The sequence below is a fragment of the Telmatherina bonti genome (genome assembly GCF_933228915.1).
Source record: "Telmatherina bonti genome assembly, chromosome: 19".
Taxonomy (NCBI): domain Eukaryota; kingdom Metazoa; phylum Chordata; class Actinopteri; order Atheriniformes; family Telmatherinidae; genus Telmatherina; species Telmatherina bonti.
The window spans coordinates 16,927,390-16,987,959 of record NC_136617.1 but is presented as its reverse complement, the minus strand read 5'-3'; the positions used below and the strand labels follow the sequence as shown (position 1 = coordinate 16,987,959).

Genomic DNA, 60,570 nt, shown 5'->3' with positions numbered 1-60,570 from the left:
ATTGCTGGGTTGCCTCTGAGGACGTAAAGTGAGGCATTTGTGAAATGATCATTCATGGAGGCCATTATGTGAGGCCTCATATGCTATTATGTTTTAAAAATGTAAATTAATGATTCTCTGATTAAGTCTTCTTTCAGCTGGTCTAAATGTGCTAAATCATTAGGGAATAAGTCTGTTTGTAGAAGTCACTACAAAACCCTTTGGTTTTAACACAGACTCATGAGCGCAAATTTGTGTTTTATAATAAGAGTGAAAATACAAAAGATGGGGAGACAGAGATGGTCTGCCAAAGAATAAAAAGGAGATGAGAGACATGGAAATCTTAGCATGTGTAAACTGCAAACTGTCTATCTCAGTCACAAGGCATGATCTATCAAACTGTTGTGTCTTTCATTTGAATGATGCTGAAGTATTTACCTCGCAACCAGGATTTACTTTTCCCCATAACTCTGTCCTCACTGATGAGGTTATATGGTTGACCATGGCATACCTGAAACCAGCAAAGAATCATGCAGATTATTCGCAGTCAGGGGAACATCGATAAACAAACTGAGCTAAAGATAAAAGGGCAGACACAAATTTATTTTTTATCTAGACGACATTATTTACAAGGAATTTGTCTAGCAAACACGTAAAAACAATCATGAAAGAATAACATGAGATAATAATTAAATCATAATGAATCAATCCCAGCATTTGACAGCACTACAATATTCTAAAAGAGAAGGCTTTAAAACATGCTGCTGAGTAGGAAATGGATTAACAGAAGTAGATAAGAGTGAAAATGCCATCAGCAAAAGGATGAATGAGCGGTTGGTACAAAAATAAACGAACAGCGAAGGCAGTTAAAGACAAAAGGGATGAATAATGCATTAATAATGATGAAAAATACAATCCAACATCATAAATTAAACAGCAGTCAGCCAAACAAATGCAGTAATTATGACATTGCACCACAATGCAAGACAACGCAGATGAAGACGTGCAGCTTTTGTGTTGGTGTGAGCTCATTTATTCCCCCATGTATATGTATGCATGCCTTTGTGTGTTCCTGTCAGCATGCACTTAGAAGGATCTTGCCCTGTGGTGCATCTTATCTAATATAACTGAGAGGATACACAGCTTCTCCCCATTGCTTCTTTTACTCCCCAGCCTTTTGAACTCAAGCTGCTGCTGGAGATGTAGTCTGACTGAGCACAGCATGTCCTGAAAGGAGGTCAGAGGGCAGGACAAACAGTCTGGTGTCATAGCAACTTGATGGCACCACGCAAAAATTTCAAGTGACGGACAGGGCTGTAGGAAAGTTGGTCAACTAAATGTCGATAGAGAATTGGGACAACTGGCTTCAAAAGAGTTACAGATACTATCGATACAAGCTACAATTTCTATGCAAAGCTATGAAGCAAGCTATGCAGTTGCGAAGGACAGCAAGTTCCTTCCAACTAGTATAGTAAGAATGATACTTAGATGTATTTATTTGTCAATACATCCCTTTCCTCTGAATGATCCTTGCAAGATTTACAAAAAATGGCTAGTCACAGGCATAGTGGTTTCAGCCAGCCTAATGGGGTGTTTGAATTCAGTGAAGCTGCAGCAGAATCTGCTCATAAGATACAACTTTTCAACCATCTAAAGCATTTTTCATTCCTTGTGCAACCTCATGAAAAGGTGGTTGATAAGACGTTGGAATAACAAGGTAGGACTGTCACAATGTTGCAATGGTTGGTTTTTTTTTTTGTTGGCAGGAAGATCTATTAAAAGCACACAGGCAGGTCATGAGTAACATGGATTAACAGCATCCGCATTTAGTCTGTTTTTAATTTGTTTGTCCTTTATAAACATGTATATATTTCTGATACATTTATTTCGAAATACATTTTCCAATATTTGCTATAAAGCGGTTTGAGGGAAACTCATGAGAACAAAGTGCAGCTTTGACCTCGATTGGCTTAATTTGATACATTTACACTTAAGCCTCTGAATGGTTTTTTCAGAAACCTACAATTACTGTCACAAATGTCACCTTGGCTCATATCATTCTTCGCACAATTACCATGAAAATGAACTCCTTTCATTTCTTGCGCTAATAACTGGAAGTAAAATTCAGTAAACCTGAGAAATGAACTGCAGCTGCAGCTGTGTCGCCTGCCAGCAGCAGTTCATGTCTGCCTATGTTTGCATCTTACTGCTGAAGTGTTGGATCAATACAGAAGCCAGGTTCCTTTGTATGCCATCAGCTTGGTTGATGCTTGAGCTCAGACCTCTCCAAATCACCATGTCTTCAGCCTCTTAAATCTCTCAGATCAAGAGAGTGTGTGATTACAGGTGTGTTTGTCCAGAGTGCTTTAGTGTGCATGACCCTAGGTATAATGGGTTTGAAAATGTTTTTTTTTTTTTAGCCTTTTATTCTTCAGGTATATTCGCATGTGCACATGCAAGGCTTACAAGAGGCGCACATGTGCTGCAACTGAAGGCTTTTGTGTGCTTGGTGTGTGTCCTTGTGTTTCTTCAATGCGGCAGAGGGTGGAGTGGCAGATCAGTAGGAAACAAATGAATTCAGATCAATATTAAGCCAGCGAGTGAAGGAGAGAGAAGGAGAGATTGAAAGTGAGTGAGTGGGGCGATGCACCATGGAGGAGGAGGAGGAGGAGGAGGGGGAGGAAGATGAGGAGGAGGAGGAGGAGGAGAGTTGTTGGTGGGCTGGACGGGTGCTGTGTTACCAGCAGCTCAGCGACTAACTGTACACTTGGGAAAAACCACTCATTTCTGCAGCCAAAACCTCAGTGCTTTGAGGTCATTGACGGTTAAAATGGATGGTTAAGCGAGGTAGGAAGGAAACAGAAAGACATGAGAGCATCAATGCACTGGAGAGAAAAGCAACAGTGGTGGTCTTAAGTCTGCAGTAGTTGTTAAATGGCACTGAGTGCTGCAGTTTTCTTCTCATCTTTTGAAGGTTAACCTCCCGGTAAAAATAAGGCATCATTTCCATTATATTAATTTAGCTGTGTTTTATTTTATCACAAAATGCCCACATGGTTTATAGTGATAGCGTTATGACTGTAAGAAAAAAAAAAAAGACTACCAATGTCTGCACACAGCTGTAGTAGCTTAAGTTTGGACTTTCTTAGTTCTACTCTCTGTCTGAACAGCTATTTTTTTCCCTTCCTCATTGAGCATGATGAGATAAGATATCTCAGGGTAGTGACAACTTAATTCTGACCTTTCTATTTCCAGTTGCTGACATTTAGAGCCAAACCTGTAAGGACCAAACACGTTCAGACAGGAAAAGGGCAAGACTTTTCAGGTCCAGTCCCTCATTGTTTTGTTGCAAGGTATCAGAAATACTAAGCTATGGTTTTGTTGATTATTTTATACACTACTGCTACCACTACAAATTCATGCAAAATCTATGATAGCTGAAAGAGGTCTTCGAATGATCAAGAGGATTTGAATGTTGTGCTTTGAATGTCAAATCAGGCTAGATTTTTTACTTAATTTAATGTGTAAGATATGATTTAGATATGTTCTCATTTTCTTATCTAGTCACATCACACAGAAAAAAAACACCAATGAGTATGAGTATATGTAAAATCTTATGATACATGTATATGGTAATGGTAACCTACTAGACATATTACTAAAGACAATTAAATGTTTATTGTTCTAAAACATTTTTAAATTACTTTGATATCATGTGATATCATATCCAGCAGGATTTACCTGTTTTATTTAATAAAATATGTTCTAATGTTCACAGAAGACTGAAGGTTTCACCATATTTACCATTTATGCCATAATTGGCAGAGGTTCAAAGTAACACAGAACAATACTTTGTTTCTGTACTTCAGAATAATTTTCAGGCATCTATGGTCTTTTTGAGTGCTTAACTCTCAAATTAACTTTGTACTTTTACCTGCTAATGTATTACATAGAAACCATTTATTATTCAATTGACATGTAATTAAATATTAATTTATATTTTGCAAAACCTTACCATTGTTAAGATAAATGTACACGAATGGGGCACTAACATTTAAACAATGATCCTTTGGTGTATCTGTACACAACAAAGATAATCAGATGAAGTGATATAAAATCACCAAATAGACAAGAGTGTGACTCAAATGTAATATCAATTAAATTAAGAGCCAGTAATGAGCGCCTGGATGAAAATGAACCAAACACAGTAGACAGAGAAGCAAGTTATTACTCATCTGTGATTTTTTTCACAGATTTGGGATTTTCACATTTAAGCCATACAAAATAATCAAAGACTCAGTATTCATTTTAATTAACACTGATGAAGCTAAAGCTGCATGATCCAGTTTAATTTAGTAAGGAAGCTAGCAAAGCTGCAGTTGACTGTAAGTCATAAAAATGTAGTAAACTCTAGCCTGTAGCAGTCTTTTTTTTCTAAAGGAAGATTTAAGAATGAAGAGATTTTTCAGATTTTTTTTTGCAAGGAGGAAGGACACAAGTCATGCTGAGACAGACCCCGTCCCCACTCTCAGCAGGAACAACAGCCACCAACATGGTGGTAGAGACACACAAGGGTCCAAACTCCCACTGCCATCGCCAGACAGTATCCAGAACTGCTAGAGGAGAAGCCACTGACACCTCCCAGCACCTTACTAACATGTCAAGCATCCAAAAATAACAAACTTAACTTCTATGGACCCAATATCCACTGCAACTTAATATTTTTACTTTTACTAGGTGTGCTTTGGTGCACTTAATGGTTTGTAATTTCAGAAAGCAGGCTTATGAAAAAAATGTAAAGAAATGAGTTATTTTTGTTGAAGATGGATGAGGAGAGAAGCCCAAATTTGGTGTACATCCCGATCACTTTCTACAACTGCAAGAAAGACTTCAGCTCTTTGTACTGAGCTCTGTGAGTGGCTTTTTTAGTGATAAAATTTATCAGTGTGGGTCTATTTTTAGGTCCAATTTTAACCACTGCTGTAAAAAATACTTTGGATTCCTATGCTTTGGAGTATCACCTTGAAATTGCAAACATGATTGCTCTTTTTCACTCATCTCCTGGCTGCAATATCAAAGCTTCAGGAGCCATTTGGGAGTCAGAACTCAATGTGACTTTGAAGTAATAGCAGCAAAAACAAACACATGGGTGCTGAGTGCCTGTGAACAAGTACTCTCTGCTTCACACTCAAGGTTCCTCAGCTCTTCAGCTGGATTCAGTTTTAAAATAAAGTCGTTTTTATTGTTTACACATGCTAAGGTCTTAGCGAGTGCGAGCTGTTTTTTTTTTTTTTTAATATTTATAAGATGTGCCTGAACTTGCATGTTTACAGCAAGGGAACAACAGTGTATAAGGTAAGGCTTAATATGCTTTTTTTTCAGTCACTATTAAAAATGCTTATTTTTTCTGCTATGTAATAGTAAACATCAACTATTCCCTTTTGTCATCATTGTGACAGTTTCCATTAAAACATAATAATACCAACACAATTTATTAAGTTATCTTTATAGTCATAGTGGACTAAAAGAAAATAATACAATTAAGCTTATAGCTTGTTTGTCTATTCAGTGTGAGTTTTGGTCAACTTGTCATCTTTTTCTGAATAAAGTGGTTGAACTGTTTAATTTGGAAAATGTCACAGTGAAAGATGCAGATTATTGCTGTCAGTTGCTAAAGATGATGTGCTGTCAAATTACTTTGAGTTTTCACTTCAGTGTCCTTGATGACTAAATAAAGAGAGAAATGTATTATTACAGCTGTGAAACTTGTGTTCAAATTATTGCTTAAAATGAAGATTTCAAAGAATGCACCATCTAAAACCTTTATATCAGAAGTTGGTGACTAGAGATGTGAAAAAAGACATTTTGATCTTGAGTGCTGTGTGAAATGTAAATGGTGTACAGTAACACTACCACAGCTCCACATGAGTCATTTCAAATTACATATTTTGTAGCATTCAATGCACCCAGGAGAAAGTTTTAAATCAATCTATTAGCATTGCGTAAGGACTAAGGTCTGAGAAAGCAAGCTCAGCTTTTAACTGTATCGCTGTCATATTTTTCAACCTTGTTGAACTCACACTATCATTTTTCACCTTTGGCAATTTCACTCAGTAAGCAAAGCTGAGCAAAACTGACCATAGATATAAACAAGATTAATTAAGAGTTGTTGAAGAATTAAGGGTAAAATGATGTGCTATGTGTCCAAAAGGGCCATCAAAATATGAGTAACAAGGAAAATAAAGATTATTTTGATTTCATAAATATTATATCCATGTATGTTTATATATTAAAATTAGAATTAATCTTTTTCTGAAAGCCAAGAGAGAGAAAATAAACATCAACACAGAGATGATCATGGCATGCTACACATAAGTGCCGGGATTTAGACAAGACTGATTGAAGATAAATGTTTCAGTTATGAGATATGCACTTTACCTTTAAAGAAATACTGTAAAATTCTATCATTTAGGATTAAGGTAACATCAAATGCAATTAAAGAATTACGTCTCTATCTGAGAAGCCAGTACAAATATCTGATGTTGCTTCTTACAACTTTAGAAATCAGAAATAATTATTTCTAAATAAATCATTGAATGAACTGTGCATCAGTAACTGGCTTGTGTCATAGTATTGATGGAGCACAGAAGGAAAGAAACATGTAGAGTGTATGAGAGATGGTGGGAGAAACCTGACGCAGTGATGTAGAACATCAACTCCAACCAGACAGTCTGCTTAAAAAAAAAAAAAAAAAAAAAAAGCAGTAGAGGCTAACATTACCACATCTTTCAGCTTTTCTTGCTCTCTCTTCTCTTTAATCTGACACCCCCCCCACCCATCTGTCTGTCTTTCTCTCTGTCTCTTTGTGCGTCTCACTCTGTCCCCCTGAGCAGTGTTCTGTGTGTTCTCTCCCCGCCTCTCTTCATCTCTCTGCTTCTAATGTGCTTTGGCGTGTGTTACCCACGGGTGCCTGAGCGCTGCCGCCGCCATCCTAAAGCCGGGTCATGGGTGCAGCTAAAGCTGCACGATGCTGTCTGTGACATCATCAGTCACTTCTATTAGTCACATCTCACCTCCTCTCACTGTCTGAAACTGCCAGGGCTCTAGGTGCTTGGTGGCAAGCCCAAACAACACAACAAGAACACACAGATTCATCACGTGAAACAGTCAATCTAATCTACTTATGATAGCTCTTCACACATAGCTGAGACTGAAATTGGTATAATTAGCTAAATTTGTGCAACATAAACCGTGTTTGTTCACAAAAAAAGCTGCATCTGATGACATTTCACTCTCGTCAAAATATGGCTTTAATCTAAAGACATGCTGGAAGCAACAAAAAGAAAATAACTGAGGGGGACATAAGGATCACATTAAAATATGTTGAATATCTTAGGGTTTTTTTGTCAATTAATGTATGGTTTGGAAAATAATGTGTTACAATATCATAAAAATATTCAATAGCATGTTTACAAAACTGGAGATAAAGCATCTTCAGATTCGTTGTTTTGATAAATTGTTCATATTTTTCTCTTAAATATGGTCATAAATATGGTAATTAAGAAACCATCATCATGAGTCATGAGGATGATCATTTTGTTGTAGTCATGTTCACTGTCTGATATTCTTACTAGATATGTTTTGGAGGGTATTAAAACCTTTACTTAATAATTTCCCCAACCATTCCAAGTATTTAGGATTTCAGGAAAAGATAAATATGCTGTTGGTGCTGATCACAGAATAGCAAGATAAAACCACAAATTTGATTTAAATGCTAACATTTCTTGTGCTCAACATTATCTTGTGAACTAATACAGTATTTCACAACTCACTGAACCAAAAACCGAATGACAAAACAGTTAATGCCACAAGTTAGTTTTATGTGCATTTGGAAAAAGTATTCAGAAGAACAAGAGAATCTCGAGATCTGGCATCTTCCATCCTGCTAGAATCAGTAGAAAAATATGCACATCTGTGTAAAGAAACAAGAAACAAAAATAAAACACAAATTGTGCTTTCAGTCAGTAAGTAAGTGTATGAGGCTCAGACTGTGTCAAATCGCCACATCTGCGATCAGCAAAAAACGTTGCTGTACCTGGGGGTCTGTCTGTCACCCCTGCTGTCAGCCAAGGAAGAGGGGAAATTCTGCTAACTCCTCCACGCAGGATTACTGATAGCTTGTATGGCCGTTTGCGTAGTTGTGTGTGGAAACACACTGTATAAATCATACGTGACCAGCACCACCAGGCACCCTATGCATGTTGCAGTGCTGCATTAATAACATGAACACCAGCGTTCACAGGCATACAGAGAGTGTATATGTATAACCCCTTTTGTCTCACTCCCCCTGCATTTCTGGCACGTCCTCCTGAAAGCACCTGCAGCACTGAACTCAATGTGCCACAGAAAAAAAACACAGAAAATGAGAAAACTAGAAAGAAACAGAGGTGAAGAGTTTGAGAATAGAAACACCAAATGACAATGACAGAATAATGGCATTTGGTGCGTAAATACCCAAAGGCATGAATAGTCAAGGAATAAAAATACAAGCAAAAGGAGCATGGGGACAAATAAAAGACACAAAGAAGGGTGAGGGGAAAAAAAACACGAGGTAAGACAGCAAAGTAGACAGATTAAACTAAAACAGACACCAGAGAGACAGAGACAGACTAAAAACATGCAGAGAGAACAAAATATGAAAGGATGAAATGCAAAAGAAAGGAAGAGGAGAAGGGAAGGACTGACTCTGAGTAAAACAGACAAGGCAAGAACAGAGAGGAAAAAGTAGAGCTAGCGATGGCCATGCTAAAATAGGTGGCAGACTCTTGTCAGTGCAGTGACCTCGTCGCGAAGGACTGAGGAATTCTCCCTGTTGACCCGGACACATTCCTCCAGTCATCAGACATTAACCCATCCCACACTACCATACTGTACTGCAATAGATTCTTTGCTGTCAACCCTAAAATAAATCACCTTAATTGCGTTAAAGAAGTCCACATCTAAAAAAAAACACAACATGAACAAGTCTCATTTTGGGTGGAACGTATCTGTAAATCTAACAAATGGCCCTGCAGGTTATTTACAGTTTATGTAAGTGGAGCAAAAGTTCGACATATCTCTGTACAAACATCCTTCCACGGGATTGCTAATATATCAGGTGAATTGCACAGCACGATCAGCTCTGAATCAACAGCCCATGCTTCCAGCAGAGTATTGTGTGCACATGTGTGCATAGGGCCGTGCAAAAACATTGTGAAAATTTTAGGGCAACAAGGGCTCTATTGTATGGGAGAGGCAGAATGTAGCTCTTATTCTGGTGCTGCTGGTATGGGGGCATGGGGTGACATCAGCACAAAGACAGAAATGTAATGTGAGGCATCTCCGAAGCTAGCTTCAAGGCTAAACCACAAGCCTGTCTTTATGCCAACAGTCTCTCACTTTTCAACAACATCTGATAAGCAGGACATGACCACCTGATGACCTTTACACTTGTTTTTCTATAGCATTACACCAAACTTACTTAAATAGGCGTGCTATGAAATGAAAGATTGTCTGTTTGTTGCTTTCACGTTGGCCGCGGTTAGCACATATCTGTCAGGTTAATCATGACAGAATGACTCAGGGAAGAGTTATTCAATTATACTGATGGTGCATTGACGTTTCGATCGAGCCACAGACTAAAATGGCTGACACAGTGTTCCTGACTGCTGACTGCTTTGAGGCAAAAGTCTGTTGAAGAAATCGCCCGATTCTGCACAGACTTCAACAAAAATATACACTTGCTTTAGGGAGGATAAACAAAAAAACTGCAAAATCTGTTTCTTATCATGGTCTCTTTGAGGAATAGAACAGTTTATGTATCCTTACCTTATATAAATCATGTCTTGAAGTCTTGGTTTCTGAAAAACAAACATATATTACTTTAACCCACTGAAAAACAAGGCCACATTTTTTTCACATGCAACATTTTACATCTACAGACATGCACAGAGACACTTTTCCTTGTCTTTAATATGATTTGACTTTTTATTTAGTTTATTTATTTATTCTATTCTATAGAAATATTTATAAAATAATATATTGTCCTATTTATATAACAGAAGTAGTCTATAAAAAATTACTAGCATCACATTCATGTCCTGTTTATCACAGATATAAAGTTGGTAATTACACGTAAGTGTATATTTTAAGAAATTTTATACAAATTTGTTAATTCTTCAGCGAGAGGCAGTGTGTTGGGTGACTCTCCTAATGTCCACTGAAGTGAGCAAAATTGCAAATATACCTTCCTCACTTATGAATATGCTAGAACACAGCCTTTAAATAGGTGCCCATACTTGTTAAAAATGGATTTATGATTATTATTATTATTATTATTATTATTATTATTATTATTATTATTATTATTATTATTATTATTATTATTATTATTACATTATGATTTGTTCTTGTACTTTGTAAATCTTAATTATTGGTTATAATTAATCATTTTTGTGACTCGTTTGTCAAATGAAACAGAAATTCACCTGCAAAACAAACCAGCAACATATGTAAATATTATATAATGTCATAACTTTACATATCATATTTCCTATGTTTTTACAGGTTCTGATATGTAAAACTCTTTGTAATCCCCTGCTAACAGCAGCTTGCTCTTTATCTCATAGGCATTTCGTTGCACTGTTTGTATTTAACACCAACCCTGTTGCTGTTGCACTTGCACTAATCAGTTTGTCATGTTCGCCTGCAAAGACACAAATCAAAAGCACACATTCAAACCTGCTACACACAATGGCAGCTTGCATGGGAATTCCTGAGGTCTGTTCGATCCATTAATGTATGCTGCGGTTGAATGTCATCAATTATGAATGAGAAACACACGAGACTCACAGCGAGCTGGTATAGAAACATGGGAATGGCAAGGGGACTGTACTATCTAGGATATCTGTGGCACATTGTGTGAAAAGAAGGCAAAACACACATTTTAAAGAAACTATAATATTAGGGGGTTAAATTAATCAGAGCTAAGGGAATTATGCTGTCTGTTCATTTAGGACACAGAAGTTAGCCCTAAGCCTAAATAGAATGAGTTCAGGAAAACTAGATGAATATAAGCAGAATTACTGAATAAAGCAACAAGCTAACAATCTGATGGAGATGGAGTAATTCTCGTTCATTAGCTTTTACGTCTTCTGTGGATACTGCAATATCATTCTGCAGCAAGGGTCTCTTTCCCTTTTAGTCCCAGGTATTCAAGAGTGTGCTGACCCTGCCAGTGAGTTCATACCATAAGCAGACCCATATAGCTTCTCCTTCGGAGCCTCTGATCACGAGCCTGCTGAGCTGCTGCCTCAGTTATGTAAGATTGCATAACACCAGGTCTGTCTGAGTAACATTTCATAATCTAGGGGTCCTACTACACAGAGGCATAACCATCAAATCTCCTTTGGAGTGAGTTCAATAGTTCCAGGCAAGTTAAAAGAAAAAAGGAAAGAAAGAGACAAAAAAAACCCAATACAATTAAACTGATTATAAATTTTACTGATGCAAGCAGATGTTTGATTCCAGTGAAATTTTTAGCATCAGAAACGTTTCTCTTCACTTTATTGAGAACGTTTGTGGAGGTCAAAAAAAGGATGACCCAGGAACGCTGTTTAATAAAAGCATCCTCGTGCTCTTTGCTTATCGCAGATTGCAGGGACTGCTGGATGCCCATCAAGGTCAAATCATTGTGCATTAATTAAATTCATCACCTAAGAACTGAACCACATTTAAGACATAGACAATTCCTACTACACTAGACCAGTAACTATTATCTAAAAGTCTTTTACAGCACAATTAGCTTGATTTTCACCCTCTCTATAGTACAATGTGTAAAAAAACGACTCTTTTTTTTCAATCAAAATAAACTAAAAAAAAAAAAAAAGTCTTTTTGAGACGTGAAGAACCTCAACACGGTAGAACACACATCCATATACTCCCCTCAGAATGATTCAGGCAAACAATCTCGCAGTTATAAAACGACTGCGACCAGAGATATTGAAAATGTGTGCAGAGATAACAGACGGATATGTGAATTTAAAAAAAAAGAGGAAAAAAATGATAAGCCAGAGCAGGCAGACATACAAGAGAGAAGAAGGAGAGATGCCGGGAGATTTCTGAGCCTGTGCGTAGCATATTTCAAATAAGTATATTTGCTACTTGTCATAGAACGGACAGTAGCAGACGTGTGTTACGTCTCGTGTTGCTCTGTGCTTCATCCAGACTCCGCTTAACAACATAATGAGGAATTAATATTGTCGCTGGCATCGTTCATTTGCAGGTACGTACTCGTAATTTGCAGAAGAGTACAAAAATTCTTACATCTTTGAAATGAACCCCTTCAAATACATGTATTTTTTTAACAAATTATGGAAAGAAAAACTTACTAAAACTGTCGTGAGTTTGTTATTCGGCCGATGCCCCGAACTAAATCCACTCCTAACTTTTGTCAGTGCTGAATCACATGTATGTGTTCTTCCTCTACAAGCAGGCCAACAGACAGATTGTAGATACCCGGATGATCGGGTGGAAAACGGGGTGAAAAAGGGGGTGAAAGAGTGGGAGGAGTGAAGAAACCCTGAAGAAATACTTTAAGTAAGTTCACCACTTATATCACTCATTATTTCAGCATCTTATCTTTCATTTATTTGCATTTCATAATCATCAACTTTGCACAATCGCTCCAAAAATATGAGACGAGACTATGCACATCCACGCATGCGTGAGAGGGAGTGACCATCCACCACTGCCGGCTCCCTCAACTCTAAATCACACCCCAGCATATTAACACACACATGCACAGACACACAGATACACATGACTGATACAAATGCACATACCCTGCCTCCTTCATATGCTAGCCTCCCATTCATGGGCCCCTCTATAACTGGATGCATTTAGTGATCCCCTTCCAGAGCCCTCATCTAAATGTGAGCAGAGGTAATCCGTGGAAGCAGAGGCAAAGAGAACAGTGATAACCAAAGATAAAGAGGGGTTGAAGGAGAAAAAGAGGGAGTCCGTGAAAGATGGTGTGAGGCTGAGCACAATATGGGATAGACTAAGAGGATGAAGGGATTATCAACTTAGGAAATACATCATTTAAACAATAGAAAAAACGTGAGAGGTGAACAATGAAGCAGAGGTGAGGGGAAGGAGAAATGCCTTCGAGAAAAACGGAAAGGCTTAGAGAACATCAGCACGGGAAAGGAAGCGGACAGGTACATTCCTTATACTCACAAATAAATGAGTGGGTGACCGCAGAAGTGATGAAAAATCATGTCAGAAAACAGAATCAAGGCCGACCAGAGAGCGCGAGTCTGAGTTTGGAGAGAAGTCCAGTTTCTTCTCATTTAAGAGTTTTGCTTTTTCTCCTCTAGATTTTGTCAATTCCTATGCAGCCGTCCCTCCTTCCCGAGTCTAACCCTTACTGGTCCTCCTACCCTCTTTCCTCTCTCTGTTTTTTTTTTTTCTTTTTTGCCTTGCCGGTACTCTTTCTCCCACAACTCTCTCTCTCTCTCTCTCGCTCCCTTTCCCTGTCTTTCACGCTTTCTCCCGCAGACCATGCTCTCCGTTTCCCCCCTTATTCTTTCCTGCTTTCTTCATATGTCCATTCATTTGACACGATTTTCGTTCCTCCCTCCCTCAGCTTCCTCTTCTGAATACCGATACGATTATTTAAAAAACAGTAGTCGAGTCCCGCAGTGGAAAAAAAAATACTGCAGGAGAGAAAAAACTGTTGACAGGAAAGGACAAGCGGCTTGTGGCATGCAATCTAATGCAGGGACAATCCACGGCCTACGTTTTTCAGGGGCGCCACACATGGTACGGGTGAAGCGTCTGATTTGTGTTGGCTCCATGCATGAGGCACAATCGAAAGCAACGAATGCTAAGCAAAAGAAAAGTAAAAGGAAAAAGCTGATCTCACTGCAGTTGGTCTCCAGTGAAAGTGGATAGTAAGGGCGCGTGAGGGAAATGAGTGGGAAGGAGTCCGGGGTGTGTGCATGTGTGTGTGAGAAGAGGTGGGAGGGGAGAAAAAGCAGAGCCAGAGAGAAAGAGAGAGACTGGAGGTTAATGGAGAAATCCAAGAGGGAGGGATAGAGGAGGAGTGTGTCAGTGGGGAGAGGAAAGAGAAAGAAAGAAAGGGGGCAGGAATGGGAATAATTTTTTTTTTTTACACTGAAGGTATTCAAATTTTGTGCTCGGTTTCAAAGCTAATACCTTCTCTTTCAATGTGAAAAAAACAGAGAGGAAGAAAGACGAGGAGAAAGAGCTACTGTGGGCTTTGTCTTCTGCTCCTGCCGTTCCTTTTCCTGGTTTCCTTTCTGCTCCGGCTCTCCTCTATTCAGCCTATTTTCTGCACGTGCACTTGAACTCTAAATCCTGTCTGCTCTCCCCTCCCCTCGCTTCTCTCTCTCTAACTGCGCATCTGTGTGTCCCTGCCTCGCTCTCCCTCCCTCTCTCCTCGGCAGCGGCTTGAAATAGCGCTAGCAGGCAGGAGAGTGCGAGGGGAGGGAAAAGGAGAGGGTGAGGGGGACAAAAAGGGGAGAGAGATGTTGAGAGGGGGGGAGGGGAAGAAGCTTAGACGGGCTGACACGGAGAACACAGAGCCACCGTGTATGTGTGTGTGTGTGTGTGTGTGTGTGTGTGTGTGTGTGTGTGTGTGTGTGTGTGTGTGTGTGTGTGTGCTGCATATGAATATGTCTGCACATTTGTATACACACGTTCATCTAATTCAGATTTGGATGCACTGCTTTATACACTGATGGTGATGTGTTATGGCTTACCGGACATAGCAGAGAGGAAACACACACCTTATGCAGGGCAGAGATTTATAAAAGGGTTTTCTTTTACAGTTAATAAAGTCAAGCTACTCTTACAACACACAACTTAAAAGTATGGAAAACTTTCAAGACAGGTTACATTAAGGCTTGTTTTTATTTTATTTTTAATTAAACGCTTTCAATTTTTTTTTATAAAGTAAGAGAAGATTAGATAAAATAAAATGTAGGCTCCGATTAATTTTGTTATCACATCCGTTTTGTTTTTGTTTTCTTTTATTTAATAATGTCTTTAATCTGGAAATTGTCAACTGAAAACAATTCCTTTGCAACATAGACGCTATAATGGTATTTTTGTCTGATTCAGGGGTTTTTTTAAGTGTATGATCTGTTTTTTAACTATGACTTTCTAACTTTTTCATTCACTTTCTTAAAATAAAAAGTGAAAATTGGCACTAAATCCGAACAAAAACAGGCCAAGCGTTTTGATGTGTGAAGCTAAATCCACAACAATAAAGACAAATTACACTGCAGGCCAACTGGACTCCTAATCTGTCACGAAAAAAGCACTCATTTTCTTCTATTGGACATGGCCATAAGATGTCAAGGTTTAGTCCTAGCTTCCGTGTTGCTTAACCATCTAAGCTCTGGCTCATAAAAAGCTCCCAATGCACTTATTCTTCCTTTTAAATCTGCAGATTAAAATAATTTTCATAGCTAAAAATAATCCTGATAGCTGTGATCAACCCCTCTATAATAACTATAAAGATTAATATTTTCCATCTAAGCGCTCTAATTGACATAATACCTGAACTTATATATACTTAATGAAAAAAAGAAAAATTTTAAATGATTGAATAATTCTCCATAACTAAAGCAGGTTATATGATCTTCACACACATTTAAACAAATCTAAAAATAAAGGACTGCTGGTTTACTGAATAGCTTCTTGTAAAGATAAAAATCGACTAAAAATAAATTGCAATACATCCAGATTTATCTTTTTTTTCATGTTGCACACTGTAGATGGTCCATGCACATTTATATCACAGCCAGCTGCACAAAGAGACAAACAATTTTTGTTTAGCTACAAGGATGGCAAGTTTGATTAAAATTAGGTTATATATATTTTTTTCAATCTGGCTGCAGCACAAACACAGTTGTACGTGTTTGAACGTTTTATGTATGACTTACTGCTCTAGGAAGACTTAATCTGTGAACAGGTGCACTCTATGCTCAGGGGAGAAGGATTGCTCTGTTGTCCTGGCTTTGTGCCTTCTAAATTTATGGTGAAAAACTTCCTTACAGATGACATGTCAAGTGTTTGAATTTAGCTGTGACGTTACTGTCTGTCATCTTTTGACCGACACAGAGTCATAGTTTCATCTCCTGCATCATATATTTTTAGTTCAATATAAATATTTCATCTTTTGTATCTTATTCATCATCAGTGCTGCTATACTTAGCCGAAAAATCAAAAAATCAAAATCAAAAAGCAATGCTGTACATTTGCTTGTTTTTAACACTACATAAAAACAAACAAACAAAAAATAAATCTAAGCACAAAACTGAAAGGGAGAAAAGAAAAACAAAATGCTGTTGGTAGCAAAAGATTGGAATTTTTCTTAAAACAAACTAAATAAATGTACTTTTACATTTTCATTAGTCTAATCGGTTGATTTACTAATCTGAGCTCTAAACATGTGTTCCTATAATTTCTTTTTCACTGTCAGTAAAGCTCAGATTTGAATTTTTTTTTAATGATGAATACCATGATAGAAAAAGTATAAGGCTGCAAGATATTTGATTTTCATGTAAACACATCTTTATATTTTTTTATGTATATTATGTGAACTTAGAATGACTATTTCTCTTTATTTTTAGCTGTGGTTTTTTGCTTAATTAAACAAAAAAGTTGTTTGTAGCAAACTTTTAGTCGTGGCTGGAGTTTCTCTGGACAAATGTAGGACAGCTGCTGGAATGCCTTCGACATTCATTTTATAGTACTGTTGAATTTCCCAAATCATTTGAAACTATTGGTATCTGTAGACTGAAGACTAAACAACAGTGTGCAACACTTTGATTTAATAAAACTTTTACAGTGTCAGCAATAATGGAGAAGACGGAAAACTAAGAATAAAAAAAAACAGCTGAAAGTCTGAGTTTTGACAAATAGTCTCCTCTACATGCATTTATATTTCTTAAAGGCAAACTAGGTATGAAAACTGTAATGAGGGCAACAGCAAATAGTGGTTGTTGCATATGCCTTTGTTTTATAACCGTAGCATTTATTTCTGGTAAACACAGGCCTCTGCATTAATCTCAGTCCAAAAAGATGGCCACTGATCGAGGCAAACATTAACCTCTATTAAAAGATGCTCTTTTAAAGAAAGAGCATCGCCTCCTGATCTTTGTAGAAAGTAGTTTGTTTTTTTTTTTGTATATATACTTGCAAGTTATATAATCTGTTATCAATAGAAAAGGAAGTCTAAAAGCACCAAATTGAGAGAATTTTAAGTCAGCATAAGTTCCTGGATGAAAATATAAAAAGAGCTACTAACCTTCTGGTTATGCCTCCTTTTCCCTCCGTCGGGTTCTGCTCTGCTGCTGCCTGCGCCCAGTGTCTGCACCGCTCTCTGGTGTAAAGCATTTGGGTCTGTTCAAATAAAGAGACATGGTCCTTGGTAAGAAAATACCGCCACAACACTGCCCTCTGCTGGAACATAGCCGTAACTACTCACACGCGTATATTTCACTGTGTAAATACTCGGTTTTTCACTATATTTATCCATCACTTTCTCAAATATAACACTAATATGAGTAAGGAATAATACTGTTAACCTTAGTTGGATATAAAAGACGAGTTTAGTGGGAACTTGAAGCTGCAGACGATGTTTTATCCAGACTCCAGACATCATCCTTTTTCAAATGAGGACAGTCTCCCTCCATCTCTCATCAGCATCCTTCCTCCTGCTGTTCCTCCGGATTAGCTTCGGCTAGACTGCAACGACACCCACGAACCTGGACGCTTCTCTGGGGCTTTGAGAGATTACTTGAAAGTAAGATTTACTTCAGATGTGGACAATAGCAATTACGTACTGTATGTAAAGGAAACTGTCTGTAGCGCCATGCTTGCCTGCTATCAGTCACATATACATCAGCTTAACTAGCTAGCTTCAGTGGCTGTTAGCAGAAAGAGAGAGAAAGAGAGAGCGAGAGCTAGACAGAGAGAGATACGGGTCTGTCAGCATGCATTTCACCTGGTCTACCATGCTTTTTACGGTATTTTTAAGTTCACCTTTTTCTCCCGTTTGTGTTTTAGATGCCCAGTGTAACAGTAAAAGATGTCAACCAGCAGGAGTTTGTCAAGGCTTTGTCAGCCTTTCTCAAAAAGTAAGTAGAATAAAAAAAATAAAATAAATAAAACCAATACTGAGTGTGTATTTCACAGACGGATGGACTGCTGATTAAATATATCTACTAATCTAATGGCATCATGTTTGGTGTAGTGTAATTTAATTTTTTATCCAGTGTTATTGATTTCCTAATGACATCGATTTATTATATGCATAAAAAAGTACACATTCATTATATGGGTTAAATGCATATATGAATACACCTGCATTTAAGCCCGTCAGCATTAGAAATACATCTGATGTGACCAGTTTATATGACCATTTAAAGCCCTTAAAAAAACACGAACCATGTAAAAATGCCAAATCAGAGCCAACACAATCCTGTTTTTGCGCGTTTGTTTGTTGCTGTCATTTTTTTTCTCATTTATTTAAATATACAGTTACAGCCCAGAAAGCAGACATATTTAGGCATATTTGGCCCTTATGGCTCTTTTTCAGCATTGGCAAGTGTTGTGTGGTCCAGATATTAGTTTCCAGCTTTGATGTTCCTTATAAGAAGTGTCTTGTGAGCCACATGTGGTCCACATGTCAGTTCTTGGCTTGGACGTACAGCAAATGTTGTGTGGACCAGAACACAATGAAGTGGCCTGGCAAGAAATTACAGAAGATTTCTTATGGGCCATATTTGTTTGTCGTGTGGCTGAGTTTTGGCTTCCACTCTCATCAAGTCAGCACCGTAAATCAGGGCCAAATATGGGCCAAACCAAACTGCAAAAATGGGCCGTATTTGGGACAAGGATATTTTATTTTCTATCTGGATGGAAGAACTGTTATGGGCTCCTTGATTTATTTAGTGACAAGAAGCAGAATCATTTCATATTTCTTATAAATTATTTCTACAGCTTTATAATGAGATGGGATTATTAACCTGTCAAAACTAACAATTATAACAGAATTAATTAAATTAAATTACATTTACATTCAAATATGTATGCATGAAGGGGTTGTGAATCTCTAACGTAAGCCATAAGCCAATTACACAAGCCAATCTTGCTGTTGTATCAGTGCACCAGCTACACGCATCACTAACAATGGACCCCTGAGAAACAGTGGGTCACTTCCAAGCACTGACAAAAAAAAAAAAAAAAAAAAGATTGACACTCAGCTGTTCATTCCTGTTTTGTTACAAGCATCTGTTATCTTTCATTACTGGGACACTTTTCCCTGCATGGGATCGATGTCATGTCTCATAAATCAGCTACATCCTATCCAATGATAGGTATGCCTGTCTTTTGTGAGTAGTTTGACAATTCTATCGATAAAAAAAACTTCAAGAGCGACCTCTGGTTGAGTTTAAAAATATATTCTGACATTTTGCATAAACCTCCCTGAAATAATTGAGAACGTCCATCCTGCCTTTTTTTTTGCACGTTGTGTTGCAGAAAGTCACTGCATACCTTGGATATCTTTGATTATCTTGACATATTGTTAAGGTCATTAGTATCTTTGTGTATTTTTGTAAGTGTTTAATAAATCCTGTTTTTGTCATTAGTGTAAGGAAACAGCCTATGAGTTAATTTATCACACCGACTCATAACTCATTTTTCAGGTCTGGCAAACTCAAGGTCCCAGAGTGGGTTGATACTGTGAAGCTTGCCAGGCACAAGGAGCTAGCTCCCTGTGATGACAACTGGTTTTACACCAGAGCAGGTTGGTTACTTTAGAAGTGTCTCCCATAATGCACTGATTCACCCACGTCCAGATGCGATGATTAAATGATTCATTTAGCAAACTGTTTAATCATTAAGAGTTATTTAAATGTACTTTTTGAGTTCATTATCTGGAGTGTTCCGATATGCAGCTTTTCTCTTACTCAGACTATTAATTAATGTCAATAAAAGATAAACAATTACAATATAAACAATTAACTGGGGAGAGGAGTGATTAGAAGAGAGAAAATGGAAAGTAAGCGTGTATTGACTTAATTAGGTGAAATTAAATTGTTAATCATTATCTCTTGTCGGAACAGGACATGATCTATGAGACACAATACTGGAACTTCAATTTTAGAGCACTTCTGTGAAATTTGGTTCCTCCCCTCTTAAGATGACCAATGTTTAGAGTTGTAATACAACCTGAATTCCACTAAAGTTGGGACTTTGTGTAAAAGGTGAATTAAAAGAGCAATGCAGGTATTTGTGAATCCCATTAACCCATATTTTATTCCCAGTGGAACATAAACAACAATTTATGAAAACCAGTTTATGAAATAGATTAATTTGTTTAGAGTTTGTATGACAAACACATTTCAAAAAGTAGGTAATGTGTCATATGCGCGAGTTGCAATATTGATGTGAACGCTAGAGGAGCTCTTCTAAACAAAAGCATGAAGATGAGATCTTAGGTAAACACAATGGTGGATAGTTCTACCAACATTTTTATAATTGTTCCTCCCTGTTTCACAGTGAGAAACACTTGTGCTTAATATTTAGCAACATTTAAGAAATGTCAGAAATACGTTACTGACTGGTTCACTTGTTCGGAGTCCTAGTGCTGTGTACTGCCCCCTAGCGGTGACATCCAGTATTGAAAGCTGTTTGCAGCAAGTATATATACAAGTGTAGCCAGTATATCCCAACCCTTAAACCACATATTGCATCCAACACAACAGCATGGCTTGACAGGATGCCAAACTGGCCTGCTTGTAAGTTCAGACCTTTCACGAAAACATTCAGGGTGTCATGAAACAAATAATCTGGTAGTAAAAATCCTAGATCAGCTAGAAAGTCGCATCAGACAAGAATGGGAAATTTCTACTTTAAAATTCCAGCAACTTGGTCTATTCACCAGGAGACCAGTTGCTCCTCCAGATATTTACAGCCAGTTATAAGATGAGTGGATGTTACTCAGAGATAAACATCACCCTGTCCCAATTCTTTTTAGATGTTTTGCTGCCATTAATTTCAAAGTGAGGTTGTATTTTCCATTAAATGATTCCTTTTAACATTTGATATGTTGTTTAGATTCCAGTGGGAATAAAATATGGCTTTATGAGATTTGCAAAGCATTGCAATTGGTTTTTAACTTACATTTACAGCGTCCTAACCTTTTGGAAACTGAGATTTTACTGTGTCCTGTATATCCCAGTTTTTCTGTCTTTATCTGAATTTCAGAGAGCTGTTTCAGGTGCTTGTGTGATTTACTGTCCTACACACCTTTCACATGCAAAATTTACTTAAACTTATACAATACATACAGTAAAGCACATGCACACACAGCAACTTCAGCTGATATGGATGTTATCTACAGAAGCTTATCAACTCCACCAAAGTGTGTGAGGGGAAAAATGTCACACACACATGATAAAGTGGAATTCGGGGTGAACAAGTCAGAAGTGCTTCACATGATAAACACTGGTACACATTGCAACATATATTGTGCTGTGAGCTATTTGAATGTTTTGTCAGCGTCTACGGCCCGTCACCTCTACCTGCGAGGAGGTGTGGGCGTGGGCTCCATGATCAAGATCTATGGAGGGCGTCAGCGAAACGGTGTATGTCCTGCCCACTTTAGTGTTGGCTCCAGAAATGTGGCGAGGAAGATCCTCCAAGCTTTGGAAGGTCTCAAGATGGTGGAAAAGGATCCAAATGGGTAAAAGGGATGAACACTGAGAACAAAGCTTTTAAGTGCTGATTTAAATAAAGCATTTATTTCCCTTTTTTATTTATTTTACATTTGTCCTGACAGTGGACGGAGACTAACTCCTCAGGGCCAGAGAGACCTGGATAGGATTGCTGGTCAGGTAGTTACTGTACTCATTTTATTAGTTTGTAAGACCTCTTTATATACTTTTATCAGTTTTAGATAGCTCCAACATTTTAATTCCTCTAAAGTTTTATTTTAAAATGCTACAAAAATACTTTCCTCCTTATTGAATAATATCATATTTGTAGATTCTTTTAGTAAGAGTGACTTTCTAAGAGAGTTTTCAAACACAATAAGCTCATAAGGGTTGAACTGCACAACAGTCAAAGCCAGTTGTGGAGGCTTCCCCTTGTGTTTTGTATTAGTTATTGTCACAGTGCTTGCAAAATATCACAACTCCTGCATTTATGTGATGATGTTGTACATTCACCATTTTTACTGCGATCTCATGGCTGCGTGACATACGGATGTCTTTTTTCTCCTCTGTTCAGGTTGCCTCAGCAAGCAAGAAACAGCGAAGTCTGCAAGGCGCCATTTGAGGAAAGCATGCACAGAAAACCGACAAGTGAAATGCAGTTTTCTTTGATTGCTTATTTATTCAAGTTTGCTTGCCTTACACATGGATCCCACTGTATGCCGGGATAAAAGACATTTTATAGAGATGCATGAGTCTATAGTACAGCACAGTACGAATTAAATATTGTGCATGAATGTGTGGAACAGTTTTTTGCTTTAAAAGAAGGGCTGAATCTGCATCATCACTAAGCAAGAGCATGTAAATGTTGTTGCAAAACAATGAGGAGCTGCATAAATCTATAGAAAAATAAAAATCTGATGGATTCTGTGACTCACAATATTATTCGAAAGCATTTTATTTATGAGATGTTTGAGAATTAAATAACAGTTTTGATGTTTTCCATCAAAACAGATTATTCACACTGATTATGGGGATGTATTGTAGTGAAAAGGTGACTTGAAGTGTTTAGTGTTGGCTCATGACAGAGCTGATCCAGCTGTTGAAGCGGCACACTCGGGCATAGACGCTGGGGTGTCCTGGCATGGCACACTCGTAACCCCAGGACACGACTCCCTGCAGCTGTCCATTACACACCAGAGGACCACCAGAGTCACCCTACAGACACAAGCAGGGGGGATTGGCATGAGTTTCAATTATAGTAGATAAATGTTCTGTCACTGCTGAGCCCCAAATCAACAATAATTTCTCATTTTTCCGTCTTTCTACAAAGGTAGTGGTTTTGTTTTAGATTAGTTAAGAATCTGAAGAATTTAGTTTCTCGTCTGGTCTACACTGGAAAAAACAAGCTTTTTAGGGGATTATTAGAGAGGAAAAATTAATGTTCTCAGCAAGTCAGGTGTCTAATTTAAGCAGTCTTTCTTTACAAAGGTAGTTTTCACCTTTAATGAACTGTGGTTGACAGTTGTTGTACACACCATTCAAAGTAACAGTCTAATTATATTTTTCTTCCCACTGATGGTGTACTTTTTCCCTAATCCACCCCTGACTTGTTGATGTCAAACTTACTGAAAAATAAATAACAAATATCTTGTAATAAACCTCTGAGTTGACACATATTTGCTAATTGTTAATCATACATGTTTGTTGTTAAAATCAACACAGTGTTGCTCATTTACATGTCATCCTAACTTCACTCTTTTCCTCCAATGTATTTTACTGAAAATCTGAAATATCACTTGAGAACATAATTGTGTGTATGCCAACAGGGTTAAAATAGTACACCATTTTGATTTTTATTTTCTCCGACAAGCAGCTGTATTGTCTTCCACAGGTAATAAAACAGTACTAGTGGGCATATGTGGTGTGATATTAATGAGTTTATGACTAAATTAATTACTATGAAACAGCTTTGAATGTTGTGAATGTGAGTAATATTAATGAACAGAAGAGCTCTACTGCACCGCAAATACAAACTTCCTGAGTGTTCACTCTGGTTTAGTGCAGCTCACCTGGCAGCTGCTGGCACCTCCATGCATGAAGCCAGAGCACACCATGTTCTCGGTGAAGAGGTGGGGGTAGGCGTTCCTGCAGATTCTGTCATCTATGATGGGCTGCCTCAGGCACTGAAGGTTGTCTGGGAAGTTGTCTGTAGAGTTAAAGAGCAATTCTCAGTTTTATTTTTTTTTTATTTTAATACAATTAGCAATACTCCCCATGAGGTCCACAAACACAAGTTGTCAGAGTTACAGAAATGCTTTTACAGTGTGAAAGTACTGTTTTGAAGGTAATATATGTAATTTAGAAGCTAATTGGTTGATAGATAGAAAGTTTATCTAGTAAATTTCCAAATTTAGAGTAAAGATTTAATGCTTGTTTCCTATTTCATTTTAGTGTAAAACAAAGCAGATTAGTGAATTAAAGTAGTTGGACAAAATAGTTAAATAAACTGATTTAAAACCAAATTAAAAAATAATATTCCCAGCAGTCAAAGAATTTCACTCTCAGCTATTTTTTTTAAGGTTGATTTCTTTTAAACTTAATGGATAAAGTTAATTAAAAAAATTTTAAAAAAGAGTCCTGCTGGAGTCTAATGGAGCACTTCCAATAACTATCTTGTGCAGTTATTATTGTTGTTGTTATTATTATTATTATTATTATTATTATTATTAGTAGTAGTAGTAGTAGTAGTAGTAGTAGTAGTAGTTGTTGTTGTAGTAGTAGTTGTAGTTGTAGTATTGGTAGTAGTAGTGGTAGTAGTAGTAGTGGTAGTAGTAGTAGTAATAATAATATTTTTTTTATTTTATTTTTGTGCATTGCACTATATGTTGAAAAAAAAATCATCTGGATGACGATATTGTACACATACCACTGTCACCTTACCTATAGCTGACTTAACCTTGTTGGCCATAGCCGATCATGCCTCTGGATAAAAAGTCTGTCTTATTTGACCAAGACCCATAAGGTCTTGACATACTAAGCCTCCGCAGGGCAGCTGATATTTCTTATCTGTGTTGTTCTTCCATGAGTCAGTAATTAATCTAAATCATCCCAGGCTTTATCTGAGATCACACTTTTCACCTTTCTTTTCTATAACTTACTGCCATTGGTGGCCATGTTTCCCCAGCCAGACACCATGCAGTTCTCATCAGCCACGGGGCAGCGAGAGGGCAGGGACACGGTCTGGACATAGCTGTTGAGGGTGGCAGGGCGGCTAAGCTTGATCAGCATGATGTCGTTGTCCAGGTTGTAGCTGTTGTACTGTGGATGCGTGATCATCTTGGCACCATCAATCCACTGCTCTGTGCCCTCGTTCACAGCGATGTTATGCTCACCAAGACGAACCTGGATACGGCTGGTTGTAGACAGAGAATTAGGACAGTTTTTATTGACATGCATAATACTATTTGGATGCATCTGCAAAACATTTTAGAAAACATGTAAAGAAAACTGAACATTTCTTTACTTTCTTTGTTAATCTTTTAATACTATTTTTGGGGGCTGTATTTATGTTTATGCTTATTTTCCAACTTATACATTTTAATTTTAGAAAGTCTATATACAAGATCAAGATGTCATCATTTCCCCAGTTCTTTGGTTAATTATTTAGTTTTAAATTCTTTTAAAGTCATTTGCTTGTAATGTTTTCTCGTGCAAATAACTTCAAAAGAATTTGGAATCATTTTACTGCTTATCAAAGCCTTTCGTAGTAGTTTTTGTTGTTGTTTTGTTTTATACTTCTTTATACTCATGACACACAATTAACAGAGCTGTTAATGTCTCTTCATTTAAGTCTTATCCAGGAATCCAGCAAACCAGGATAAAACTGATGTCAAGTCAGATGCAGACATAGAATCCCAAAGCTAGATTTATTTAGATCAAGGGAAAGATGGTTGATGTGTGTTTGGGCTGCATGTGTGTGTGTGTGTGTGTGTGTGTGTAAGTGTGATATTGTTTTTATGTTTTTAAGCACTTTGAAAGGCTCCTGTTTGAAAAGTGCAATATAAATAAAGTTTGATTTGATTTGAAAACTAGCTCTTGTACAATAAATGCTGTACAATTTATACTGTAAAAAAAACCACTTGTCTTGTGTAAAAGCTTAAACTAATTTGGATGTGATATATTTATAATATAGCATTAATATATCAAGTATAACATTTAATCTGGTGTCCCTCCTTTTATGGGTTTGGTGTCTGAACCAAAAGAAGTGTTGTGTTCTACTTCTTATAGATGCATGTTTCATTCAGCATAACGATTCTGCAGGGCAGCTTTGCCTGCCTTCAATCCACTGTAACTACCACTGCATGGAGTTCACGTTTAAGCAAGTGGTGATTGAAAAAAATGTCTCAGAATGTGATTTTCTGTACTTACGATTTGTAGCAGTGAGCAGCAGAAACCACCCACTGGCTTGAGATAAGCGATCCACCACAGAAGTGGTATCCAGCATTGAGAGACACCTGGTAGGGAACAGAGTGCCTGGGACACTCGTATCCTCCAACAACTTTCTCGTCCTCAGCTGCAGCAACTAACAGAGAATATCATACATTCTGCTAAGCACAAGGTAAGAATGTAAAAGTAAGTCTGAAAATGTTACATTTATATCTATATAGAGCTGTGCACAGATAAAATATACTGAATAATATCATAGGAAGGTAAGACAGGGTTTTGCCTTACAGGCTGCTCCAAGCAAAGCGAGGAAAACCAGGGCCTTCATGGTGAAGTTCATCTGAATACTGTGAAAGCAAACACAAGGAGCGCTTTTTAAACTGCTGTTCCGCCTTCACATTTCCAACATTTCAAGGTCAGGAAGGTGATGGGAAAGAGCCATTTGGCAGAGGTCAAGACCTTGATTTATGCTGCCACCTCAGACTTCTTTTAAATGAACAGCTCTTGATTTTAGTTATCTAACTGGAAAATACACAGAAGCTGTTTGAACAGAACAAAATGAAACACTTGGTATCAGTTGCATATTTACTGCAGGGGAGCAACAACTAACCATAAAATGGCTTAAACCGATGTTTCTACAGCCTGAATATTTGTTTAAAAATAGATCAATGTGAAGTGTGGATTTGTCTGATAGCAGTTCACGGTTTGCAGGTGTCACTGATCTCAACTCTGTAGGAACATTCAGCGTGTTTCTGAGTAACCCATGAAAAAAACTGATAAGGCTGTTCCAAGCTGCAGAAATAACATGGGTCTAAAATGTGCATCCAAATGGTTCTCAGTCTGCAGGTCGAGACTTCTCAGTGGACAAAAAATAACTGTCAATACATGATGATTAAACATTTATAGAGAGTAAATTTACTCACATATTTCATTCAAATTCAAAGCAACAAAACATTGACTAAGCAAAAAAATTCTCTAGTTCCCAACAAATAATTTGATAGTAAAAATAAAAAATCTATTCAGTTGTGATTTGCAAGGTAAAAAAAAATACAATAGAATTTTTAAAAATAGAAAACAAAAAGTTGTATAAGGTTAAATGGCTTAGTTTTATGTTGTTTAATTTCCCAGTAATGTTTACATGATGAGATTTTTAAAGAAAATTACATCTGAACCATATATGAGCAGAGATTATCAGTGCAAAGGGCATTTATTATTTATTATTTAATTCTCAATTTATATGTGTCAATGATGTCCATTAGTTACATTAAGTCAGCAATCATTTTTCATGAGCTGGCTTGTATACGTACTGATTTAATGCCAATGAAATGGCTCAAATTGACCAAACTATTAATGATGTTGAATTATTAATAAGGTTCAGTCATTTATTAAACTATGAGCAAAAACAAAAGCCATGACTTGCAGTTTTTTTTATACCCCAAATTTAATTGGGAAACAAGTTGTGCTGTTATAATATGTGCAGAATGTAGTTTCTTGATTAAATAAGCAAAGCTTTCTGTGAATACATAATCTGAATGGAGTTTAAACTTTTCCTAAGTGAAATGTTTCTGAGAAATGGTTCAAGAATTAGTTTCAACTACAAAATAATTTATCAGTTCAGTTCTCAGCTTTGTCTTCATCTTAGAGGCCTCTCTGGCATCCTCCTCTTATACCCACCAACACCACCAGTTCAACCTGATCACATCTTTGTTATTGGTAAATAATTTTACTGGTTTCATGTATATTTTACAATGTACTCATTTTTCGTCTTAATGAGGATTAGTTTTTTTTGGTTTTTTTTTTAAAATTTTATTAATTAGCATAAGAAAACTGTTATTTAAACCACATTTCACTTCTGATAAGTTGTGACAGCAGCTTAAGGTTTGTGTAAGCAGCTTATTTAAATTCCTGATCCCATATATATATCTTCCATCATAACAGGGTGCATTTTCTCTATTAATATATTATGAGAGTCCTTTATAAATATAGATATATGCATGATTGTTTCAATGTAAAAAAAAAAAAAAAACCTAAATCACATTAGTTGTGCTTTTTTATACATTGTCAATGATGTCAGCACAATAAAATCACAAGTTCACTTTTAATTTTATTGATAAATTCTGAACAGTAAAAACTTTAACAAGAGGAAGCAAACTGAACAAATTTATATTCAACATAAATAAACAAAACAAAGTGAAGGTAAAAAAATATTGAACAAGTTTAGAAATTTTTTATACAACTATTTACAAGGATCCATTCTGAGCCAGTAAAGTAGGGAGGGTTTATGGCAAAATCTCTAAAAGACAAAAACAAAACAACTATGTACAATCAGTAGCTTTATGTGGTTGCCTCAAACGGCACAAAAAGTATGGTGGACTTTTGTTCATTCATAACAATTATAAAAGTCAGTGATTAATGATACTTTTATGCTATCAAAATGTAATGATTAAAATGGGTGTAAAATAAGGAAAAAATTTTAATTAAATGTGTAAATAAAATCTTGCTTTATAACACCTTTGAGGTAGTGCAGCTTGACAGTCAACAGAAGGGTCAAAATGTCAATGTGGGAAAAAAAAAACAAAAAAAACAGGGGTGTCTTTAAGCAACAGAAGCTTCATTCCTGTTCGTCAGCCTTCATTCAGATATTCTAAAAGCTCAAGCACATCTGTGTCCACCGCTTTGTTGAATATCCATTTATTGTTCAAATATACAAAAAGATATATAAAGGGACTGTGCAGAGTCAGGTCACTATATTTGAGCTGAACCCTACAGTGAGAACATTCCCTCATGAGCCTTAAAATACACAACACAAAAGAACAGACGAATGGCAGGGCAAAAGTATTCAGATCACAGCAGCTCTGCCATTACAAAGAAAGAGAGAAACTATGAACTGACTGAAGAAATAAAACAGTTTGGGCGACTATTAAAACTACCTATTTGGAAAAAAATGTCACCAGCACCGAAAACATTGAACCTCATACCAGAGGTTAAAACGTAGCTGCTCTACAATGTACACAAGGTGCTCTGACTCTTAAGTGTTTGCTGTGGAAATGAAAACATGCCCATGTCTGCCAGAAGGTTGTATCAAAGTAAGGTGCTGAAAAAATGCTCTTCATCCTCCTCTTTGATCGTATATTTACAGAAACACTGTCACCAGCACAGAAATGGATCCCTCTTTATGCAATATTACAGCATTCAGGTTAAACTTGTGCGCCGCATTTCTAAGTGGTAATCAATGCCTGCCTACAACCAGTTCCAGCAAAAGCCACTGATGACAAATTACGCCAAATTAAATCAGTGTCATATGTGATGGTTAGACAGTAGATGATTCCGAAAGAAGCAACAAATAGCAGTACTGCCCCAAGCTTTGACATATGGTTCTTATCTCATTTGTACGACTGCGAACAGCAGCTCTGAGGACAGACGTGTACAAACACGCTGCCCTTCACTCTCTTGTCAAATGATGACTGTGGATCAAATGTCCTCCATCTTACGGCTTCATTACCACAGCTTCTGTCAGAATTTCAATAAATAAGATGGCTTTTTATTTTGGTTATGGTATACCTATTTGCGTTATATATCAATTCAAAAAGCGGCGGCATCGTCTCGCCCCGCAGTTGCAGTGCAGCTTGTTGTCATCATCCTCAATGGGGAACTTGTAGTCGTAGGTGAGCTCTTCTCCACGGTAGATCTTCCTCAGGGCAAATATGACGATGTGCTTGCGGCCATCCACATTGATGACACGAGAGTAGCAATTTGGTTCGCAAGAGTGGTTGATGAAACGGGCTGCATTGCCTTGAATTGTAGCGTCTACCACGTCGAAGTCGTCAATGCGGAACATGTAGCAGCCGATGCCCTGATGTCAAACGACAAACAACAAAACAGTCAGTCATTATTTTTTTTATGCCAAAAGCATTCAGTAGTTTAAAAAAATGCAAGGATTTTCATCAGTTAACCTTCAGTATCCATTAAAAGGTGGGCACCCTGATACTTTCAGGTCATTTCTGTTGATTCAGACTCATGTTTTACCTCCAAAACATGTTTTACCTAACCTCCAAACTAGTATCTGAATGCATTTGATTCCAATCTGTGCTATAAAATATTAAAACATCAACCTAGATAGAACAAACAACAAAAAGCACACATTCCTGGGTACAGCTTAGCAGAAATCCTGCTGCCTCATATAGCATCACTCCTCTCAGGCTGCTGATTGATCTGTCACTCACACAGACTGTGTGATAGGAGGTTGCATCAGCATCTGGTGCACGAGTAGATTACCTGCCTTCACTCTGCATTCCTCAGGGAGCCGAGTGTCCATTACCTCTCTCTATTCCCATCACAGCATGTGGGAAAGCACATTTGAGATGCAACTGAGCTTATTACATTTACGTGCTGTTTTCTCTGTATGGCTCTGTGCACAAGGACACATCTACACAGATAGTGCATTTACTGAAGGGACAAATTCCAGTTTTCTTTTCTAGAACTAGGAACTTGTCTAACACCTCTCTGGCCTGCTGCTTCACATTAAAGTGAAACTGCATGATTTTTTTTCAACTTGGGGCCTATTTTCTCAAAAAATATTCATTGGTAGATCAAGCTAATATAAAGACAAAATGTCTGGTAACTAGTAGTGGTGTAATACAGGACAATACCCAAATGCAAAGTTAAGTTTCTGTACAGGCAGTCAAAAGGCCCAGGTTGTTTTAAAGCTATTTCTATTTTATTTCAATTTAAGGGCTGTATTTACTTATTTGAGGACAGCAAACGAGTGTATTAAGGGGCAAAAACATCATTGGACTTCAGGAGAGATTCTTTTGTGTTGGATTTCTTCATTTAATCAATTTGCTTTACAACTTAGCACACTTTTATGGTGCATTTGCATCAGGATAGTCCACTAGAGTCGGTCCAATTGGGGATTCGGCTCAGTTTTAGGGGGGTCCATCGTTGTATGTTCACACTGCACTTTGGTCAAACGCATCAAACCTTTACAATTATATATCCCAATTCTCACCAATGGTGGCACTCCACTCGTATTTAGCAATAGAGAACAAGACACGCATGAAGAAGAAAACTCCGTTTCAAGTTAAACATGGACACTGCTGCTGTGTTGGGTTTTTCTAATTTTGTCTCATGCAAGTGTACTGCAGAAATACGCTACAACAACGACCACAGTATGAACAACAGACGAAGCAGTAGACGATCACTATGTATTTACCCACAATGCAAAGCTACGCAGGAAGTAGTTGTTTTTGTAGTCCGGTTCCTGTATTTGGTCAGCAAGAACCGGGCTGAGACCTGCGTTTGTTGGTGGGCCGATTGGTCCCAAATCAGAATTTCTTTGATGCATTCACAACTCCCCAAACAAAGCGGACTTTACAAGCAAACGGACTCGGACTCAAATCAAAAAGGCTGATGTGAATGTACCCTTAGTGTCAGGCTCACTCAAAAATCAGCTGTGAAGTATCTCACTCACCTTGCTGTCATAATATTTCTCTCGCTTATCAGTCAGGACAGAGCGAATGACCGTGCCGGCATACTCGATCACCATCTCTCCAGCCTCAATGTTCCTCTTGCAAAAAAGCCCACGGCCATGAATTAAAGATCTTCAAAGGAAAAATTGAGAAAGTGAGATGATTTGTCATGGGCATTAATAAAATCTGTGATTTACAGGAGTTTTGTTGCCATTACCTGTAAACTCCTACTGCTTCTTTAGAGGTTTTTTCCAAGTGTCTGAACCTCATTGCCATGGGAAGCTCACTGCTTGTGGCTCGCCTGATGAATGAAACACACCAATCTTTACATCCCTTCAGCAAATTCTGATATTAAATCAACAAAAGTGGCACAGACTTAACTAACCTGGAGGCTTTCAGCGGGAATTCATCCTCGTCCTCATCAAAGGGGCCTGAAAGTTCAGGGAGGGCTCTGTGCTGTGATGCCAGGAAGTTGAACATGTCAAATGTTGCTTTCCTAGTTACACAAACAGGAAGAAAAAAGTGAATTACTTTATGCATTTTAACAGAATCTACATCACATACTTTTATTTTGCAAACAAGTTCTCAAAATAAACAGAAATTTCAACAATGATGTATTTTTTCTGCACCGTGTGTAGACTTCAGCTCGTGCACAGCCACTTGGATTGAGGGGAAGCTCTTCCTCAATGTCATCACAACGGTGGAATCGGAAGCGATGGCGTTTGCAGTTGGCGGCACCCTGCAGCTGCTCCAGCAGGAAGATGACTGCGTCATGGACAACGCCAAGCACCCGCGGGCCGCTCATCACACCCAGAGGAAGCTGCTTCAGGTGAAAGCCTGCTCGAGCTTCAAGGACACCGTCAATCACAGCTCGCCAGGCAACTGAGGAAGGACAAGAATAAAGGATTCACACACAACTCTGGCTGTTTTCCTTTCATGTGTTCAGAGTACAAAACAGAAGTAGATGTTTTTGCTTTTCTTAAAATGCTTTGATTTGAAACATATAAAAATACACTGGTGTATTTGTGAGGAATAAAATGACCCAACAAAAAAAAAAAACAAAAACAAAACAGCTTTTACCCTCTATGCTGTTTGCCTTCACACTGAAGCCATCATCACTGGTGATTTCAAAGCGCAGGTGGGGCTGGTTCATGTACGTCTTCTTTCTGTGTCTAAGTGCAGGTACATCTTCCTCCGAGCTAAAACCTGAAGAATTAAAAAGTGACAACGTACAAAATCAGTTCAAATATCAGTTTTTGAAAAGTACGTGGGATAATAATTACAGGTACATTTAAAAAAAAAAAAAAAAAGAGAGAAAAAAAAAAAGATCATGTAACTATTTAGGATCCAAACATAGAAAACATGAGATGTTCAGCCTCAAACCTGTATACGGGCCCCATTCAGAGAGGTCTCCGTGGCGAGCACTGACCCAGGTATGCGTTTTACCTTCAAGAAAACTGCTGGTTTGTGGGTCTGTGGTTGGACTCACAGCTTGAGGACGCCTGAGCAGGGAAAAGAAAATTAAGTGTGCAAAAGATTATACTGAATAGCACATCTTAAAAAAAACAAAAACATTATTAATCACCTAACAGGTTCTAAAAATAAATCCCACAAATCCCACCACATGCTCATTTGTCAACCAGTGCAGAGAGAAAATACTCAAAGGAGTCAAATGAATGTATCCTCAATCTCTTACATATACATTTTTTTAATATTACAAATTTGATCTATTTTAATTTAGAATAAATCACTTAATGCTAAATTAATACAACTGCACAGTCACCATTTGTTTCATTTTGCAGCACAGCACCAACTCTGAATTAGTTTCTCTTCAAAACAAGCTAACCTGCAGGGAGTAGGAAGTGGCGGAGCAAAGATTTTCAACGGTTCTGTCTTAGTCTTGTTCTCCCGGTCCAGATCGAGAACATCTTTTGTAGTTGGAGCCTTCATTCTAACACCACTCAGTCTGTGGTGAAAACAAAAAACAAAACAAAACAAAAAAACAGAAAGAAAAGAAATGCTAATCAATCCTTTCAAACTTTTTCAGCAGTCTGAGCTGCTGCAGTGGTCAGTCAGATTAAACAAGTCAAGTCATTGTAAAAAAAAAAAAAAAAAAAAAAGTACTGTAGATTATTTTTTTCTGAAGGGTTGTTATAACTGTGCAACACAACAAACAAAACAAGAACGGCATCATGTTTGAAGATATTCATCTCTAAAATGTAATCTGGATGTGTAGTTAAGGTGTAAAGACATTCATTATCATTTTATTACCTTGCTTCCTGACCATCTTCCAGGTTACTTGATGGATCCTTCAAGAAGTCGATCTTTGAGGTCTTCCTGGAGGGCCTTTCGGACACTGATGACACTCTTTTCATTCTCACTTCATTGCGTGACAAAACTGATGTTTGCTCTTTAAAACACACACTGGAGGACTCTGAACATCCAGCTGATGGTTGATCCGAGTCTTCTGCATCTGGAAGCTGGGGTGGCCTTTGTGGCTCAGCTTTTGGTGCCAGAGTGTTGGTGAGAATGATGGGTTTTGATCGCAGAGCGTCCCGGTGAGTCGCCATTGCCCTGTCGATGATAGCCTGGGCCGTGTTTTGTTCAATGTTAGAAAAATTAGCTGGAGGAGCGGTCTGTAGGCTAACTGCAGCAGCTGGATTGGTGCTAGTTTTCACAGGTATCACTCTGAAAATTAGTTTTCTTTCTGTAGTTGTATGGTTACTGGCAGGAACAACGTTTATGCCCGAGGGGCTGCCCCGAGGTTTTATGACGACACGCGGGACAGAGTGATGTAAAGTAGTACCACTGTGGAGAATCTTAGCAACCTGGCTAATTTTATTATAAGTAGGTGAATTTGAAGAAAGAGTCTGAAAAGTGTTTGATCTCGGGTCTTTGATGAGAATCTGCCCCTGTCTGTTGACAAGCAGGACCTGACGAGCAGGAGTCTGCGGTGTGGGTGAGCTTGCTGCCTCAGCCGCATTCTGAGTCGCCACTTTCTGCTGCTGCGGACCCTCTGGCTTGGAGCTGTCTAAGCGGATTGCGATAGCTCTGCCTCGCGTGGCACCTGGCTGAATAGGTAAAGCGTTTAGGCCATTGATGATTATAGGGGAGGTGACGGGGCGTGGGACTGAGCAGAAAGTTGCAGGAGCAGCAGAAACAGGCTTGTTATTTACATGCAAAGCAGGTCGTAGAGGCAGCGGCAGACTGACTGTTGGCTGGTACTGAGGTTTTGGAAACAGCTGCCTGGGATTTGAAGTAAATTGTTTTGGCTTCACTATCAATGTTTTAATTTGCGCTATGGGAGATTTTTTGGTTTTGGACTCTTGACAGTGGCTAGGATCATAATCTGGATCGTTTAAGTCGTCCTGAAAGCCTTCAACTGATTCAGCTGACGAGCTACTGTCATCTTTATCATCGGCCTCGATCTTGCTTGAGTGTACAACTGTGCCATCTTCAGCCGAGACAAAATGCCCTGTAACTGTGTCCAAAACCACTTCGTTTTGAGATGTTTGTGCGTCTGATGTCATCAGGACCTCTTCCTCCTGTAACGACAGGTCATTGTTGATGCAACCTGAATCCAGAATATCATGAGGTGGAAAACTTTCCTGAAACTCTGGTTCAGTTGTTTGTTGCTCAGTGTCCGACTTTGACTCAGTGTAAATAGACTCCAGTCTCTTTAAAGCCACTGTTAACTGTTTTGTAGGTGTATTATGGTGTGTGTGAACTTTTTCTTCATCAACCTCCTCACTTTCATCACTCTCTGACCCGCCGTCTGCCCCGTCCAACTGAGAGATTGATTGCGCTGATGGGAGCTGGCTGGAGGTGTCTGAGCCACCTGCTGCATCGCACACCACTGTACGTGAAAATTTTAGGTAATGGCTCGAGCTTTCATCTTCAGAGCCATCCTCCTGATGCTCTTCCCGAATCTGCACATCCTGCACCACGCTCTCTACCTCCCCTCGACCTCCTTGTGCTCCACAGTGAAGCGCGACATTCTCAGAGAGCAGAGCTTCATCTAAGTCTAGCTTGGCATTCAGCATGGAGGCCACAGCTACTTCTGTGTCAGTGTCAAAAACAGTATAAGGCAGCTCCTGAGACATTAGGTGGGATACTTCCTCCTCCAGGTTATCAGGAGCAAGTGAGATCCCATTCGTTGTGGCAACAGCTGCATCTTCTGCCTCAGATGATGCCAAGAAATCTTGGGGAACCTCTGCAGACACTGGAGTTGTGATTTTGAAGTTTTGCCTCCCTCTGGGGGAGTGAGTTAAAGCTCGTTGCTGCGGCGAATGCTCTGCAGAGATGCTGGAGCTGGATCTAGGAGGAGAGTTCCATACTGGGGATGTCGGGTTTTGCAGCGAGAAAGGAGGAGAGGCTGATCCAAAGTTGGATGTTCTAGGAGGGGAGCCAAACAAGGTAGATCTGGAGTGGACAGGACCACCAGAGCGGAGGGTTATTGGTACAGATGGGTCGCCTTCAGTTGGTGAAGAACTGCAGCGACTTCTTGATGAGAGTCTGCGAGGCCGACGGGTGTCCTCAAGGTCTCTCAGTGTCAGGATGTGATGTGATTTATGAGAAGCAGATCCTGATAGCATAACAAATAAATACACAAAAAACAATATTTACTTACTTAATACATAAATAATGTATTGGAAAAAGGAGCAAGATAAATACTGCGCTTACCTGGAGATGGAAGAGGACGAGATGATCCTCCAGCAGGTCTCCTAGTCTGTGTGTAACCAGGACTTTTAGATCCAGGTGTGTTGTGTGTTTTTGAGTTGGGCGATGGGGTTGCGGAGTTTACTGGACTGGATGAGGAGCTTAAACGTTCTGGGGATTCCATATCTGCACAAAAATAAATATAAATATATATTTATATGTTTAATAAAGTCAAGGTTGACTTTATATGTATCACTGAACGAGATAAAATTCTATAATAAAATGAAAATTAAAAGAAAAAACAAAGATTAGAAACTGATTATTTTAATGCGTTTTACGATAAATTCCAGACATTAAATTATTTATATAGAGTTCTAAATTAATGCTGCAGCGATCCTTACTCAGAACAGTTTGACATGATTTCAGAATGAATGAAGGCTTTCTGTTGAAACATAAAAGTTGTCTTTGGATTGGTTGATTTTATAGTGCTTTGTCTCGTGCAGAAGTCACAACCTCCTGTCCTCGAGAACTACCATCCTGCAGGTTTTAGTAGCTCCCTGCTGCAACACACATGACCCAAATCATTGGCTCATAAACAGGCAGGTGCAGAAGACGACAAGTTGTTGGAGAACCTTTTCATGAATTAAGTGTGTTGTACTAAGAACACGAAAACCTGAAGGACGTTAGTCTTTGAGGACCGGAGTTGGTGACCCCTGCTCTCATGTGTGGTGATCATAGACTGAAAATAAAAAGATGGGCGGAGTTTCCGTGACGTCACCCATAGGTTTATGAAGAGCTGAATTGAAGCTCAATGGGCAGTTCCTACCATCGCCATCTTGGCAGTGTCATGCGTGTCATCTCACCCGGAAAATACAAATATGGGCAAAGAGGTGGAGCTGAGAGGGGGGCAGTGAGCGTCATGGCGGATGATTGACATTGAGCAAACTTCGAGCTTTCTGGAGGTAAGAGATTGCTGAGCTAACCCGGAGATAGGAGATAACAAGCTAACGGAGGTTTGAGACATATTCTCACAGTTCCTCTCAGTACATATTGGTTTTTAAATAGTCTTGTATTAACAGCTGCAGATGTAGGAAAGGTTGGAAAATATAATGATAGTATTGCATGTCGTTGCCCAAGGCTAAGCTGCTTTCTTTGTACGCAATATGTGGAACAGCATTTCTGTTTAATCTTTTTTTATAAAGGTACTCCCACTGAGACACGAGGTCTCATTAACAGGAGAGACATGTTTTTAAGCATGAGGTTGGTAAATGCAAGTTACAGCTACTTATGTTGGTAACTCTATATTTCAGAGTGCTCATAAAAATAAAAAATGGATCCCAACAGAACAGTGCCGACATCTTCTTTTAGCTGACTCTTCATTTAGTGTACCCATGATGTTTGTCATAAAATTCATTCAAACCCTGAATCCTAAAATAGCACAAACATTTGAAGCAGTTTTACTAAACACTTTCAGACTCCTGACCTTTTAGTTTTAGGAACCAGATCTGCTCGTGCTGCGTCTGCACCTTAAAGCTTTGGGTAATACATACTATTAACAGTGCAGACGTGCTAGTAAACAGAAAAACATGCTTTGGGCCATTTTGTGGATTTTAAAAAAACTGAGATGCAACAGAGAATTTCCACATGAGAAGAACCTGTAAGATTGTGCTCACCTCTGTGGCGGTTGGGGCTGTGAACTATGGTGCGATTCTCTTCTTTGTCCCACTTCGGCTCCTGTTCCTCACCAGGGAGCGGCGTACTCACTTCTGTTACCTTACAAGTGTACCTGCAGCGTCTTCTGGGGTCAACAGTGCTCCAGTACAGCCGAGAACATCTAGAGAGGAAGAATAAAAGGAGAAACAAAGTATTGATATGAAACATACCATCTAAGTAATACTGAAAAATAAACTCTGCTGATATGTATGTAAAATCAAAATATTATGAGAACCGGTGACACAGCAACCCACGAGAGCAAAAATTAAATTAAATTGCTTGTTAAACATTTCCTAAAATACCAAAATTTGACTACATAATGACAATGACCACTTACTGATAACCCACAGGATACAGCATTCGCCCATTTGATGATAACTCAGACAATACACCAAGTTTATGAATCTGAAGAGAACCTGAAACATTTGTGAAACAAAAAAAGTTCAGCATGTTTAACAGCATTCTTTCCAGATGATGAATCCCCTGTAGAAGAGCTTAAATGACCAAATATAAATTCAGGAGTACCTACCTATTGTCATGGTTATGGTTTCTGGCTCAAGGCCTGTAAGAAACTTTCTTCTAAGAGTAATCCCCTCAAAATCCACATACACCCGCCGAGGCACTTCAAATCCTTTCCCAGACACCATCTTCAAGCAAAACAATCAATCCAAAACACAAAAAAATAAATGGGAGCATACAACAATAAAACGTAGCAGTATTTCTTTTCTCTTACAATATATATGAGACTATGAAATGAAGTAAAAGAATTTAAAAAAAAAAAAAAACTTGGGATATTTGTCTCCATACCTTTGCACTGACAAGATTCCTGTGTTCATGACAGTACACTTTCCTGTCTTGCTGGAACACACATTTATCGGCACGAGCACACATGAAGTGGAAATTACTCTGGCATGTGGCAAGACAGCAGCCCACTGTGGCTCCTGACTGCCCACAAAGATCACAGCGCTGGAGAGAAAAGAAAGCACAGTTGCACTTAAATACTTTTCATAAAGTTTGATCAGTTTAAGCTATAAATAATGATTATTTTAATTCATTCTGTGATCATCATTTACCAAGTGGCGCCCTCTTGAGACAGCACTGTGCACTTGCAGCAGAGCACTATCCTGCTCATAGACCTCTGCAGACCACAGGCAGCAGTTAACATGGGCCCACTCATTCTGCCCCAAGTACAAAAGCCGTCCTGCTTCCTAAATTAATTAACAGTAAAAAGAGTATATTTTAGTAAAAACAATAAAAGCAGAGACCTTTTCTGCATTCATGACAAAGACTATGTTTGGAGAAACTCACGCTGGGAGCTGCGTCGCCATACTGTTGGCACAGCGCACACTGCCTCACATCTTCCGTCTTGAATTCTGTGGAAGAAAATCCACATGTTTATTGAAAATGAAATAGTAAACATTACAAAAAACAGCATTTTCTTTTTTGCAGGTGTTTCCACAGAGGTTGACACTGACAGACTACCATGGTTTCCATACCTTGTGAATACAGACGGGGGGCCTGTGGTGCAGCAAGTCGCTGTGTGGTTACTGCAGACAGCATGCTGTCAGTCTGCTGTCGGCCCTTGGACTCCTTGGCTTGGTAAGTCCTCTCCAGCCACTGTGCATAACTGTGCTCCTTAGAAGGTGGGAGGACCGCCTCAGGGAGCATGCCACTAAAGGTGTACAGACAGATGTTTGACTAAACACTTAGCTGAAGCTACATCTTCGATATAAACTGTTGTGATAACAGCCCTTTGAAGATGGGATTAATTAAGTACCTATCCATACATACTTGTAGTAAAATGAATTAGTTGTTGAAGGATTATATTAGGTCAACTACTCACCATGGGAATTCTTCGAAGAATGAGCCCCACTTTTTAAGATGACATGAAGGAAACCAGCTAAACACCCGCTTCACCGCCTGTCAGAAAAGTTAACATTCAATTAGGATTTGCCTACAAGCTATTCTGCTAGTTACACTTGTTGGTCCTGTCCAAGCAGAGATGGTGACTATAAAACTGTTTAGTAAAAGGGAAAAACAGTGGACAAAAACCGTGTCTCACTTGGACATAGCGAGCTCTTGACTGAATGGTTGGTCTCTGATCCTCAACAAGATGTTCCTCCTCTTTCAACCATTTCTTCATCACAGCAGCAACATCAGTATGGAAAGCTTTCTGTGTTCATAAAAACAAAAACAACGGGTCAGGATTTCAGACGGCATTAAAGTACAGAAATAGATTTCACAGCAGAAGCGGATATGTAGACAAAATTGGTGTCATTTCCATTCTTATTCATTTATCTCTGTGAGCTTTTGTAAGGATACAGAAGAGAAGATAAAAATATACTCACAACTGAGGTGTGGCCACCTGCTCTAAACTTCCTCTCTAAAGCTTGTAGATCACAGACAGGTTGTTGCTCCGTTGGAAATGGTGAAATATTTGTTTCTTGACACTGAAAGAAAACACAAACCATCCCCAGATCAACACTCTGAGCCATAACATTATGAGAGTTAGAGAAGCTTGAAAAAACAAAACAAAAAAAACCCCAAAAACATTTGAAAGATTAATTTGCAGCTATTAGAAGTAGCAGTTATTAGCAGAATTAGAAGTAGTGCTTACCACTTTACAGACAAGGAGGTGCTGATTGGAGGAGAGGAGGTCATTGAGCACCTCCTCTAGTCCGGCCATCAGCTTGCTCTGCAAATCTTCCCTCAAACTGCTACTTTGACTTTGGCTCCCTTTGCAGGGTGAACAGATGAAATCCAGTTTGTTTGGCTGACTGGACAACAGTCCAAAAAGCTCTTCTGCAAACACAATCAACAGATTTAGCATTTAAATAACGAGATTATAGTAAGAAGGCTCAGACATTATGAATGTTATAATGTAATTTATGCTTTCTGTTAAATTAGTAAAGCAATTCAAATTTAATTGAGTGCTCTATTTTTCATAATAGAAAACACTGGTTAAAAAGAAAGTTCTTAATCTAATTGAGCGTTGCTCACCTGAAAGTCCTTCACATCTATAATGTATCCAGTGGCTGCACTCTGAACAATGAATCATCTGTGAGGATTTGCTGCCGTCTTCATAGCATTTGTGGCACACAGTGCAGAAATTGCCTGATGTAAAGTAAAGACAACTCAGTCACGCTATCCATGTCCTGTACCACATTCCAATGAGGCACATGCATGACCTTTCCAAACAAGTTGTAACTAAAGCTGTAGAATCTGCTTGTGTGATTTTACCTTTTTTGTGGAGAGAAGTGCAGTCAGGACAGAGGTCCTGCTCGTGGTTCCATGCCAAGTCCCAGGTCTTTCCAGGCGTCACACCACAGCTCTTACAACGAATACATGTCATGCACACCTAAACCAAATGACACAATATCAGTGATCTGCAAAGTAATCGTATTTTATTTTTTTTTTTTTTTAAACAAGAGATGGATATTATTTTATACAATTAGAGCAGTTACCCAGGGCATATTGCAGTTAATAGGCTTTGGGTATGTTGGTCCTAAGCAGGAAGGGTGGTAGCTGGTCTGACATCTTCTGCATTGCAACACAGGCTACAAAAAAAAAAAGCAAAAAACAAAAAGAATGATTAGTTCAGTGAATATTCTTCCTCTGTCCCTTCTCACCATAATCTCAAATTCAAAATAAAATCAATGTACAATTTCTTAGGACGGAAAACATATAGAAAAAAATACAAATACAAATATCTACATACACAGGCCAAAAACCAAAATAGTCTCAGTTTTTAAATGGTGGAAAAATTCTAATAATTTGGAAACAACTCATTATAAATGTGTTTCCTCACTTACTTTTGTGCTTTTGCTTCTACGGCCGCATACATGACAGAATTTGCAGCGCCTGCAACACCAGTTTTCCTTGGACTCTTCTGGGGGGCACTCCTCAGGTGTGAGACAGAAACTGTGGAAAGGCTCACAGCAGATCTGGCAGAATATCATCTAAAGGAACAGAGGACAAGGATTGTTTGTGTTTAAATAATAATAATAAAAAAAAACCCACATCATCTTTAACTAATAAAGCTTTGTTAAAGTCTGAAGTACCTCATGTGTTCCTTTACTGGCACAGAGCAGACAGACTGGCTGTGGAGTGGTTGGGACTGAAGTGAGAATACTGAGGCCCCCCATAAGCCATACATTCTTGACAGCACAGTCCTCCTAGAGACACAAGACAAATAGAAATTTAAGAAATTATTCAAGTCTCTTTTAAAAAGGCATGGTGTAACTAATTTGGCTTTTTATTAGCAAAAACAAGTACTGCTTTCATAAATGCACATTTTACTGAAGTCAATCACATCCAAATGAAAGCTTGGAATGACTTATCTATAAATACATAGGTGGCAGCACACCCAGCAGAAAGGTGGCATGCTGTACAACATCTTAGAAAAGTGTAGCCGAAAGGGGACAAACTTGTTAGCCCTACTAGCTCTTGTCGGAGGAGGGAGGGGGAGGAGGAGAAACAAGCTAAGATAACCATAGATGATTCAACTTGCCATAATGGAAAACCCTACATACTATTTGCCCCCATTAGAGGGAGGAAATTATGGCCAAGAAAATAAAAAGAAATAACAGAGAGAAAACGAGACTCCACATCAGTGTATTGTTTACAAGATGGAGACAATTCATGAGGCAGAGTGACTTCAAAACCGATGCAGAGGTTAGTTTTCTACTGGACTGATAAGTCCAATCAAACTGTTTTTTTTGCCGCTATGTTAGAAACAGGGCAGTCAGGAGACTACTTTTTCCTCCCATTTAAGTCGAATAATTTATGGTTACCTTCTGTATAAAGACGCTAATTTGTTAGCTAGCCTGCAGTGGAAAAGCTCTGCTGCAACAGCATTCAGTTGCTGTTACTCCGCACAGTAGTCCTAACAGCAGGCGACCGTGTGCATCTTTCAGCTGTATATTCCCAGAGTTTTCCCTTGTATTTCATCATTTATTTCAGCTGATTTGTCACAGGGCCATTAGCAACTATCAGCTATTAGCAGTAGCAAATACACGGAAGGTAAGCTTGTAACTTGTCAGCATAAAAAGCAAAACAGAATTATTTATCTACCTGTATCTCATCACCTTAAGGGACACCTAACTTATACAGGATTTTGACACTTTCACATTTGTGACGCCGTTGCTTCAGTATTGACGGTAAAGCTCTTAAACAGCAAGGCGCCGGAGAGCACTACTCTGTTGTTTACATCCAATTAGTGCACCAGTAGATGGGCGTAATTCTTACACACCGGGGCTCTTCTTGTAGTTTCTTCTCCATTAACCTGCAGCTGTTATACTGGCTTATTGTCTTAGCTTAACTGCAAAGTAAGTGGCAAGGCTCCACTTTGTAATATTCTTAATGTAAAATGTATGCAATTCAAGTCTGCTTACAAAGTTCCTTTTGAAGAAAAATGTCAAAAATGACTTCAAGCTAAAAAAAAAAAAAAAAAAGACTTTAATGTAGTTCTAGCTTCAGTAGCAAAGTGGTTGTCATTACATCACGTTCTTATTGTTAATCTCTGAGCAAATTCTGTCATTTAAAATACCAGATAGTAAACTTAATACTGGTGCCAAAAACCTACATGCAATCATTCATGTAAAAACCGGTTACTGCAGACACTCACCTTAAAGTCTACACGGATCTTGTGCATGTTCTGCAACAGGCCCTTTTGGGGAAATCCGTTAGTTAACCCCGTCAGGGTGTTCACTGATGCACACTCTGCAGGACTCTGGGAACGAAGGAGATAGTGTGGGTCAGTTCTTGGACAGCTTTGCAGCACTGCCTCTTTTACAGAAGAGTCCTCCTTGTCCTCGTCAGGCTGCTCTCCTTGAGTGTCCTCCTGCTCCTCTTGTATGCCCTCCTGTAACTCTGTGCGTTGACTGACAGTCTTTGATGGCTCTGGCACAACCTCGCACACACTTTCATCTTTGTCAGCTCCACAAGTCTCCATCAGAACATCTGAGTGCTTCATCTCAGACTCTTTGACTCCCTGAGAACACACCTGTGATGACAGCTCTGCCACAGGTGACTGCAGTTTGGACTGTGGATGTTGAGCTGATGATTGTATATATTTGTGCAAACGCAAGGCTGACTGCACCACAGAATGGGGCAAACGATGCAGACGCAACACCAGCGATTTCTGTGGAGAGTCTGCAGTGTGATGCGGTGAAAGCACAGAAGCTGGATGCATTTCAGGCTGGGACAATTCTGGAGGAGAGTTTGTTATGGGACACGATGACTGTGAAATAGCAGGCTGTGTTAAAGGCTGGGGCAATGGCGGATTGGACTGTGCAATACACCGATCCACACACTTGGGCAACTGTTGCAGCAAAGACAGAGTGGCAGACTGCAGGATAGAGTCAGGCAGACGATATAAGTGTATTTGTAGCTGCTGCTGCAGCTTCGGCATTGGGCTCTCGGATGCTCCGGATTCAGGGCAAGTTTCACTGGGTTCCATCCTCTCCATGTTCTCCTGTGCCTGTGGAGGAGGGGACTGCCTAAGCCAACCAGCAAGATGGTTTCAAAGTTATACTAATACTAGATACATGCAGAGGCGACGACCGGCAGCAGCCAAAGGGACACAGAAAGAGAGTGGTAGTAAAACTAACAGGGAATTAGCAAGGAATATCAAATGGAAAGATAAAGGAGATTTAAGCGAATGCATTCGGCAGCAACAACCATGAGCACACAAATACTTTCCAGACTAATGCAGTGGTAAGCCTAATAACTTAAAGGACAACGGTACTACTGAAATTTTGCCATTTTGAGTCCCTACACTTAGAAAACTTTAAATGTTCGCACTGTGGAAATGATTTATAGTATCCATAACCTTTTCAATATCAGGGCTCCAAACTGCAACCAGATAATTGCATTTTGTGGCCAACTTCGAATCAGTGTGACAAACCTGTCATCTTGTTAAAGCTTTCCTTATTTCCTTTACTCTAAATCATTCACATTTATCCACTGAAAACACGAGACCAGGATGAAGCAGCAAAAGTGTATGTCTCACAGGAATTACATAAAAATGTCATGTTGAACGAGCCAAAGCCATTCTTTGGCCTCAGACATTAAACTCTCATGCAGGTTATAAGGCAATAGTGCAGCTATTGTTTGCAGTTTATTGTTAGTAATGTTCATGTGAGCCTAAAAGAGATGTTTTTCTTTTTTATATATTATTCAGCATTTAATTAAAACATTTCTTTCAACTTACACAAAATAATGAACAGCAGTTTCATTTTAAATTAAGGAAAAATATTATAGATGTATAACAAATTGATAACTCCTGGCAAACCAACAACACCTAAATGGAGATAAACCAGACAATTAACTTCTTGAAAGTTTCACAGAAGTAATGACGAACCTCAAAACATTTCAGGATAGTCAACACAATGCAAAGGGGGGAAAAAAATCTCACAGGCAAAAACCTTCAGCCAAACATAAACATGAAAATATAGCACAATTTGTGTTTCACGAAGCAAGAATAAGCAGAAGCAAAAGAGTCACAACTGGGAGCCGACAAACAGCCAAAGTTTGAGCAATGACCAAACAAACTGCTTTTTAATAATATCAGAGCCGCAAGAAGGCAAAACATGTTTATTTCACCAATTATTGTGATTATTCTTCAAGTAATCTTATCTTCAACATATTTACTATGAACAGACATTTATTACCAAGTTGCTGCCTTGTCCTGAATAAAACATTTATGGTTAATTTGATTATGAATTGTTACGCACAGGAAAAGCCTTTGAGTCCTTATAATTTCTTTTGTCGTTAGTGACTTTCAGAGGTCATAAAGTCACCATTAGGTTGCAATGCAACCTGTGGAGTCTTCAGGAAGCAATATAATAGTATAACATGACTTTTCCCTTCCTTTTAAAAGGACAGCATTACTGATCCCAAAACCAGAACAACCAGTTTTGTACACAAAACAAGTTAGCCAAAGATAAGATGGGCTATAATGATAAATGACCTCAAACAGGAACCATGTCACAATGCTGCTACAAAAATGAACTATGACATACAAAACATATTTATAATGATAGAAGATTTAGGCTTGTTACATAATCCACTGGAAGCAAGAACTTTTTCATCTAGTCCATTCATACTCTATGAGAAGCTTAGTCTGCACTGGGGGTGGGAGTTGGGGAGGGCGGTGATGTCTTCTTTTATGTGCAATGAATCTGGTTATTTCACATTTAACAAGAAACTTCGTCCACGGTAACTCAGGCTGTGCAGGCAGCTTGGATTAGTGTGTTTAATGCCGCCATTAATAATCTTTGTACTTTATCATCTCCTGGATCAGCTGTTTATCAAAGCAATCCATTTTACCTGCATCAGGAAAAACACAGTAGTGGCCATTTTCGCTTCACGCATTTCCATGTTAACCACGCCCACCTCAAATGTCTGACCACTCACACAATACTTCTCTGAGCCCCACAAGAAAACATTTCTGCCAGCTCTATGTGTCCAGAACTCTCTTCAATCATGTCCACTAGAACAAAGTGACGTCCTTTTCTTTTATGGGGCCTCGAGAACAAGAAAAAAGTTCTTGCTTCTTGTGGAGTATGTAACAGGCTACAGGTGCATGCAGGGAGCTTCTGATGAAACTTTAAAGTCAGAAAAGACGGTACTGAAGTCAGTGATATTAAAAATGGTTAATGACAATGAAAAAAAAAAACCCCAAACACATTTCTGTTATTCAAAAAAGGAGGGAAAACTGTGAGACAGACGCAGTCCTGGGCAGGGTATTATTTGGAAAAACATATTGGCGTCCTCTTCGCAAATTGTAAATTACTTTAAAAATACTTAAAAATTTAGAAATGTTTTACCATATTCAATTTTTTTTAAATTTTTTTTTAAAAAAAAAGGAAAATTAAAACATCCACTGTTTAGGAATTTATTTTGCCGACATAAGACCTAATACATTTTCCAAAAATACCATTTTGCTCAGGCTGGACACGCGGTACATCAGAAGTAAGAAGAAAAACCTGCTTAATGGTTTTACCTTGTGAGTTCTTAGTCTGCTGGCTGCACCTTTGGAGAGAAGCCGGCGATGCTTTGCTACTTCAAATGGGGGGTCATCTGGTGGCAAAATGCCATCTTGAGGAGCCACATCTCCAAAGTAAACAAACAAACAAGCAAAAATAAATAAACATCTAAAAAATCCATCTTTTACGGATTATTCTCAAACAGAAAAATTTTAGAAAGTGAAAATTTTGTTGTTTGTTTTACGGATTCTTTCAGTTTTTTGTGTTGTGGCGTTACATTTTTGTAAAATAACTAGTTCCCCAACATCTTTCATGATATTTCAAAGTGAAATGTACATCAAAATGACAAACTGGCTGCAGCCAAATCTCAAGAGAAGGAAATGTCAAACTATGATGCCACATCATCATTAGGTATTAAAAGTCATTTTACATCTATTATCTGTTTTATTACAGCTTTATATCTTCAACCAGATCATATCAAGCCACAGTGAAAAGTCAAGATGCATTGAGTGGTTTGTTACCTTGGCCGGAAGCAGCAGCTACATTTGGCTTGATTGCTGATTTTTCAGACTCCTCCTCTGTATCTTCTTCCTCCTCTTCAGATTCAGATTTAAGCAGGCTGCTGTAGGAGCGCGGCTTAATGTTTCGCAGAGACTGCTTCCTGATTCCTGACACTGTTACGGACGATCCTTCTCCTGCATCTCCAAAGTTTACCTTGGCATCAGAGCTTGGCGTGGAGTATGAAAACCGTCTCTCCTGGACTGGAAACAATGAACACCATCATTAATTGCAATCTACATTTTTAGATATTATGGTCAATTAGAAATTAATGTGTTATGTAACACATACCTTTCAAGTGTTTTAAAGAGCGTTTCAGCTTTGCTTGCTCAATCCGGTCACACTTCCTATATCTGGGAGAAGAAGACATTTGAAAATGTAATTACATGTCGGAGGTAAAATTCCTGTGTAGCCATCTACAAATTTGTTGAACTGTAAGAGTCAACTTGCCTTCATTAACAGGATTGTTAATATGTGTTACTGGAAAGAAATAAAAAGTATTTTCATGTTTCACGTACAGAAAATTCCATACAGTATTAGGTGCAAATCAACTTTTAGAGCTTGATTTACTAGTGCAGAACTCACCTTCCTCTAAAAATAATTCCCTCAACACACTGATTTTAACAACCTGTCCAAAAACTCTGTCTGTAAAGTTTCTATAAGAAGTAAAATCGGGTGGTAACTCCCAGACAGGCTCTGTCCACAAAACACCTAATGAAAGTGAAAGTAGCATAGTAAAAGTTGTCCAACAAACCTTCATTCCTGTCCTCTTTATAACCGAATTGCTAATTGGTGGACTGGACTGAGCCAGGTGTGTGTCTAGGCTCTCTGCCAGGTTAAGCTACATTAGATTGTGTGTGACTGATTCACATACCATCTGCTGTCAGGAAAAAAAAAAAAAGCCACAAAAAAAAAAAAAATCTGTGCTAATAAATCTCATTAATAAAGAAAGATGAGGACTTTGTTGCAGTATCTGTTATGTCACATACCTGACCTGCTCTGCTGAGCTTGGTCTAGCAGACCTCCCCACCTTTATGGTCAGCACTGATAATTTAATACACAGTTCAAAGCTGAGGCACACCTTTATGTGGCCCCGGTCTCCCTGCCCTCAATAAATCATTTTTAGAGTGGTAATAAAAATAAAAAATCTTGCCAAATTTAAATTAGAATAATTGATTTGGGAAACTGTTCTTCTGTGAGAACGTACAAACACAAACAACTTTCATGTAAAAAGCCGTTATGATCCGTGACCATCAGAGAAAAATGCAGCAGAGCAATAGTCCACACTAAACTAATCACTTACATGCAGCATTGCCTTTTGGTGTTGGGCCCCCCAAACTTAGGTTTATCCAGGCAGTTGACACACTTTGCACAGTCATCTTGGATCATGCAGCCTTTACAGCTCCCGCAGCGCCGGGAACGGGCTCCGCCGGGAAGATGTTGGCTCAGTATCCTTCTCCTTCTGAACTTGTGGCCCCTCCCCTTCCCCCGCCTCTGGCGCTGGATGCTTTCCTGAGAGATAACCCACTGTGCTCTGCCCTGATCAGAGATGTCATCATCGTCATCATCATCATCATCATCATCATCTGCCACATCTGCAGGAGAGACACAGAGAGGATGGGTAAAGGAGCCAGCACCTGTCTGCATTATCATTACATGTATATATACATATATATGTGAGGGGGGGGGTTTACTTTTTTGGAAACCAGTTAACACAGCTGGAGACATAACAGGTCTAAACTGCTGTGACTGGAGATCCTTTATATGGACTTACTGGGATTCTTTTCTCCAGTAAACAAGTTTGGGTCCTGCAGCTGCTTTACTATTGGCTGCCTGAAAAAATAATCTTATAATAAAATTAAGTGACCGGATGAGAACCAGAGTCTGCCATGAAATCCGTTAATGGTGGAAACTCTTCTTTAATATTCCTTTAACTTGGTGATATCCTCTTGAGTCTCCCTGTGGCTGTGTTCCAGCAGACTGACACAAACCAAAAATTACTCGGATTATAATTTTGAATAATGAACTTGAAGTAACCTTGTGCAGTGATCACTTTTTTTTCTCTCCTTTCTTTTTTCTTTGTTTTTTTGGACACTGGATGTGTTGAGTGAGTCTATTTGTCAAACAGCACTTCCTCACCTCATACTGAGTGATGCTCACTTGACCAGTGTTGGGTAAAGCTTTCCAACAGCGGTGGCTAATCTGTGTGTGACAAAAGATATTTTTGCTGGCAAATATTTTAGTTACATTGAGCTATTAAAAAAAAAAAAAAAAAGAGCACTGTTTACTTTTTTGCGCAGCATGGTAAGTTGGCCAAATGCTAACAAAATTGAGCTATTTTACAGTTTTTCTGTAGTTCAGCTGCAAATTTAAAAAAAACCCCAAAAACTCCTCAGTGTTCTTTTATTGACACACTCATGGAGGGTCTTTGTTTGATAGAAAAAAGAATAATGAAAATTAATAGGAATAAACTTAAATCCTGTATAATCAACTGGGTTTTTCTGCAAATTAGGGGGAAAGGCTGAACTTATGAAAAAATCTTTTTTTTTTTTTGGTGTAATTGATTCATGATGAAAGATACCATCAACACAGATTGCAGGTTTGGTTGTGCACCCTGATCTTTCAACTATATATATTGCATCCACCTGAAGTTTTAAGCATTCTTGTCTGATTCCTTTACAAGTCGCACTGTTTGGTTTAACTTCAAGGCTTTCCCGGTTAAAACCCAAATAGTTGTAGTAGTGTGTTTTTTCATTATTACAACTATTCCATCATTGCATTTCTTGAAAACAGTCACACTATGCATTGTGTACACACATTTACAACCCCCACAAACACATGTTTGCAGCTGATGGCGATCGCTGCTAAGCTCTTTTTCTGATTTTTACACTGCAGTCATGGCAGGATCACAGAGGAGACAATTAAGCTAACGCCTTAAGAAAATGGAAAATCTGAAACTTTTTGGAGTGACATTACAATGTAGATCTATTCATAAAATCTCAAATTTATTTCATATTTGTAGGCAAGTCTGTCAAACTTCCCAGTGGATTTTTATTACAACTTGTTACAGACATCTAATCTTAAAAAGGCAGAGCTTGAAAATGGTGCTAATAAACAGTAGATTGTGTTTTATTTAGTGAAAGAAAAGAAAGCTGCAACTTTTTTCTTTATACAATAAATATTGTTGTTATGGTTCTTTAAAAATGAATAAATAATAACAGTACCACAATATAAATCCAAGTTTGCATTACTCACCAGTGAATACAGTGATGTTCAGCAATATATGTAGGTTAGAATGAACATATGTTCACTTCTTGTTAGTCAAATAAGTACGGAGATACTAATAACATGTAAACAGCCCAACTAGTGGTTCATTTATCAGTATGGCTGATATAGTGCTTGAGGTGTGTAGTTACATAACCTTTTTTAAAATCTCCCAGCAGTTAATACCTTTTCTGACACACTGAATAAAATAATGTCAAATAGAGCTGGTTTATGTTAAAACACTGAATTTCTAGCCATTATATATTAATCTTTCAAAGTTTTTTTTTTTCCTTTTCCGTAAAAGTCTGAAGCCAGCAGCACTGAGAACTAGCCACAGTCTGCTGATGCTTGCTAAAACATATTTTGTTTAAAACAATTTAAACAGAATCTCAAAATCTGATTAAAAAAAACAGAAAGAAATGAAAACACTGCTGCTGAAAGCAGACCACACTTAAATTCAAGCTTTACCACTTTCTAAGATCATTTTGAGAAATTGTATGCCGCTGATTTAAAATGAATCTGTGTGTTTGAGAGGTCTCCTTTATGCTGTATCCTGTGTCAGATATTGGACATTTCAACCGGAGAGAAAGCAAAAAAAAAAAAAAAAAAAAGAAAGAAAAATTACACACTAAATAAGAAGATTGGAGGCTTAAACAACAGCTACAAATACTATCTTCCTTTTTGTATTTACAGCTTTGCAAAGAAAGGGACACGGTGCACGCTTTAACATGCACAATAATGGTATTTTATGAGAATTACAACTGAAAATAAGTTATACTGCATGATTAATGACACAATCTAATTCAGCTATTAAGTAAACTATATTGATTTCATGCTTTAAACTTGTCTTTCTGACTTAACCTATTTAAAAAAGTGAGAAGTGTCCGATTCTTGGTTGTGGAAATATTGTAAAACTTGAAGGATAGTTGTTTTACTGATTATGTTTAATATAAATGGTCTGTACCTTCTGCTGTGGAGGAAAAGGTGATCCCCTCCCTCTCATGCAGTGGCAGAGCACTGAGTCTGGGAATATCATCTGGCACCATTGCACGAGGCTGCCCTAAAGCCACTGCTGCTGCCCGACACACGTGTTTGATCCTCGGTCCCCCGAGCGGTTGCTCCTGCACACATACGCGGACATTAAAAGGATGCAAGAATAAGATAACAAATCATAAAAACGACTGATCGATATGTGATGCTCCAACATGGATCCACTCTATTGGGGTCTTACTGATCTATTTCTGGCATTAAGCTTTTACCAATGACAATCATTCAACAATGACAAGAAGAAAATCAATATAACACAGTTACTGTCCATCTACCTTTATCGATTGGTTATATAATTTACTTCTTTAAAAATGGAACTTACTAAATAAAGCTGAACAGGAAGCCTGAAGTGTCAGAAATAATGGGAATCAGAACAAAGATACACATAAATATTATATATATATACACACACACATATATATATATATATATATATATATATATATATATATATATATATATATATATATATATATATATATATATATATATATATATATATATATTTATTTATTTATTTATTGTATTATATAAAAAGCTAACCAAAGCTAGTTAGAATTCATTCTTTCATTTTCTTAACCGCTTAATCCAACTCAGGGTCGTGGGGAAGCTGGAGCCTATTCCAGCTGTCTCAGGGCGAAAGGCAGGGTAAACCCTGGACAGCTCGCCAGACCCTCGCAGGGCTAATTAGAATTTTCATATTTTTCATTTTAATATCAAAACATTTTACCTGTGGAGGAAAATCTTTAGGGGGCAGACCAACTGTCCTCCTTCTCCTCCTTCCACTCACTGGTACATGTGTTTCTCTTGAACCCAACTATCGGTCCAGACAAGGAGAGAAAACAAGTTTATAAGTGTGAAGTGTAAAGTAATGGTATATCTATACTTTTATAGCTAAGAGTCATTTGAATGAAAGAGTCAGCAAAAAAAGTGTAAATAAAACTCTTCCTTTACTGGCAGAAGTTGCATATCAGTGTGGTTAAGAGTCATTGCAGCAGGTAACTGGTTCACTCACACTGGTTACTAAATAAACTGGTCATCACTATAGAGATTATCTTGCAAGAGCAGTTTTATGTGAAAATGCTAGAGTTGGTTTAAGTACCATTTCTTTTATAAATATGAGAATAATTTTCTGACTCGTGTCAAAGGTGCATGTCTAAGTCTTGTTTTGCCTCACAGTCCAAAATGAGATATTTTTATAACACATTTATATCAGAACGTAGATAGCTACACAGTGCAGCTGTTTATATGTGCACTATGTGGTTACCTGTGACAACTTGAGCTGCTTCTGCTGATCAATCTTGATGAGCTGAACTTTAGCTTTCTTCAGCAGGTGGAGCATCCTCTTATTAGCTCCACTGAGACCGATGCGATGGCTGGGCCCACTGACTTCCAATGCCTCAGTGGCATCCCCTGTTACCTTTGCAACTTCGTCTGTATAGAAGCACGAGAGCAACTTAAAGGCAGCTCTACATGAGATTACAACCTGATAACTGTAGGAAATCCACTGAAAATCTAATGAACCAAACAATAAGTACACTAAAAAAAACTATTTGTTAAATCTTTACAAAATAAAGCAGCCTGTCTTCTCTTATTCTGATCCAATCTGTCCAATTGACTTATTCTAATCTCTAGCTTGCTGTCCATTTAAGACTAAGAATGTTTTAAACTTTCAAGCAACAGGCAGTAATTACACAGCAGCTGCATAAAAGCTACACTTCAAATTAAGTAGCAATATTCTTACAAAAATAAGAACAGAAAAAAAACCTAAATATTTCTTACCGTTATTGCCTTCATCTTTTAGTGGGGTTTCTGAGGATGATCCTACATCCGTGTTCACAACCACAGCCAGTTTTCGGACAACTCCGGGGGAGTCTAGTTCCTCCATCATGAGCTTGGGCCTTCGTCTCTTCCTTACATGAGAGGTCAAACTGTCGCCGTGAGGTGTATAATCATCCTCAATGCTGGACTGGCCTTTCCTTTTCTCAGCCAGTTTCAAAGTCAGTTTCTTGAGGTTTTTGTAGATCTCCTGGCGGTTTGCTCCTGTACTATGTGCTGATGAAAATTTTGAAACTCTAGATGGGCTGTCATATATAGAAATGGACTCCCCAACAAATGGCTGCTGCGAGTAGCCAGTATAACCTGACTCTTGGATTGCTGCACTTGGTTTCCCATCTTCTCTTTGCTGACTTTTCAGCCATGTTGAAAGACAGCCCTTTGGAAAGGGAATCATTTCCTCATCAAGGAACCTTTTGGGAGTTTTAATAATGCGGGAAGACCGTCCGCTTGTAACAGTTGCAGAGGAATTGTTGGACCCCTGGTGCAATTGCTCTGAAATTGACCCGTGCTCTTCCTCTGATGGGGCAGTGCCTTGGATCTGCTGCTCCTTCACATCCTGTACTGCTGCAGGGGGGAAGGGCTCTGGCACATAGGTGTAAAAAATGCGTTTTGTGCGAACCCGATGAAATTTTGGGAATTTAATAACCGAATCACTTGCAGATGACTTTCGTTTGTACCCAAACAAAGATTTACGATTATGTTTTTTATGCGCTCTTTTAACAGAGGTCTCTGCGGCCTTACACTCCAGCGGCATTGCTGCCTCGTCTCCGCTCTGGGCACCAGCTTCAGCTCCAGCCTCTGGAGAAGCACCCATACCTTTAGCTATTCTCTTCCTCTGACGTTTGTGAAACGACTTCAAAGACAGAGCGACTGCTCGAGATGTGCGTCTAGAGTGACCAGTTTGGAAACCACCTACGGTCTTTGTCGATCTCTGTGTCTGAGACGGATCTTTTACTGATTCCTCTGGCACCTTGCCGTCTTCTTTGACCATACTTTCAGCTTTTCCTGCACCTTTGACTGCTGCAGGGACACTCTCCACATTTTCTTGGTGCTTGGTCCCACCAGCTGACATGTTAAGCACATTTCCAGAAGATCCCGTTTTGCCTGCATTGCCAAGATCAACTGACGCTGTACTGCCACGAATACCTGACGGCTGCCTGTCTGCAGGTTTTCCTTTTGCAGTGACGGTTACCTGTTTGTCATTGGCTTTAACTACCACCTTGTCTTTTACTGGACTCTCTTTAGCTTCTTGCTCCTCTTTAGAAAGCCTTGGTACAATTTTCCCAATGACAGCTGGTTTTGCGGTCCTTGGAATAATTTTTCCAATGACAGGTTTTGCCTTTGACAACAGGTCTGAAGCCTGAGGGGAGCTGGCTTGGGTGGTTGACGACTCAAGGGCAGCAACTGAATTTTTCTGATGAACTCTTGTGGCCCCGAATCCAGTGAAATCTTCATCCTGGGGGAAAACAAAGAATAGGCTTTAAGTCTCTGTCACTTTTTTCTTTTAAATAAAAAGAGGTGCAAAGATACACAAACAAAAACAGCTGATACGTCCTACAACTGAAGCGAAACAGCCACAGATTATGTCTATTATGTACAGCATTTCAGTACTGATTGGTCTTTTTTTTTTTTTTTTTTTTTTACTTTAAATACATTCATAAGCAATGTAAATACTGAAAGAATTTTTTAAAAATGTGCCATCTGAATTATGATTTTCTGTGCATTTCTATAAACATAAAATAAGAATAATATCAACATATTAGGTTGTAGGGAAATATAATTCTCTAGTGATACCCATAAAAGATTAAAGGACAATCTTTTTTAGGTAAATTGAATTAAATGGAAACGACTAGACCGCTCCCTGAAGGAATCAAATATTTTGATTCCGTTAAAAAAAAAAAAAAAAAAAATTATAAATATCTGACTAGAAATGGTCAAATGACAAAATATTTCTAAAAAAAAAAATTAAGAACAATAAATAAGAAGCAGTTACTGACTTTGGATCCCTTTAAAATAATAAATGTGGTTACACATAGAAGTGGTACAGCTGATTATAAGATGCAGATAGATAACTGTACTGTTAAAAGAGTTCTGAGAACAATAATATGATTAGTTTAAGTAATTTATTTATCAAAGTAATGTGGAAAAAAAACAGCCTTTTTTAATCAGTTATACGATTTTAAGTATCAGGACACAAAAGTCATCTAGTTCTCACCAAGTGAAAAAAAATTAATAAACTGCAACATCAGATGAACAACAGAATATGACATATTAAGACTGTTTCATTAATTAGTTTTTTAAAAAAAACTATCAAAATGCAGAAGTGATGTTTGAAAGACTGAGTGTAGTTTTGTGCTTCCACAGGTATGAAAGAGAACGTGAAACAGACATGTGCATCTGATCATATTTGATTTCATCTTAAAAAGCAATAACTGCTGCTGCAAAATAATCTGGAAATGCTTTTAAGATCATTTCCAAACACACAGCATGTCAGAACAAACACCATGTTAAGGTAGACTAGTACGGTTGTGATTTCAGTTTGTTTTGCAGCCACAGGAACTGGGTATCTTGCAGTCATTAAGCCAACCATATATCCTCTGTGAGCATTATATAGTTAAATGTTCGATCAATTGTCTAAGCTATCACTGGGTGAAATGCAGTCACACAGTGCAACAATGAGCCCTGACAAAAAAGGCTGAGTTTTTAGCCATCATAACTGTTAAAACCCAAGCTTTGTTTCAACAGTTGACATTACACTTTAAATGAGTCACAACTTTGTTAATAATTTGATTATTCGGTATTTTCCCCCAACCGAAACTATAGTTGAGAATCAAGCACTGCCCTCCAATCTTACTCCAGTGTTGCATCAGAGTAGTTCTAATTACCAGTAAGCAAATGACATGTTTTCCTCTGTGAGTCAATTATTAAAGAGCTCACATGTTGTCTACCTTTGCATAATCTCTGTGCATGTTTAATTTTTTAGCTGTAATTTTATTTCATAACACTTTCTAAGCAATCAAAAAAAGATGGGGAGGGAGCAGTTCTGAAACAATTTCGGGCAAATATTTATCGTATGGACTGATATCTGATACATATCATGCAGACTCTGATGAACTTAAAATATATACTTGTCTTCTAAATGTAATGCAGTCTACAAATAGATTGTTCTACAGCAGAACAGTGACATCTCTAATTACTTACACCCATCTTCAAATTAAAATAATAGGAATAAAAACTCCAAAGTTTGGTCATCCGTGAAACCCCCCTGAATACCAGCTTTGCAGATCACAAGTGTGTGGTGCTGAGCAAACCCTGGTTCTTCAGATGAGCAGCATCCACAAGCTTTAGCTTATGTCATGTGACTCTGTTACAGTCCACTCTATTGGGATTGCATCAGTGAATTACGACTGATGTCACACATTAAAGCCCTTATTAATGACTACGTAATATGATTACGATAAATGGACAGTACATCATGGACACTATCTCACCTGGTTACAATTTAGAGAACCACTTTAGTACTGAAAATATGGACAAACGATTTATATGGTGTGTTGAAAGCTGCAATGGCAAAACATACCAATTAAATTCAAGCAAACCAACATTATATGTGCTGCATAAACATAGCACTTAATGTGACTGCACTTGCACAACAAATAATGGAAACAAGCTGTTTTCATTGCATTTGGTTATCAAAAGAGATAGTGGGAATTCTGCATTAGATATTTTAGTTATCTTAATATAACGTTAAGCTGTCGGTTAACTCAGTTTTCTGCAGCTTCCTACGTAAAACTGACGTTAAAACACGGAGCAGTCAGCTGACAGCAGCTCCAGCGTGGACACTGTGATCCCCTACTTCGCAGCAGCGACGTTTTAAATACAAGATTAGCGGCCAGAGGTTGTCAGAACTGGGTGGGAACTTCAACTCATCAAACCATACCAGAGGATGAACAAAGAAAGATACCTCATGGTTTCCACAACACAAGTGAAATCATAGCGCCAAAGTTTCCGCCTGAGTGCAAACAGACTCAGCTGGACACGTATTTCTCAGATATAACTTGAAGCATGTATTCTGCACATTTCATAAAGGAATATAAACTTTTAATTTATTATAGGCATTAGTGGACAAACTATTATTACTCACTTCACCTTTCTCATGCATATCCTGCAGACAAACAGCTAACTATTAAGCCAGTGTATGGTTTGTATTTCCAAGCTAAGTTGCCGCTAACTAGCGCTACGGCAGCTGAACAGCTCTTTGTAAGTAGCGACATTATACTGTCGTTACTTTACAGCTAATCGTCTTTACTAGTCATATTAAATTCATCATTTTCAATATCACGACCATGCTATGGCTAATTGACTCACTTCCTCGCTGGTGCTGGAGTCGAACCCTGCATCTTTCTGCCGCTTGTGCTTCTCCGCCACCCCGAGCAGGCGCAGCAGAGACGGATCCTCGCTTAAAGCGAGGCCGATGTTTACGGGCCTCGGCCCTCCGACAGCCTGCTCGCCGTCGTCCGAGCCTGATCTTCCGCGTCTGGCCCGTTTCTCCGACCGCAGCCTGCTGCGAACCGAGCACGGACGGCCCGGGAACCGAGCCCGAGCTGGTGGCGCTTGAGTGCTCAAAACCCCCAAGCTTGAGGGAGATGATAATCCTCCTCCCGAGGCCGCCATTATTTACCACAACAACACGGACGGCGCGCTCGAAGACGATGACTGTCGCGATGCAAGAGGCAAGATGGACTGCTCCGCTGCAAAGGCGCGAGTTAGCAAAACCCCAGCTGCATCATGGGAAATCGAACTTCGTTCTTCTGGGCGCTCCTTGTTTGGACATCGTCTAATTGTTTTCCTTTTTTTGAGCGACTACAAACTTCACATTTCAGAGCAATTTGGAAGTAATCATTTAAAAGATAAATATGTAAGCGTAAAAATAACTCCTGATATGTAAGATTTAGTTTTTTAAAGAGTTTATCAACAGAACGTGCAGTACTCAAACTAAATAATCAGATTTCACATATGCTGTTGTGTATTTCACCAATATAAATTTATTTGTGTTGGTAAATATGAGTATGTTTTCATACATTTTTATTTCTTTACATTTTACTAGAGTCAACAATTCCCAGCAAAAAAGCCAAGTATGTCTCCACATTTTGCCCAATAAATCTGATATTTATTTTAACCAATTGAGTAAAAAATGGTGAATTAATAAATTATATGGTGAACACATGACTCTATATTCATTTTGTGAATCTACTGAATTATTTAGCAAATCTAAAAAAACACCAATTTCATTTTCTAATAAACTAGCTACAAAGTATGGTCTGCAGGACTGTTTTCAATTTACAATTCGGTAGCGTATTTTATTTTTCAGATATTAGATTTATTATATTAGGACTTACTTTCTTTAGCATTTTCTTGAAAGTTAAATAGTTGGATACAAAACATCTCCATTCTTGCAGGAGAAATAATTTGCTAATCTACAGTGATATAAAACATTTCAAGTAAAATAGAGGTCATATGCAAAGCAAATATGGTCTTGTGACAGGGTTTCATCATGCACATAACTCATGTGAGGTTATGATTTTTGTTCACCAATGTAGGGTGTTTTAAAAAAAAGTGACACAGGAAATTAAAAATGGTGACATTGTGCAACCATTTTCAACAATTCTAATTAAACATTTACACTCAATAAGAAAGCTTAGAACAATCTCTGATGTTTGTTTACACGGTTTTTACAAGCAACAGCTTTTTCTCCTTATATTATCTCTTCTCCTCTGCCTCCTCACCCTCAGTGTGGCAGGCCAGATGTGCTTTTAGGGAACTCTCTCTTGAAAAGCTCTTTTGACAGGTGAGGCATGTGTATTCAGTGCTGGAAGCTTTCCGAAGTGTGTCCTTGTGTTCTGCTTTCTTGTGTGCCCGCAGAGCTTCAACAGAGGGAAATATGCAATTGCAATCTGTTTCAGGACATGGAATTTTGAGTTCAACAGAGGAGGATTCATCTGTTGCCAAGTCACTGCATCCTTTGGATCCCTCTGTTTCTTCTTTTTTCATTTTCTTTCCATCTACTGCCCCTTCTTGAGCTGCATACTTAGGTTTACGGCCACGTTTCTTGCATTGAATTTTAACATCACAGTTTAATGCTTTAGCAAATTTCTCTTGGTGCTGCAAGAGCTTTTCTTCAGTTTGAAAACCACGACCACATTTGCAGCACTGGTAAGTGTTGGTGTTGTCAGTCACTATGGGGCGGCCGAGGTGCACTGTGATGCGGTGGTTGCGGAGTCTAGATGGACTGGGGAACAAAGCACCACAGTCCCTGCAGAGACATTGTCGTTCTGTGCACTGATGTCGTCTGTGTTTGTTCAGCTGAAAGATATTAAAAGAGCATCATAAATAACACACAGATAATATTCCATATTAAGCAGAAAAAATATCTAATATGTACCTCAGTAAAGGTACAGAAATTTTTCTGGCAATAGGCACAGAGGAAGGGCTTCTCCTCTGTTTTGTGCACGGTCTGATGCTGGCTGAGGTCTTCAGAGGAAGAGAAACTCTTGTCACACTTGTAGCATGTGAACAACGTATTTGTCTGCAAAATCAAAACAAAAATGCAAATTACAAAGAAAAAATACTTTACTTACTGAAAAAAGTGAAGGGTAACCAAACTAGACATTATTTTTCTATCCAAGATAATAATGTATACAAAAAATAGCATGTCCATGCAAGACTCCTTCATGTAATGATTACTTGGAGTGCAAATAGTTTGTCAGAGACCAATGGCAAATTTTGCAGTTGTAAAGTATCCCACACAGCACA

The 60,570-nt window shown here is 38.4% G+C and overlaps 4 protein-coding genes across 4 annotated transcripts in view; 1 reads left to right on the top strand and 3 right to left on the bottom strand.

Annotated features, from left to right (window-relative positions):
- Positions 1–12,581: 12,581 nt before the first annotated feature.
- LOC306770199 (small ribosomal subunit protein eS19) lies at positions 12,582–22,398 on the top strand (the record flags this gene model as incomplete). Its single annotated transcript, XM_079259034.1, has 7 exons — positions 12,582–12,615; positions 17,758–17,857; positions 18,121–18,191; positions 19,764–19,864; positions 21,622–21,805; positions 21,902–21,956; positions 22,351–22,398. Exons 3-7 carry the CDS (start codon positions 18,121–18,123, stop codon positions 22,396–22,398), a joined length of 459 nt encoding a protein of 152 aa, XP_079115160.1. The 5' UTR covers positions 12,582–12,615; positions 17,758–17,857.
- A 443-nt stretch (positions 22,399–22,841) lies between these two features.
- On the bottom strand, positions 22,842–26,547 carry LOC306769936 (trypsin-like; the record flags this gene model as incomplete). The annotated part of the gene is made up of 5 exons (XM_079258703.1): positions 22,842–22,991; positions 23,846–23,982; positions 24,935–25,188; positions 26,205–26,358; positions 26,508–26,547. 5 exons carry the CDS (start codon positions 26,545–26,547, stop codon positions 22,842–22,844), a joined length of 735 nt encoding a protein of 244 aa, XP_079114829.1.
- Positions 26,548–28,423: 1,876 nt separating this feature from the next.
- On the bottom strand, positions 28,424–58,431 carry kmt2ba (lysine (K)-specific methyltransferase 2Ba; the record flags this gene model as incomplete). Its single annotated transcript, XM_079258702.1, has 36 exons — positions 28,424–30,072; positions 31,690–31,819; positions 31,905–31,988; positions 32,073–32,183; positions 32,317–32,569; positions 32,768–32,893; positions 33,071–33,189; positions 33,534–33,653; positions 33,959–36,272; positions 36,371–36,532; positions 38,020–38,180; positions 38,397–38,475; positions 38,589–38,706; positions 38,867–39,025; positions 39,133–39,267; positions 39,368–39,432; positions 39,556–39,731; positions 39,903–39,979; positions 40,122–40,232; positions 40,408–40,509; positions 40,677–40,861; positions 41,060–41,173; positions 41,300–41,417; positions 41,524–41,616; positions 41,872–42,018; positions 42,121–42,234; positions 43,686–43,790; positions 47,067–47,176; positions 47,571–47,810; positions 47,899–47,960; positions 48,911–49,202; positions 51,836–51,992; positions 52,649–52,735; positions 53,186–53,352; positions 53,701–55,213; positions 58,126–58,431. 36 exons carry the CDS (start codon positions 58,429–58,431, stop codon positions 29,797–29,799), a joined length of 8,688 nt encoding a protein of 2,895 aa, XP_079114828.1. The 3' UTR covers positions 28,424–29,796.
- Positions 58,432–59,517: 1,086 nt separating this feature from the next.
- Positions 59,518–60,570, bottom strand: part of LOC306769934 (uncharacterized protein) — a gene marked incomplete at its 3' end in the record, with an annotated part of 2,590 nt that continues 1,537 nt past the window's right edge. Inside the window, exons 3-4 of the mRNA XM_079258701.1 lie at positions 60,200–60,343; positions 59,518–60,120 (exon numbers count right to left, since the gene is read on the bottom strand). Coding sequence (XP_079114827.1) covers positions 59,518–60,120; positions 60,200–60,343 — 747 coding nt within the window. The remainder of the gene's footprint in view (positions 60,121–60,199; positions 60,344–60,570) is intronic.